The sequence below is a fragment of the Hyperolius riggenbachi genome, chromosome 12 (genome assembly GCF_040937935.1).
Source record: "Hyperolius riggenbachi isolate aHypRig1 chromosome 12, aHypRig1.pri, whole genome shotgun sequence".
Classification (NCBI taxonomy): Eukaryota; Metazoa; Chordata; class Amphibia; order Anura; family Hyperoliidae; genus Hyperolius; species Hyperolius riggenbachi.
The window spans coordinates 229,294,676-229,366,764 of NC_090657.1; the positions used below are offsets into that span (position 1 = coordinate 229,294,676).

General features: G+C 46.3%; 1 protein-coding gene across 1 annotated transcript; it reads left to right on the forward strand.

Annotated features, from left to right (window-relative positions):
• The first annotated feature begins 23,256 nt into the window (after positions 1–23,256).
• LOC137541506 (uncharacterized) lies at positions 23,257–25,995 on the forward strand. The gene is made up of 2 exons (XM_068262840.1): positions 23,257–23,505; positions 25,121–25,995. Exons 1-2 carry the CDS (start codon positions 23,268–23,270, stop codon positions 25,930–25,932), a joined length of 1,050 nt encoding a protein of 349 aa, XP_068118941.1. The 5' UTR covers positions 23,257–23,267; the 3' UTR covers positions 25,933–25,995.
• Positions 25,996–72,089: the final 46,094 nt, after the last annotated feature.

Consider the following 72,089-nt stretch of genomic DNA (forward strand, 5'->3'; position numbering starts at 1 on the left):
AGCCTGTGGCACTGCTCAGGTGTTATGGAGGCCCAGGATGCTTCGATAGCGGTCTTAAGCTCATCCAGAGTGTTTGGTCTTGCGTCTCTCAACTTTCTCTTCACAATATGCCACAAAAGCTTTATAGAGATGAAGATTTCATTTTTCAGCATGACCTGGCACCTGCTCACAGTGCAAAAACCACTAGTAACTGGTTTACTGACCATGGTATTACTGTGCTCAATTGGCCTGCCAACTCTCCTGACCTGAACCCCATAGAGAATCTGTGGGATATTGTGAAGAGAAAGTTGAGAGACGCAAGACCCAACACTCTGGATGAGCTTAAGGCCACTATCGAAGCATCCTGGGCCTCCATACCACCTGAGCAGTGCCACAGGCTGATTGCCTCCATGCCACGCCGCATTGAAGCAGTCATTTCTGCAAAAGGATTCCCGACCAAGTATTGAGTGCATAACTGAACATAATTATTTGAAGGTTGACTTTTTTGTTTTAAAAACACTTTTCTTTTATTGGTCGGATGAATGAAATATGCTAATTTTTTGAGATAGGAATTTGGGTTTTCATGAGCTGTATGCCAAAATCATCAATATTAAAACAATAAAAGGCTTGAACTACTTCAGTTGTGTGTATTTGAATCTAAAATATATGAAAGTCTAATGTTTATCAGTACATTACAGAAAATAATAAACTTTATCACAATATGCTAATTTTTTTAGAAGGAACTGTGTATATATATATATATATATATATATATATATATATATATATATATATATATATATATATATCCTACTAATATAATAAATGGGAAAGTTCGGATGTTTGGATGTTTGGATGATTGTTACTCGATCACGCAAAAATGGCTGAACGGATTTGAATGAAATTTGGCACACACATAGTACATTACTGTAACGAGCCAGCAGCCAGAACAGATTTTCTGATTATTGGTGATCTGCAGTATCACCAATAATACATATGTTATGCCTGATTATGCGGTGATCTGCAGAATCACCAATAATACAAGTATAGCAAGACACACAGGATACAAAGATGTAAGACAGTGTTTGGTGCAACAGTAATTTAGATGGAGATACCCACTGTCCAGAGGAGCTGGTGAAGGGGGTATCTCTAAACAACACAGTAATCAGTATTCCAGCAAGCTGGAGACTCAGAGGAGTAATGATAGGTTCACCCGAGGAGCGGGTGATGCACAGCAAGACAATGTAGCGAGATCACTCGAGGAGCGAGTGATTCAGACTGTACTGCAACAGGTGATCCCCTGAGAGGCAGGAGACGCAGACAGCATATAATGACAGCTAGTCACCTGAGGAGCAGGTGATTAAGACTGTACTGCAGCTATCAACCTGAGGAGCAGGTGATTCAGACTATACTGCAGCTATCAACCTGAGGAGCAGGTGATTCAGACTATACTGCAGCTATCAACCTGAGAAGCAGGTGATTACTAAACTGAGAACCCCTCACCAGGACTAGTGTTGGGCGAACAGTGTTCGCCACTGTTCGGGTTCTGCAGAACATCACCCTGTTCGGGTGATGTTCGAGTTCGGCCGAACACCTGACGGTGCTCGGCCAAACCGTTCGGCCATATGGCCGAACTAAGAGCGCATGGCCGAACGTTCCCCGAACGTTCGGCTAGCGCTGTGATTGGCCGAACGGGTCACGTGGTTCGGACCCGAACGCGCTCTGATTGGCCGAACGGTCACGTGGTTCGGGTAAATAAATACCCGAACCACGTCATATCTCCGCCATTTGTCTGTGGGTTTAGCTTTGGGTAGGCAGGCAGGGTAGTTCGCGCTCCAGCCACGCTAGCCAGGGTCCCCCCTGTCATTGTGTCACTGCTGGGAACAGTAGTACACCGCTTGCTCAGCCACACTATATAGCATTCTGTTTACTGCCACTCTGTGTACCTCGCTCAGCCACACTATATAGCATTCTGTTTACTGCCACTCTGTGTCTGCTGGGAATAGTAGTACACCGCTTGCTCAGCCACACTATATAGCATTCTGTTTACTGCCACTCTGTGTACCTCGCTCAGCCACACTATATAGCATTCTGTTTACTGCCACTCTGTGTCTGCTGGGAATAGTGGTACACCGCTCGCTCAGCCACACTATATAGCATTCTGTTCACTGTTCTGTGTCTGCTTGGAATAGTGGTACACCGCTCGCTCAGCCACACTATATAGCATTCTGTTTACTGTTCTGTGTCTGCTGGGAATAGTGGTACACCGCTCGCTCAGCCACACTATATAGCATTCTGTTTACTGTTCTGTGTCTGCTGGGAATAGTGGTACACCGCTCGCTCAGCCACACTATATAGCATTCTGTGCACTGTTCTGTGTCTGCTGGGAATAGTGGTACACCGCTCGCTCAGCCACACTATATAGCATTCTGTTCACTGTTCTGTGTCTGCTGGGAATAGTGGTACACCGCTCGCTCAGCCACACTATATAGCATTCTGTTTACTGTTCTGTGTCTGCTGGGAATAGTGGTACACCGCTCGCTCATCCACACTATATAGCATTCTGTTCACTGTTCTGTGTCTGCTGGGAATAGTGGTACACCGCCCGCTCAGCCACACTATATAGCATTCTGTTCACTGTTCTGTGTCTGCTGGGAATAGTGGTACACCGCTCGCTCAGCCACACTATATAGCATTCTGTTCACTGTTCTGTGTCTGCTGGGAACAGTAGTACACCGCTCGCTCAGCCAGAGTATATAGCATTGTGTTTACTGCCACTCTGTGTACACCGCTCAGCCAGACTATATACCATTGTTTACTGACACTCTGTGTACACCGCTCAGCCAGACTATATACCATTGTTTACTGACACTCTGTGTACACCGCTCAGCCAGACTATATACCATTGTTTACTGCCACTCTGATTCTGCTGGGAACAGTAGTACACCGCTCGCTCAGCCAGACTATATAGCATTGTGTTTACTGCCACTCTGTGTACACCGCTCAGCCAGACTATATACCATTGTTTACTGACACTCTGTGTACACCGCTCAGCCAGACTATATACCATTGTTTACTGAAACTCTGTGTACACCGCTCAGCCAGACTATATACCATTGTTTACTGCCACTCTGATTCTGCTGGGAACAGTAGTACACCGCTCGCTCAGCCAGACTATATACCATTGTTTACTGACACTATATAGCAGACTATATAGCATTGTGTGTACACCGCTCAGCCAGACTATATACCATTGTTTACTGACACTCTGTGTACACCGCTCAGCCAGACTATATACCATTGTTTACTGCCACTCTGATTCTGCTGGGAACAGTAGTACACCGCTCGCTCAGCCAGACTATATACCATTGTTTACTGACACTCTGTGTACACCGCTCAGCCAGACTATATACCATTGTTTACTGCCACTCTGATTCTGCTGGGAACAGTAGTACACCGCTCGCTCAGCCAGACTATATACCATTGTTTACTGACACTATATAGCAGACTATATAGCATTGTGTGTACACCGCTCAGCCAGACTATATACCATTGTTTACTGACACTCTGTGTACACCGCTCAGCCAGACTATATACCATTGTTTACTGCCACTCTGATTCTGCTGGGAACAGTAGTACACCGCTCGCTCAGCCAGACTATATACCATTGTTTACTGACACTCTGTGTACACCGCTCAGCCAGACTATATACCATTGTTTACTGCCACTCTGATTCTGCTGGGAACAGTAGTACACCGCTCGCTCAGCCAGACTATATAGCATTGTGTTTACTGCCACTCTGTGTACACCGCTCAGCCACACTATATAGCATTGCGTACTCTGCCAGTCAGTGTGTATATTGCTGGGATCAGTAATACTCCACTCACCGTCAACCACTATATGAGCTCAACATGAGTTCCCCAGAGACCTCCGCTGTGAGCAGCACTCCCAACAACAGCAACAGCCAACGCCCCACGCAAGCTATAACATCCACCCCAGCAGCCAGTGGTCAGCAGCAGCCCTCCCCGGAGGAGAACGTTGTGTCCATCAGTCCGTCGCCAGAGCGATTAATGAGGGCTGCCATTGAGGAGATGATGGGGCCTGATGTGGAGGAGGAGGTCTGGCTCAGGCCAGCATCCCAAGTTAATGTTGAGGACGATGAGGGGTCTGTGTCTGGGGATGTTGGGGTGGCAGAGGTGGTGGGTGGGTCAGACTCAGGAGAAGAGTTGTATGATGAGGATGATGATCGGGACCATCTGTATGTGCCTCAGAGTCCGACCCCGGAAAACATGTTGTATCGTGTGTTTAGGTACTAAAATCTGCGTTCCCTCCCAGTAGTGTTGGGCGAACAGTGTTTGCCACTGTTCGGGTTCTGCAGAACATCACCCTGTTCGGGGTGACTATATAGCAGACTATATAGCATTGTGTTTAATGCCACTCTGTGTACACGGCTCAGCCACACTATATAGCATTGTGTTTACTTCCACTCTGTGTCTGCTGGGAACAGTAGTACACCGCTCACCCGCCACTGTATAGCATTGTGCTCTGTGTCACTGCTGACAATAGTGGTACACCGCTCACCCACCACTGTATAGCATTTCTGTACTGCCACTGTACTGCTGCCAGTCAGCGTGTACTTTAAGGATAAGTGAAATGAGGAAGAAATCCGTTGAAAGAGGGAGGGGCAAGGGAAGAGGTGTTTCCCCTGACGGTTCACGTACAGGCCACAGGGGAGCACCCAAGAAAACCCACTCAATACTGCCCATGTTGTCCAGGACAACAACCCTCACAGATCCAAAAGAACAGGACCAGATAATTACTTGGATGACCTCTCAAGCGTCCAGCAGTGGGTTAAGCAGCACCAGCACATCACGCACGAGGTCCGAGTCCTCAGCCAGTTAAAGTCTGGGCTTTCTTTGAAGACTGCACTGAGGATGTTACCATGGCGATTTGCAAGGTGTGCAAGACCCGCCTGAGCAGGGGGAAAAGTATTAACAACCTCTCCACCACCAGCATGAGCCGCCACATTCTATCCAAACATCCCACTCTGTGGGCAAACGCGGCAGGACAGGGTACCACCAGCAACACTGCCTCCCTTGGGTTCACCAGACTCACCACCAGACCCGCCTCAGCAGCAGCAGTAGCCCAGCCATTGCGTGGTTCACAACATTCACAAACATCAGACGATGCTGACACTGTCACTTTCCGGACTAGTGCTCTTGAGGTCTCCCAGTGTTCATCAAACACAACAACCAACAGCCCTTCGGTGTGCAGCGCTACGGTTGAGTTGTCTGTCTCTGAGATGTTTGAGCACAAGAGGAAATTGCCAGCAAATGACCCCCGGGCCGTGGCAGTAACAGCCAGCCAGCATAGCCAAGCTTCTGGCCTGCGAAATGCTGCCATATCGAGTGGTGGAGACAAACAGCTTCAAGGGCATGATGTCAGTGGCCATCCCACGTTACGTTGTTCCCAGCCGCTACCACTTTGCGCGCTCTGCAGTGCCTGAGTTGCATGAGCACGTGGTCAGCTAAATAACCCGAAGCTTGAAGAATGCCGTTGCCTGCAAGGTTCACCTCACCACTGACACCTGGACGAGTTCGTTCGGCCAGGGTCGATACATCTCCCTTACCGCGCACTGGGTGAACCTTGTGGAGCCTGGCAGCGATTCCTCACCTGCTACGGCGCGGGTGTTGCCCACGCCGCAAACAGCTGGATAACAACAGCAGCACCTACCTCTCTGACTCCTTCTCCTCCAACGCATCTCAAAGCTGTACCTCATCCGGAAATGCTAACCCAGCACCAGCAGCAGTAGGATCGTGGAAGCAGTGCAGCACAGCTGTTGGCATGCGTCAGCAAGCGTTGCTGAAGCTGATCTGCCTTGGGGATAAGCAGCACACAGGGGAGGAAATTTGGAGGGGAATAAAGGAACAGACGGATTTGTGGCTGGCACCGCTGGACCTGAAACCGGGCATGAAGCTAGACACCTGGCACGAACTGGCAATGTACGCAATAGAGGTGCTGGCTTGCCCGGCAGCCAGCGTTATGTCGGAACGCTGTTTCAGTGCTGCCGGAGGCATCATCACAGATCGGCGTATCCGCCTCTCCACAGAAAATGCAGACCGTCTGACTCAAATTAAAATGAATCAATCCTGGATTGGAAACGACTACGCAACACTCCTGGACCCCAACCAAGTAACCTGACCGATGAACATCTGGGATGGTTTAGCGTTTCCGGTCCCTGTTTATTGAACCTCTCATCTGTATTACATTTATGACTGCATGGCGGCAAAAAGCATTGCTGCTATATCCGCACGCTTTTTGTCCTCATGCAAGGCCTGGGTTGTTGTGTCTCACAAAGCGTGGCCTTCTCCTCCTGCGCCTCCTCCTGTTCCATCACGTGTGCTGCTGCTGCTGCTGCTGCTGCTGGGTTACCGTTGCCGGTCCCTGTTTATGGAACCTCTTATCTTTATTACATTTATGACTACATGGCGGTACAAAGCATGCTATCCGCACGCTTTTTGTCCTCATGCAAGGCCTGGGTTGTTGTGTCTCACAAAGCGTGGCCTTCTCCTCCTGCGCCTCCTCCTGTTCCATCACGTGTGCTGCTGCTGCTGCTGCTGCTGCTGGGTTACCGTTGCCGCGTGGTCCCTGTTTATTGAACCTCTTATCTTTATTACATTTATGACTACATGGCGGTACAAAGCATGCTATCCGCACGCTTTTTGTCCTCATGCAAGGCCTGGGTTGTTGTGTCTCACAAAGCGTGGCCTTCTCCTCCTGCGCCTCCTCCTGTTCCATCACGTGTGCTGCTGCTGCTGCTGCTGCTGCTGGGTTACCGTTGCCGCGTGGTCCCTGTTTATTGAACCTCTTATCTTTATTACATTTATGACTACATGGCGGTACAAAGCATGCTATCCGCACGCTTTTTGTCCTCATGCAAGGCCTGGGTTGTTGTGTCTCACAAAGCGTGGCCTTCTCCTCCTGCGCCTCCTCCTGTTCCATCACGTGTGCTGCTGCTGCTGCTGCTGCTGCTGGGTTACCGTTGCCGCGTGGTCCCTGTTTATTGAACCTCTTATCTTTATTACATTTATGACTACATGGCGGTACAAAGCATGCTATCCGCACGCTTTTTGTCCTCATGCAAGGCCTGGGTTGTTGTGTCTCACAAAGCGTGGCCTTCTCCTCCTGCGCCTCCTCCTGTTCCATCACGTGTGCTGCTGCTGGGTTAGCGTTGCCGCGTGGTCCCTGTTTATTGAACCACTTATCTTTATTACATTTATGACTGCATGGTGGTACAAAGCATGCTATCCGCACGCTTCTTGTCCTCATGCAAGGCCTGGGTTGTTGTGTCTCAAAGCGTGGCCTTCTCCTCCTGCGCCACCCTCCTCCTGTTCCATCACGTGTGCTGCTGCTGGGTTAGCATTACCGGTCCCTTTTCCTGGAACCTCTTATATGTATTACATTTATGACTGCATGCCGACAAAAAGCATGTTACCTGTGCAAAGAAAACAGACATTTCCCGCATTTAAAAGACAGTTTTCCCTTTGAAACTTTAAAATCGATTTTCTCAAAAACTATAAGCTCTTTTTGCTAAAAATTTTTTTCCTCTTGTACCCACTCCCAAGGTGCACATACCCTGTAAATTTGGGGTATGTAGCATGTAAGGAGGCTTTACAAACCACAAAAGTTCGGGTCCCCATTGACTTCCATTATGTTCGGAGTTCGGGTCGAACACCCGAACATCGCGGCCATGTTCGGCCTGTTCGGCCCGAACCCGAACATCTAGATGTTCGCCCAACACTAACCAGGACTAGCTCCCTGGTGAGGGCAGAAGAGTCAGACAAGCAGGTTTGGCAACACACGGACAGATACGGTACAAAGGCGGAAGACAGAATCAAAGTGAGGGATAGCCAAGTCGGCAACTGGATCAGATAGGCAAAGGCACAGAATCTCAAGACAGAAGATTAGTCAAGGCTAGCAGAGGGTCATAACAAATAATACAATTCAATTAGTACTTTATGTTATCAACAGAATCTGTCTAAGTGTGGATCCCCAGCTCCTGCTGGTTCTAGGCACACTTTCGGATCTGACTATGGGTCTGAGTGCTAACACGTAGCATATGCAACAGCAGACGAGGAACAACTGACAGGCCTGTTCTATATATACTGGGAGCGCTCCTAAGCACCGCCACAGTCACTCAGCCAATCAGGATCAGTGCTGAAGTCAGCTGACCGGCTGATCAGCTGACTCCCCTTCTGTTTGCATAAAGATCCTGTCTGTGCGCGCGCGCGTAGACCTCAGTCTATGTGCGACTGAAGGAGCAGGCAAAGTTCCACCATGCGACCAGGGATGGTCATAGTCAGCCAACTTTGCTACGCTGGAACTACGCTTCGCCAAACTATGGCTTTGAAATCAAATAATCGCTTCGTATGCATTTCGTAGACTACGCGTTAAAATACGCAATTACACGTAGTGCAAAATACAATCGTACGCGGAAAAATAGACGCGAATAACGCATTCGTAGTTTACTTCGCAATACACTTGTGAACTACACATAGGGGGCGTAAACTACGCGTAACGGTACTTCGCTACGTGTAAAATTGTAAGCGTAGTTTTGAAACTTCGCCTACGAACTACGATGCGTAGATGCGAACTACGATGCGTAAATTCGCACTAGCGTAGTTTCTGCTCATCCCTGCATGCGACCATGCGGCGAAAGCCGCTGGCTGAGTCGCGGAGACAGCCGCCATGCCACTCGGCGCTGCAACGGCTTCCTCCTTATTCCCCACAATCCCAGGGATATTTCCATCATGTATCCGCGCGGCGGAAACTGCCGGGTGAGACGCGGAGATAGCCGCCATGCCACTCTCTGATGCGGCAGCATCTCCGCAATCCCTTACAATTACCTGGAATAAAGTATGGGATACTTTTTATTCCCATAACCAAAAAGGGGGCGGAGACAAATACAAATTTCACTGGAAAATGTAAACTGCAGCTATTCTTACACTGTTAATGGTAGGGTTCTCAAACTTTGCACAGTTGGTCGCTGGGTGACTGGGATTAATATTCAGAAAGGTGGGTGGGGCCTATACAAGCCAATCAAAATTAACCTATTGATTTTCAAGGGGAATATTTACATTGCTGCCATTCTTGCACTGTTAATGGCACAAGCCTCAAACCTAGTATAGTTGATCATTGGGTGACTAGGGTTCAATTTCAGAAAGGGGGTGGAGCCACAAACAGCCAATTAGATTTGTTTCATTTCAATGCAAATTATTGATGCCAAAGGGCTTGATTCACAAAGCGGTGCTAACCTACTTAGCACGTCTAAAGTCTTTAGACGTGCTAACCAGGGTGCTAAGTAGGTTAGCACTAGATTTCTCAATGGATTAACCTACTTAGCACCCTGGTTAGCACGTCTAAAGACTTTAGACATGCTAAGTAGGTTAGCACCGCTTTGTGAATCAAGCCCAAAGACTGCAAAGCTCACAAACTTGGTCATTGAGTAATTGATTAATTGTGTGTTAGGGTTATGAAAAGTGGGCGCAGCCACCAGCACCTGCAAAATACATAATCAGGAAATGCCAGGTCATCAGTAGGCGGAGACAAATACAAATTTAATTGCGCAAATGTAAACTGCAGCCCTTCTTACACTGTTGGTAGGGTTCTCAAACTTTGCACAGTTGGTCACTGGGTGACTGGGATTAATATTCAGAAAAGTGGGTGGAGCCTATAAAAGCCAATCAAAATCCACCTATTGATTTTTAAGGGGAATATTTAATGGAAACAGTAAATTCGGGCGCCTGAGGCTAGTGGACAAATCGGGCGCCGCCATTCACTCCTATAATAAATATCGTTTAATGGGTGCCCGATAGGAAAAAAGGGCGCCGGTGAAAAATAACGTTTTAAAAGCGGCGCCCGGAGACTTAATGTTTTATTACTGATTCTCATGATTACACATTATTTAATGATTTATACATTTTTAAATATTATTTTTAAACGAAAAACAGTACAATATTTTTTTTCAAACATTATTTTTAAACGAAAAACAGTATATTTTTTTTTTTTTTTACATTATTTTTAAACGAAAAAAACAACAGGGGGGTCTTAGGTTTAGGCACCAACAGGGGGGTCTTAGGTTTAGGCACCAACAGGGGGGGTCTTAGGTTTAGGCACCAACAGGGGGTCTTAGGTTTAGGCACCAAAAGGGGGGTCTTAGGTTTAGGCACCAACAGGGGGGTCTTAGGTTTAGGCACCAACAGGGGGGTCTTAGGTTTAGGCACCAACAGGGGGGTCTTAGGTTTAGGCACCAACAGGGGGGTCTTAGGTTTAGGCACCAACAGGGGGGTCTTAGGTTTAGGCACCAACAGGGGGGTCTTAGGTTTAGGCACCAACAGGGGGGTCTTAGGTTTAGGCACCAACAGGGGGGTCTTAGGTTTAGGCACTAACAGAGGGGTCTAGGGGTTAGGGGTAGGTACAGGGAGGGTTACTTAGGCACCAACAGGGGGGGGTCTTAGGTTTAGGCATCAACAGGGGGGTCTAGGGGTTAGGGGTAGGTACAGGGAGGGTTACTTAGTATTTTTTTTTTTTTAACGTTATTATACGTTTCAGTATTTAAACGAAAGATTAACGTTTTTACAATTGCCGATTTAATGCACATTATTTAATGATTTATAACTTTAAAAAACATTAATTTTAAACGAAATACAGTACAATACATTTTTAAACGTTATCCATGCTTATCGTTAAAAACCCGGCGCCCTTTTTTCCCAGCGCCCCTTTTTAACGTACGCATATTTAATTGCTGCCATTCTTGCACTGTTATTTCCTTGCAAATTATTGATGCCAAAGACCGCAAAGCTCACATACTTGGTCATTAAGTAATTGTGTGTTAGGGTTAGGAAAAGTGGGCAGAGCCAACACTAGCCAAATACATACCCGGGCGACGCCGGGCATCCAGCTAGTGAATATATATATATATATATATATATATATATATATATATATATATATATATATAACATTTCCTGCACTTCTTGTAGTGCTGCTGCAGGAGGATGAGGGTTGTGTTGTGGCTGGTTGCTATGGTAACACAGGTGACCAGAAAACACAAGAGGGTGTGGCCCATTATGACATCACAGCAGCAGCTCCATATAAGGGCAGCACAGCCCAGCAGACTGGCAGTCTTGTGTTGGCGTGAGCAGCGTGAGCAGCTAACGTTGAGCAGGATATCTTTGTTTTGTCCTCGTGTGACAAAATGCTTTGTGGATTGTTCCTTGTTGTGGGACTTCTAGTCCTTCTTCAGCCCTCTTCAGGTAAGGCGGTTTATGAACATATGGCGGATGGCGAGGGCGGAGTTTAGTGGACATTTCCCAGGGTTAGTAGCAGGGGAGGGAGAGCGGTAGATATGAAAAAAGGATGCCTGGAAATTTTGGCACCCAGAAATCGCCAATAGCAGAATATAATATAGTTGCCCTAGTATAGGTAGCTAGTATAGCTGCCCCAGTATAGTTGCCCCAGTATTGGTAGCTAGAAAAGTTGCCCCAGTATAGGTAGCTAGTATAGTTGCCCCAGTGTAGGTAGCTAGTATAGTTGCCCCAGTATTGGTAGCTAGTATAGTTGCCCCAGTATTGGTAGCTAGTATAGTTGCCCCAGTATAGGTAGCTAGTATAGTTGCCCCAGTATAGGTAGCTAGTATAGTTGCCCCAGTGTAGGTAGCTAGTATAGTTGCCCCAGTATTGGTAGCTAGTATAGTTGCCCAAGTATAGGTAGCTAGTATAGTTGCCCCAGTATAGGTAGCTAGTATAGTTGCCCCAGTATTGGTAGCTAGTATAGTTGCCCAAGTATAGGTAGCTAGTATAGTTGCCCCAGTATAGGTAGCTAGTATAGTTGCCCCAGTATTGGTAGCTAGTATAGTTGCACAAGTATAGGTAGCTAGTATAGTTGCCCCAGTATAGGTAGCTAGTATAGCTGCCCCAGTATAGGTAGTATAGTTGCCTCAGTATAGGTAGCTAGTATAGTTGCCCCAGTATAGATAGTATAGTTGCCTCAGTATAGGTAGCTAGTATAGTTGCCCTCAGTATAGGTAGCTAGTATAGTTGCCCCAGTATAGGTAGCTAGTATAGCTGCCCCAGTATAGGTAGTATAGTTGCCCCAGTATAAGTAGCTAGTGTAGTTGCACCCAGTATAGGTAGCTAGTATAGTTGCACCCAGTATAGGTAGCTAGTATAGTTGCCCCAGTATAGGCAGCTAGTATTATTGCCCCAGTGTAGGTAGCTAGTATAGTTGCCCCAGTATTGGTAGGCAGCTAGTATTATTTGCCCCAGTGTAGGTAGCTAGTATAGTTGCCCCCAGTATAGCTAGTATAGTTGCCCCAATATACAGTAGGTAGTTGGTATAGGTAGCTAGCATAGTTGCCCCTTATATAGATTAGCCAGGTAGGTGCTGCTGTGATGTCATAATGGGCCACACCCTCTTGTGTTTCATGGTCACCTGTGTTACCATAGCAACCAGCCACAATACAACCCTCACCCTCCTGCAGCAGCACTACATCTTATTAATTGTTATCAGCGATGTACAAAGTTTCAGTTTCCAGCTCATGTGGAAAATTTCATATATATATATATATATATATATATATATATATATATATATATATATATATATATATATATGTATGTGTGTGTATATATATATATATATATATATATATGTGTATATATATATATATATATATATATATATATATATATACTTCTTGTAGTGCTGCTGCAGGAGGATGAGGGTTGTGTTGTGGCTGGTTGCTATGGTAACACAGGTGACCAGGAAACACAAGAGGGTGTGGCCCATTATGACATCACAGCCGCAGCTCCATATAAGGGCAGCACAGCCCAGCAGACTGGCAGTCTTGTGTTGGCGTGAGCAGCGTGAGCAGCTAACGTTGAGCAGGATATCTTTGTTTTGTCCTCGTGTGACAAAATGCTTTGTGGATTGTTCCATGTTGTGGGACTTCTAGTCCTTCTTCAGCCCTCTTCAGGTAAGGTGGTTTATGAACATATGGCGGATGGCGAGGGCGGAGTTTAGTGGACATTTCCCAGGGTTAGTAGCAGGGGAGGGAGAGCGGTGGTTATGAAAAAAGGACGCCTGGAAATTTTGGCACCCAGAAATTGCCAATAGCAGAATATCTGTAAATGTACCTTTCTTCTACTCTTGCAGTGCTAATAATGATAGGAAGTATTGGTAATACATACTGATATTTTACTAAAGCCCCCAGTATAGGAATTATAGTTGCCTCAGTATAGTCATTATAGTTGCCTCACTATAGGTAGCTATTATAGTTGCCCCAGAATAGGTAGTATAGTAGCCCCAGTATAGGTAGCTAGTATACTTGCCGCAGTATAGGTAGCTAGTATACTTGCCCCAGTATAGGGAGTATAGTTACCCCAGTATAGGTAGCTAGTATACTTGCCCCAGTATAGGTAGCATATTTGCCCCAGTATAAGTAGCTAGTATAGTTGCCCCAGTATAGGTAGTATAGTTGCCCCAGTATAGGTAGCTAGTATACTTGCCCCAGTATAGGTAGCATATTTGCCCCAGTATAGGTAGCTAGTATAGTTGCCCCAGTATAGTTAGTATAGTTGCCCCAGTATTGGTAGCTAGTATAATTGCCCCAGTATAGGTAGCTAGTATAGTTGCCCCAGTATAGGTAGTATAGTTGCCCCAGTATAGGTAGCTAGTATAGTTGCCCCCAGTATAGGTGGCTAGTATAGCTGCCCCAGTATAGGTAGCATAGTTGCCCCAGTATAGGTAGCTAGTGTAGTTGCACCCAGTATAGGTAGCTAGTATAGTTGCCCCAGTATAGGTAGCTAGTATAGTTGCCCCCAGTATAGGTAGCTAGTATAGCTGCCCCAGTATAGGTAGTATAGTTGCCTCAGTATAGGTAGTATAGTTGCCCCAGTATAGGTAGCTAGTATAGTTGCACCCAGTATAGGTAGCTAGTATAGTTGCCCCAGTATAGGTAGCTAGTATAGTTGCCCCAGTATAGGCAGCTAGTATTATTGCCCCAGTGTAGGTAGCTAGTATAGTTGCCCCAGTATTGGTAGGCAGATTGTATTATTTGCCCCAGTGTAGGTAGCTAGTATAGTTGCCCCCAGTATAGCTAGTATAGTTGCCCCAATATACAGTAGGTAGTTGGTATAGGTAGCTAGCATAGTTGTCCCTTATATAGATTAGCCAGGTAGGTGCTGCTGTGATGTCATAATGGGCCACACCCTCTTGTGTTTCCTGGTCACCTGTGTTACCATAGCAACCAGCCACAACACAACCCTCATCCTCCTGCAGCAGCACTACATCTTATTAATTGTTATCAGCGATGTACAAAGTTTCATTTTCCAGCTCATGTGAAAAAAAAAATGATTATATATCCTACTAATATAATAAATGGGAAAGTTCGGATGTTTGGATGTTTGGATGTTTGTTACTCGATCACGCAAAAACGGCTGAACGGATTTAAATGAAATTTGGCACACACATAGTACATTAGCTGGAATAAAGTATAGGATACTTTTTATTCCCATAACCAAAAAGAGACAAATACAAATTTCACTGGAAAATGTAAACTGCAGCCATTCTTACACTGTTACACTGGAGGTGTGTTTAGCTTCTAAGGGTAGAATGGTTAATTTGCATATATTCAGCAGTGATGCTCTGGGAGACATCTCAAGCTCACTCCAACCTGAATTATCGCAAATTATTTCTGTTTTAGGAAAGCAAACTTTTGTTTTTCTTAACATCTTAGTAAGGGGGCTTTTAGGACCATTGTAGTCCCGTACACACTCCAATGAGTTCTGGGTCACCATGAGCTTGCTGGTTGGTCTGTACTCTGTACCTCTCGGTGTTACAAGCCCTACTGCATAGAGCCAAATTAATCCATGCCATGCTCTGATGAGGATCAAACAATCCAAAACAGTCTGTATGTTTGTTGGATTATTATGACTGTACAAATTATCAAGCTGACACATCATTGCATTCCAGCAGTTCTGGAGGTGTGTTTAGCTTCTAAGGGTAACAATGGTTAATTTGCAAATATTCAGTAGTGATTAGAGATGTGGCGAACGGTTCCCGAACCGTTCGCCGGCGAACATCTCTAAATTCATGGGCCTCTTACTACTTCCGGGTCGCAATGACCCGGAGTAGTACGCCTGCGCTGCCCGGCGGAGCGCGTCCTAGATCGCGCTCCCGTTGCCGGGCACTCTCTGCGCATGAGCGTGACGTCATGAGTGACGTCACGCTCATGCGCAGAGAGCGCCCGGCAACAGGAGCGCGATCTAGGACGCGCTCCGCCGGGCAGCGCAGGCGTACTACTCCGGGTCATTGCGACCCGGAAGTAGTAAGAGGCCCAGAGAGGTTCGCCAGGCGAACTGTTCGGCCCAACTCTAGTAGTGATGCACTGGGAGACATCTCAAGGTCACTCCAACCTAAATTATTGCAAATGTTACACTGTTAATGGTAGGGTTCTCAAACTTTGCACAGTTGGTCGTTGGGTGACTAGGATTATTATTCAGAAAAGTGGTTGGAGCCTATAAAAGCCAATCAAAATTCACCTATTGATTTTCAAGGGGAATATTTACATTTCTGCCATTCTTGCACTGTTAATGGCACACGCCTCAAACCTGGTATAGTTGATCATTGGGTGACTGGGGTTCAATTTCAGAAAGGGGGTGGAGCCACAAATAGCCAATCAGATTTGTTTCATTCCAATGCAAATTATTGTTGCCAAACACCGCAAAGCTCACACACTTGGTAATTGAGTAATTGATTAATTGTGTGTTAGGGTTAGTAAAGTGGGCACAGCCAACACCAGCCAAATACATAAGCGGGCAACGCAGGGTCATAAGTGGGCGGAGACAAATACAAATTTTACTGGGAAAATGTAAACAGCAGCCATTCTTACACTGTTAATGGTAGGTTTCTCAAACTTTGCACAGTTGGTTACTGGGTGACTGGGGTTAACATTCAGAAAAGTGGGTGGAGCCTACAAAAAACAATCAAAAATTACCTATTATTTTTCAGGGGAATATTTCATTGCTGCCATTCTTGCACTGTTAATGGCACAAGCCTCAAAACTGGTACAGTTGATGATTGCGTGACTGGGGTTTAAATTTATATAAGGGGGTGGAACCCCACCCCCAAACAGCCAATCTGATTTGTTTCATTTTAATGCAAGTTATTGATGCTAAAGACCGCAAAGCTCACAAACTTGGTCATTGAGTAATTGAGTAATTGTGTGTTAGGGTTAGAAAAAGTGAGTGCAGCCAACACCAGCCAAATAAATTCCCGGGCAATGCTGGGTCATCAGTAGGCGGAGACAAATACAAATTTGACTGAGAAAATGTAAACTGCAGCAATTCTTACACTATTAATGGCAGGGTTCTCAAACTTTGCACAGTTGGTCACTGAGTGACTGAGATTAATATTCAGAAAAGTGGGTGGATCCTACAAAAGCCAATCAAAATCCACCTATTAATCTTTAAGGGGAATATTTAATTGATGCCATTCTTGCACTGTTCATCACCTGTACCTGGTACAGTTGGCCATTGGGTGATTGGGGTTCAAATTCAGAAAAGGGGTGGAGCCACAGCCAATCAGATTTATTTTATTTCAATGCAAATTATTGATGCCAAAGACAGCAAAGCTCACACACTTGGTCATTAAGTAATTTTGTGTTAGGGTTAGAAAAAGTGGGCGGAGCCAGCACCGGCCAAATACATACCTGGACAATGCCGAGTCTTCAGTGGGCGGAGACAAACACAAATTTCACTGGTAAAATGTAAACTGCAGCCATTCTTACACTATTAATTGTAGGGTTCTAAAACTTTGCACAGTTGGTCACTGGGTGACTGGGATTAATATTCAGAAAAGTGGGTGGAGCCTACAAAAACCAATCACAATTCACCTATTGATTTTCAAGGCAAATATTTAATTGCTGCCATTTTTGCACTGTTAATGGCACAAGCCTGAAACCTGGTACAGTTGATCATTGGGTGACTGGGGTTAAATATTTAGAAAAGGGGTGGGGCCACAAACAGTGAATCATATGTGTTTCATTTCAATGACAAATATTCATGCTAAAGACCACAAATCTCACAAACTTGGTCATTGACTATTGACAATTGTTTTTTAGGGTTAGAAAAAGTGGCTACAGCCAACAGCAGCCAAATACATACCCGGGAAACATTAGGACATCAGTGGGTGGAGAAAAATACTAATTTAACTGCCAGAATGTAAACTGCAACCATTCTTACACTGTTAATGGTAGGGTTCTCAAACTTTGCACAGTTGGTCGCTGGGTGACTGGGATTGATATTCAGAAAGGTGGGTGGAGTCTATAAAATCCAATCAAAATTAACCTATTGATTTTCAAGGGGAATATTTACATTGCTGCCATTCTTGCACTGTTAATGGCACAAGCCTCAAACCTAGTACAGTTGATCATTGGGTGACTAGGGTTCAATTTCAGAAAGGGGGTGGAGCCACAAACAGCCAATTAGATTTGTTTCATTTCAATGCAAATTATTGATGCCAAAGACTGCAATGCTCACAAACTTGGTCATTGAGTAATTGATTAATTGTGTGTTAGGGTTAGGAAAAGTGGGCACAGCCTGCACCTGCAAAATACATAATCAGGAAATGCCGGGTCATCAGTAGGCAGAGACAAATGCAAATTTCACTGAGAAAATGTAAACTGCAGCAATTCTTACACTTTTAATGGTAGGGTTCTCAAACTTTGCACAATTGGTCACTGGGTGACTGGGATTAATATTCAGAGAAGTGGGTGGAGCCTACAAAAGCCAATCAATATTCACCTATTGATTTTCAAGGGGAATATGTAATTGCTACCATTCTTGCACTGTTAATGGCACAAGCCTTAAACCTGGTACAGTTGGTCATTGGGTGACTGGGGTTCAAATTCAGACAAAGAGGTGGAGCCACAAACAGCCAATCAGATTTGTTTAATCTGAATGCTAATTATTGATGCCAAAGACCGCAAAGCTCACAAACTTGGTTATTGAGTAATTGTGTGTTAGGGTTAGAAGTAATAGGAGGAGCCAACACCAGCCAAATACATACCAGAAACAATGTTAGGAAATAAGTGGGTGGAGAAAAATACAAATTTCATTGCGCAAATGTAAACTGCAACCATTCTTACACTGTTAATGGCAGGGTTCTCAAACTTTGCACAGTTGGTCACTGGGTGACTGGGATTAATATTCAGAAAAGTGGGTGGAGCCTATAAAAGCCAATCAAAATCCACCTATTGATTTTTAAGGGGAATATTTAATTGCTGCCATTTTTGCACTGTTAATCACCTGTACCTGGTACAGTTGGCCATTGGGTGATTGGGGTTCAAATTCAGAAAAGGGGTGGAGCCACATCCAATCAGATTAATTTTATTTCCATGCAAATTATTGATGCCAAAGACCGCAAAGCTCACATACTTGGTCATTAAGTAATATATATATATATATATATGTACATACATACATTTCCTGCACTTCTTGTAGTGCTGCTGCAGGAGGATGAGGGTTGTGTTGTGGCTGGTTGCTATGGTAACACAGGTGACCAGTAAACACAAGAGGGTGTGGCCCATTATGACATCATAGCAGCAGCTGCATATAAGGGCAGCACAGCCCAGCAGACTGGCAGTCTTGTGTTGGCGTGAGCAGCGTGAGCAGCTAACGTTGAGCAGGATATCTTTGTTTTGTCCTCGTGTGACAAAATGCTTTGTAGATTGTTCCATGTTGTGGGACTTCTAGTCCTTCTTCAGCCCTCTTCAGGTAAGGCGGTTTATGAACATATGGCGGATGGCGAGGGCGGAGTTTAGTGGACATTTCCCAGGGTTAGTAGCAGGGGAGGAAGGGAAGTATATATGAAAAAAGGACGCCTGGAAATCACCAATAGTAGATTATCAGTAAATTTACTGATTTTCTACTCTTGCAGTGCTAATAGTGACAGTAAAATGTTAGTAATACATACTGATATTTTATGAAAGCTAAACCAAATCCTACTCTCACTCTGAACCCTCCCTTCACTGGTACCTAACCTGAAGACCTGAGCCCACTAACGCAGTTGTGCTCAGTAGTATCCGCTTCTGTCCACTTTTCAGCATCTGTAACATTGATGTGTTGCTGAAAAGCGGACACAACTGCGCACAACTGCGTTAGTGGGATCAGGCCATAACCACTCCCCCGGATGCCTAACCTTAACCACTCTCCACCCATGCCTAGCCTTAAACACCCCCCATCCATGCCTAACCTTAAACACCCCCCACCCATGCCTTACCTTAACCACTCTCCACCAAAGCCTAAACACCCCCCACCCATGCATAACCTTAACCACCCCCCACCCATGCCTAAACACCCCTTACCCCTGTCTAACCTTAAACACCCCCACCCATGCCTAATCTTAACCACCACCCATGCGTAACCTTAACCACTCTCCACCCATGCCTAATCTTAACCACCCCCACCCATGCCTAACCTTAACCACTCTCCACCCATGCCTAATCTTATCCACCCCCCACCCATGTCTAACCTTAACCACTCTCCACCCATGCCTAATCTTAACCACCCCCCACCCATGTCTAACCTTAACCCCCCACCCATGCATAACCTTAACCACTCTCCACCCATGCCTAATCTTAAACACCACCACCCATGCCTAACCTTAACCACTCTCCACCCATGCCTAACCTTAACCACTATCCACCCATGACTAATCTTAACCACCCCCACCCATGCTTAACCTTAACCACTCTCCACCTATGCCTAAACACCCCCCACCCATGCCTAACCTTAACCACTCTCCACCCATGCCTAATCTTAAACACCACCACCCATGCCTAACCTTAACCACCCCCCACCCATGCCTAACCTTAACCACTCTCCACCCATGCCTAATCTTAAACACCACCACCCATGCCTAACCTTAACCACTCTCCACCCATGCCTAACCTTAACCACTCTCCACCCATGCCTAAACATGCTCTAACCTTAACTAAGCTTCTCTCCACAGCTAACCTTAAGCTTCCCATTAACATGTAGCCTTTACCACCCCCCCCCCACTCCAAATCTTAACCACCCCCTTATCATCAACCCATTGAAGGGGTTCTGCTGGTAAGGGGGGGGGGGGGGTTACAGCGGTGACATCCTGCCAACACTGGTAGCCTCTACCACTTCCACCCATGCCTAAATTGAACCACTTCCACCCACAGCTACATTGACCACCAACCCCACATCTAACCTCAACCGAGCCCCCAGACGGCTGACCTTAACCTTCCCATGCAAATCTAGTCTTAACCATCAACCCCCACATGCCTAACCTTAACCACATCACTAAACATAATCCTGCTAATGTACGGGCACCCATCACCAGCAATGTGGGGAAACTTGAGCATCTGTTATTTGTAGCCATATTTTGCTTTGCAGACGGCCCGATGCCTGTTATTTAGCGGACGTTTGCATTTCCCTACATTGCTGGTATTTCAATGGGCTCCTACGGCAGTGCCCACATTTCTGCTGATTAGCGGGCGGCCATGTTTTCTGTTTCCTGAGGGGAGGGTGGGACTTTCTACTAGTAATGACAGTTTATTGTGTATTAGTCTTCTAGAATGATTTCCTACAAGCATTCCACTGACCATTGTCTCTTTCCTTCCTACAGGTGTGGATGTCACCTCCATTAGTTTGGTCCCTGAGGAGATGGCTGTGAGCGCGGGGTCACGCCTTGTGATCCCATGTCGCTTTAACACCAGACCGAACAAGAATAACGTGGAGATGGAGTGGGGGATGGTGCCCGACAATGGGGGAGAGTACAGAGCTCTTCTTAACCTTAATGACGGCGCAGTGATCCATCGTGACCCGCGTACCGCGGTCATCAGACGCCTGGTGAGATCCGGGAGCTGCTCCCTGACAGTCAGTCCCATCACGACTGAGGACAGCGGCTTCTATGAGATCAACCTCCGCGTCGATGGTCACGTTTATGAACCCGCTCCGATCGTACACGTCAGCGTCTCTGAGACTTCAGGTAAGCGATATACAGCATGAAATGCTGACACTGCAGCACTGTTTATCATGATGGGGGAGAGAAAGCTGGGGATAATGTGGGGGAGTAGTGCAAAGCAACCAGCCACAATATTTGTGTGAAAAATAAGGGTAACTTCTGATTGGTTGTTCCTTTTTTGTTTGTTTGCTTTTTACGCCCAACAATGAGTCTTCTAGTACATTGTATTTACATGTTGTATGTGGAGGTGGAGCTGCAACCCTACATCTTCCATAGGAGGACCTTCCACCTCTACTTTATTGCCCAGCATTCTCCTCTCCCAGTGCAGTGAGGCCCCTTTCACACTGAATAGAATTCGCCTCAGTCCTGCGGGATTGGGACTTCACATTGGTTGCACATCTAATGCCTTGTTCTCTGCAACATGCTATATCTATCATATTCTTACACTCTTAATGGCAGAGGCCTCAAACTTGGTACAGTCGGTCAGTGGGTGACTGGGATTCACATTCTGAAAAGGGGGTGGAGCCACAAACAGCCAATCAGATTTGTTTCATTTCAGTGGGAACATTTAAATTGTTGATGCCAAGGACCACAAAGCTCATAAACTTGGTTATACAGTGACTGTGTGTCAAGGTTTGAAAAAGAGGGCAGAGCCAACAACTACATTTTTTACATGGGAAAATGTATACTGCAGCCATTCTTACACTGTTAATGGCAGGGTTCTCAAACTTTGCACAGTTGGTTACTGGGTGACTGGGATTAATATTCAGAAAAGTGGGTGGAGCTTAAAAAAAGACAATCAAAATTCATCTGTTGATTTTCAAGGGGAATATTAATATTGCTGCCATTCTTCCACTGTTAATGGCAAAAGCCTCAAACCTGGTACAGTTGGTCATTGGCTCACTGGGGTTCAAATTCAGAAAAGGGGGCAGAGACACAAACAGCCAATCAGATTTGTTTCATCTCACTGGGAAAATACACATTTTTGATGCCAAGGACCCATAAGCTGACAAACTTGGTCACTGAGTTTCCAGGTTACAAAAAGTGGGTGGATCCAAAAACAAATTTCACTGGGAAAATATAAACTACAGCCATTCCTACACTGTCAGGGTTCTCAAACTTTGCCCAAGTGGTCATTGGGTGACTGAGATTAATATTCAGGGAAGTGGGTGGAGCCTTTACTAGACAATCAAAATTCACCTGTTGATTTTCAAGGAGAATATTTAAATTGCTGCAATTTTTACACTGTTATTAGCAGATGCCTCAAACCTTTTACAGTTGGTCATTGGGTGACTGAGGTTCAAATACTGGAGAGGGGAGGAGCCACAAACGGCCAATCAGATTTGTTTCATTTCTATGGGAATATACAATTTATTGATGCCAAAGACCCCAACGTTCCAAAACTTGGACATTGAGTGTTTGTGTGTTAGGGTTAGAAAAAGTTGGCATAGCCAACAGCAGCCAAATACATACCCGGGCAATGTCGGGTCATCAGATAGTGTATATATATATATATATAAAATCGGACGTGTGTGTGCCTCGACCGGTTTCAATGAAACTTGGTATACAGATCCCTTGTTACTTGGGATGATATGAACCACTTCCACCCATAGCTACATTGACCACCAACCCCACAACTAAACTCAACCGAGCCCCCCCCCCCCCCCCCACACACACACACACACACAGCTGACCTTAACCTTTGCATCCAAATCTAGTCTAAACCAACAACTCCCACATGCCTAAGCTTAAGCCCCTCCCAGGTAAAAATAATCCTGCTAATTTACATGCACCACCGCAGGCGCCCATCACCGGCAATGTAGGGAAACGTGAGCATCTGTTATTTGTAGCCATATTTTGCTTTGCAGACGGCCCGTTGCCTGTTATTTAGCAGGCGTCTGCATTTCCCCACATTACTGGTAGTTCAATGGGCTCCTACAGCAGTGCCCACATTTCTGCTGATTAGCGGGCGGCCATGTTTCCTGTTTCCTGAGGGGAGGGTGGGAGGGACTTTCTACTAGTAATGACAGTTTATTGTGTATTAGTCTTCTAGAATGATTTCCTACAAGCATTCCACTGACCATTGTCTCTCTTTCCTTCCTACAGGTGTGGATGTCACCTCCATTAGTTTGGTCCCTGAGGAGATGGCTGTGAGCGCGGGGTCGCGCCTTGTGATCCCATGTCGCTTTCCTGTTAGACCGAACCAAAATAATGTGGAGATGGAGTGGGGGATGGTGCCTGAGAATGGGGGAGAGTACAGGGCTCTCCTTAACCTGAATGACGGCGCAGTGACCCATCATGACCCGCGTACCGCGGTGATGAGACGCCTGGTGAGATCCGGGAGCTGCTCCTTGGCAGTCAGTCCCATCACGACTGAGGACAGCGGCTTCTACAAGATCCACCTCCGCGTCGATGGTCACAATTATGAACCCGCTCCATCCGTATATGTCCGGGTCTCTGAGACTACAGGTAAGAGATATACAGCATGAAATGCTGACACTGCAGCACTGTTTATCATGATGGGGGAGAGAAAGCTGGGGATAATGTGGGGGAGTAGTGCAGAGCAACCAATCACAATATTTGTGTCAAAAATAAGGGTAACGTCTGATTGGTTGTTGATTTTTGGTTTGTTTGTTTTTACGCTCAACAATGAGTCTTATAGTACATTGTATTTACATGTTGTATGTGGAGGTGGAGCTGGGTTGAGGGATGTCAAGCTGCTTATGTCCACTTTCCCATAATCCTCTGCAACCCTACATCTTCCACAGGTAGCCCTTCCACCTCTACTTTACTGCCCAGCTTTCTCTGTCTGCTTTGTGTGTAACACTAACTCCTCTCCCAGTGCAGTGAGGCCCCTTTCACACTGAATAGAATTCGCCTCTGTCCTGCGGGATTGAGACTTCACATTGGTCGGTTGCACATCTAATGCCTTGTTCTCTGCAACATGCTATATCTATCTTTCTTCTGTATATTTGTGTGTGTGTGCGTGTGTGTGTGTGCATGTGTGTTTGCGTATGTGTGTGTGTGTGTGTGTGTGCGCGTATGTGTGCATGTGTGTGTGCGTATGTGTGTGTGTGTGTGTGTGTGTGTGTACGTGAGTGTGCGTGTGTACGTGTGTGTGTGTACGTGTGTGTGCGTGTGCGTGTGTGTGTGCGTGTGTGCGTGCATTCATGTGTGTGTGTGTGTGTGTGTGTGTACGTGTGTGTGTACAGTGTGTGTGTGTACGTGTGCGTGGGTGTGTGCGTGTGTGTGCGTGCATGCATGTGCAAGTGTGTGTGTGTGCGTGCATGCATGTGCGTGTGTGGGTGTGCGTGCATGCATGTGCGTGTGTGTGTGTGCGTGTGTGTGCATGTGCGTATGTGCGTCATTGAGTGACTGTGTGTCAAGGTTAAAAAAAAAGTGGGCGGAGCTAGTTGTTTATATATTTTCAGGGTGTAAGGATTCAGAAAAATTATAGCTCACTAAATGAAAAAAAATAGTTTTGGAGACACAATAATAGCTGCTAACATTGACTGAAAAGAAAAGTTGCTGATAAAATATGATTTTCTAACTTTGTTTTCCTGGAACTGGTATCATAACTCCTGTTTTTAAATTGTTTATTGCTGTCGTTGTTTCCATGGATTTTCTGCATCACCCACAACATGAAATGCAGATAAAAAAAGGCAGCTCTCTTAGCAGTGTGAAGAACCTCTGGGTGGCCTATACTCCTGCCTGAGCTCTTGTCATAGAGATCCAATCACTTCCTGGGATGCCACAGGTGACAGGAAGTGAGGGATATCTCCAGGGATGACACAGACAGCAATAAACAGCGTCACAGAGGTTCTAACTCTCCCCTATACTCTATAAAACTTAGAAAAAAAATCTATCTTTAGCTGCACTTCAAGTAAGCCAGGCAGAGGGCGCTGTAGGGAGATAGAGACATACGCTCTGCATTCAGGGGGCAGCTTCAGTGCTTTGTGTGCTGGGTTTGTGGTGTCCATAATGACCAATTTTCTATACAATGGAACGCTCTTAGAACTTGGTATTTATTCTGTTTTAGCGTTACACTGATCTAACCACACATATGTTGTTTTTTGTCTTGCAGAGGCCTCCCCTGTAACAGCTGGACCTGAAGAAGTAAAACAGAAAAGAAAATTGAGCAAGGTGACTACACCAGGTAGCAGGGCAACAACGCCAGTGAAAAGGAAGTCAACAATAGAAAACTTCCTCCAGGAGCTCTTCAAACTGCCTACTGATAAATGGAGGGCGGCACAGAAGATCTACCGGATCACGGCATTTTTCCTTTCACTCGTGTTACTGATAATTAACATAGGAGTGGGAATCTACCTATACAAAACTGCAAAGTACTACAAAAAGGATAACTTTGTGTTACTAGAGGAAGGACTTTCGAGAAAAAGCTCCTCTACATCATCATCAGAGGGTGACATCAGCCCTCTGCCACCTGCCTTTCCGGAGTATACTGCCAACAGGCACTCTCCTGTACCAAGAGCCACCCCAAAACCTGCAACTGCCAGCGTGATCCCCAAACAAAGTGACACGACTGTGCCATCAGGTGGCTCATCAGCTTCTTCATCAGAAGCATCAGATGACACTGCGACATCTACACCCAGTGTCACCTCTGCCACTAGTGTGCTATCAGTGAGCAGAGAAGAAGACCACCTGGCAAGCACCACATCTATGCCATCAGAAGGTCCAGCAGCTCCTCCGGCAGCCGTCACGCCTGTAAGGGTCCCTACAGGGTGCTCTGCAGCCATCATACCTGCAGGGCTGTCCGGCAGGAGCTATCCCGTCGTCGTCTTCTTGCATAAGCTGCCATGCAGGGAGGGACGACGCGACAGGTGTACATGTACACCAATCCAGGTGGTCTACCCTGCTACCAGCTCTTCACCGTCCTAGAGACTGACTAGAGACTATCACTAAAGCTCCGGGTGCTACAAAGGCAGAATAAACAATAAAAAAAACTAAAAATGTGCAAATGTCTCTTCCACTTTTTATCATATAGAGTAGGAGTAAGGTGTAATTAGATCTTGTGAAGCATCTATCATTTTCTAAAAGCGTAAATACAAGCGTTCTCCATACAGGAAAAGAAGGGGGAGATCCTCGGATGGTTTTATCACATCGGTGCCCCTGCTGAAGCCCCCCCCCCCCCTCCTTCCTAGGTTATTTCCGGCAATAGTGAGGAGACTCTGTCCAGCAGGTAGTGTTGCACGGTCTACCCCCGATCACAAATTTGAGTAAATCCGGCCACGGCAGTATCGAAATCCGGATACAACGTGATCGTGATCCGGATTTGAAACGGTATTCTGAATTCGATTTAGCCGTGATTGCCTGTAGAATCTGTGATCACGGCCGTGATCATGGATTTGACTTTAACGTTAATAGCAACGCCCCCGTACATGCTACAATCACCGAAATTGCATGGATTGTAAAGGTGAGAAGTGGCTACAATGTAAAAAAAAACAAAAATCAAAAAGAACTTTTAATTTTTGAGATAATCAATTTTTAAGTTTCAAATGAAACAAGTATTCGTGATTAAAACCTGCCAAAACCCGCCGACTTTAAAAGCAAAGCCTCCTTACATGCGAGAAACACCAAATTTGCCAGATATGTTAAGTAGGAGAGTGGGGACAAGGGTAACATTTTTTTTTCAAAAAGACCTTATAGTTTTTGAGAAAATTGATTTTAAAGTTTCAAAGGAAGTTTCATAGGATTTCATAGTAAACATTTAAATGCGGTAAACCCATTAACTGTCATTTACTGCATTTAAATGTAGCGAGCTTTTACAGACTCAGAATACATGGGAAGAGACACATCAAGACTATCACAGTTCTGCACTAATGGTATCGCCAACATCAATGTTTCGGTTCACGAACGCAAACCTTCTGCAAACGTTTGCGAACAGGCGAACCGTGATAAGTTTCTTAAAATGTTCTAACACCTGGACAGTGGCGTGCCAGAGGGGGTTCCATGGCAAAAGTTACATCAAAAATTAGTTTATGCAAAGTCGTGTTTTAATCTCTAAAGGGCAGAAATCACATGACACTGCTACATTTGTGGGATAAAGTGCTAAAGAGTAGGCCTGGTTCACACTGACAGACAAAAGGCAGCAGAGGCCAGAACGTTGTTGGTATGGCATATACATTACATACAAAAATGGAAGTTTTTGTTTTTTTTTAAATGTTTGTTGCAGCCGCTGTAGCAGAGGCCAGAAGGATGTTGTCACGGTATATACATTACATACACAATTTTGGTATTTTTGAAGAAAAAAAAAACAACCAAAAAAAACGGTTGATGCAGCCGCTGTAGCAGAGGCCAGAACAATGTTGTTATGGCCTATACACTACATACAAAATGTATTTATTTGTTTGTTTGTTGCAGCTGCTGTCGCAGAGGCCAGAATGATGTTGTCATGGTATATACATTACATACAAAAATTCAGTGTTTTAAAAAGAAAATGTTTGTTGCAGCCGCTGTAGCAGAGACCAGAACAATTATGTCATGGCATATACATTACATACAAAGTCGAGGGGCACTTAGGCTTTCCACACCTCCCATGGCCACGGGTTTTCTTTCCCTGGAGTGACAAAATGGCTAGAAACGTCCCTGCATGGCATCTCAGCGCCACTCAGTGAATGACAACTCTCCCTGCACCGGCTAAATTCAGGGGTGGGGTTAAATACTATTCCCCCTCCGAATTGTAGCAACTCAGAGGGAGATGTAATTCAGGGTACGGCAGCCGCCAGAGAGGCGCGCAGCATAGCATTGCTGCTATGACGGCGCCCAGCTTTGGCGCGCGGTGCTCAACGCCACAATAACCTGATTTGGAAAATGTGGGTTAAATGTGAACAGACAGAGACTGTTTGCCAGGAACTGCTCACCTGGTGAACTGTTCTGCAATCCCTAAAAATAACTTCAAACCTCATTATCCACCTCTAGTTCCCATCTGTGCCGGTGATCTCTGATGTGCTGGGATCATCAGTGCACTACACAACATCTGGATGGATATTGAAGAACAACACAATGAAACTTGCATATTTGTTCTAGTTCAGTAATGCACCCGCAATCAGGGGCATAACTAGAAATCACTGGACCCCACTGCAAAACTTTGGATGGGGGCCCCTTTGCCCTCCCCCCCCCCCCACCCCACCCCCCCCTCCCCTTGCTTTGGAAGGAGACACCTCATTCTCTTGTTCCTACCACTGGCCAGTATACCCACGCTATTTTAATTTGGGATACCCATAATTTTGGGCCCGTATGTGGGTACTCTTTTTATGTTTTTTATGATTTTATGGTTCATTTATCCTTAAAGTGTAATTGTCGGGCATAAAATCAAAAATCAATTCTTTATTTTTATCTGGTAAACAAGTAATAAGGATGCTAATCAGGCAATCCAAAAGTTAAAATCTCTATTACTTTTCTTGTTTATAAATGATCATTCCCCAGTTTACCTGACTCTTTATTTGGTACGTTGCCGCACAAAGGAAGTTGCAGGGCATGCTGGGTTGTCTCTTTTTTGCTCCTTTCTTTCCCCTCAGACTTAACTAACGTACAGAAGCAAAAAAGGACAACCCAGCATGCCCTGCAACTTCCTTTTTGTGTACCAAATTCTGTGTGTACCATATAAGAGTCAGGTAAACTGGGGAATGATCATCTATCAACAAGAAAAGTAATAGAGATTTTAACTTTGGGATTGCCTGGTTAGCATCCTTATTACTTGTTTACCAGATAAAAATAAAGAATTAATTTTTGATTTTATGCCTGACAGTTACACTTTAATAAAGCTGTTTACACTTAGTACTGCTGTTTTCTATCATTTCATGATACTGTATATCACCGATTTTACACTGATGCTGTCTGGAAGACGACTTTTCGCAGTTAAACATTGGAACAGTTGATCTTTTGGTGCAAATTGGGTATAAAATATGTCAATCAGCTTTATTCTGACGGCTCTTTTAAGGATTTTAATACCTTAAAACAGGAATATAATCTTCCGAAACGCACTCTTTTTAGATACGTTCAACTTCGCCATGCTATACAAGTACAACTAGGTCTGCTTGATATAGTATTAGCCCCTATGCCCCTGGAGACATCACTGTTACAAAAAGATTCTGCAAAACTAATCTCCAAATACTATAATTTTATTATGATACATCGACAAAATAATAATACATGTCGTTATAAAGAAAAATGGAATAGTGAGGATAATTCCATCTCTGATTCAGAGTGGTCAGAGTTCCACAATACTTACCATAAAACGGTGATAGCTTCACGAGACAGAGTAGTACAAATTAAATGGCGGCATCATGCATACTTAGCACCTTCCCGTCTGGCAAAAATGGGGAAAAACTATACAAACCAATGTTTTAAATGCAAAGCACTGAATGCTAATTTCCTACATTGCGTATGGTACTGTCCACAAATACAAAAATATTGGAAATCAGTGGTACATTTTCTCTCCTTCACACTTGAACTCCCTGTTGTACTGTCATTCCAGTCCTGTATGCTTGGGATCTTGGCTGATATGGCATCTGGATCACATAAAAAGACACTAATCCGTATAGTTCTCTTCTCTGCAAGGAAAGCTCTTACTAAAAAATGGAAACTCTCTGCTTCGCCTACAATCGCAGAATGGATAGATATGGTTAATAAAAATCTCCCCTTATATAAATTAACTTACCAGACCAGGTCACGATTCAATAAATTGAATAAAGTCTGGAGTTCTTGGGTTGAGGCCTCGGACACTATTATTCCACATTTGAATATTACAGTAATGGTACAAGATCTCCACTTATAAAGTAATGTTTAGAATTGATATATATGTTAAATAATGCTGTGTCATAATGTACTAATAATCAGAAGTGCTCTGTACTATTTGATATACTAGCTCATTGTATGTTTTGCCTCTACTTGTTACATGGGATATACTTGTAAAGGCAGCCACACACTGGTCGATTGCCACCAGATCGACCAGCAGATAGATCTGTGATCGAATGTGATCAAAGAGGGATCTATTAGCTGCCTACACTGCAAACAGATTTTGAATCGATTTCACTTTGTCCCCCAGTCTCCGCTGTCTCTTCTCCGCTCTGGGCTCCAGCTTCACTTTACTTCCTGTCGGGTAAGTTTAAACAGTAGAGGGCGCTCTACTGTTTAAACTTCCCAGACAGGAAGTAAGTGAAACCAGCCGGAGCCCTGCGCGGAGATGGGACCGCGGGGACAGCGGGGACATGCACCGGCGGAACAGGTAATGTATTGTCGCTAGTGTTGGTCGTCGGACATTCGAACGCCGCTATCGACACACTCCCGACCCACCGGCAATCGAGTAGAATTTTCCGTGTGGACAGATTGACGGGATCGATCAATTTCAGACAGAAATCGGTCGATCGGTCAGCTTTTGCGCATCGATTTCACAGCAGATTTGATCACAGTGATCGAATCTGCTGTGTATTGGCGGGAACTCGAGTAAGTGTATGGGCACCTTAAGATGTATCAGCACTTGAAAGGATGAAGGACAATATTGTTTTGTGTTAATTTTGTTTTTATTTGTTGAAAAATTCAATAAAAATTTATAAAAAAAAAAAAAGATTGGAACAGTTCTGTGACCACTGGGAGCCTCTTGCTATGTATACGAGTACGTTAAAAAAGGGCGCCGGGAAAAAAGGGCGCAGGGTTTTAAAAGATAATCATGAATAACGTTTAAAAAAAAATTGTGTTATATTTCGTTTAAAAATAATGTTTTATAAAGTTATAAATCATTAAATAATGTGTATAAAATCGGCAATTTTAAAAACGTTAATCTTCCCTGTTTAAAAATTGAAATTTATAATAACGTTTTATAAAACATTAATAAGAATTTTACTAAAGCTATACCTAACCCTACTCTCACACAGAACCCTCCCTGTACCTATCCCTAACCCCTAGACCCCCCTGGTGGTGCCTAAACCTAAGACCCCCCTGTTGGTGCCTAAACCTAAGACCCCCCTGTTGGTGCCTAACCCTAAGACCCCCCTGGTGGTGCCTAACCCTAAGACCCCCCTGTTGGTGCCTAAACCTAAGACCCCCCTCTTGGTGCCTAAACCTAAGACCCCCCTGTTGGTGCCTAACCCTAAGACCCCCCTGGTGGTGCCTAAACCTAAGACCCCCCTGTTGGTGCCTAAACCTAAGACCCCCCTGTTGGTGCCTAAACCTAAGACCCCCCTGTTGGTGCCTAAACCTAAGACCCCCCTGGTGGTTCCTAAATCTAAGACCCCCCTGTGATAAGCATTAGTAACGTTTTAAAAAAATATGGTGCGGTTTTTCGTTTAAAAATGTGAAAAAGAAAAAAAATGTAAGTACGGTTTTTCGTTTAAAAGTAATGTTTTAAAAAAATATTGTACTGTTTTTCGTTTAAAAATAATGTTTAAAAAATTATAAATCATTAAATAATGTGTAATCATGAGAAACAGTTATAAAACATTAAAAGTCTCCGGGCGCCGCTTTTAAAACGTTATTTTTCTCCGGCACCCTTTTTTCCTGTTGGGCGCCGATTAAACGATATTTATTATGGGAGTGAATGGCGGCGCCCTTTTTGTCCACCTGCCTCATGCGCCCAAATTTCCTGCTTCCATGTATACAACCATATATGAAACTACACAAAAAAGAGCAACCTAGATCCGAAGATCTACTGTAATGTATGAAAAACGTCAGGCCTAATTGGCTGGACACAAAAACTCACCAATCACAAGAAAAGAAGACAATCTGGGTCAAAGTTGTATGTAAATAAATGATACACTATTCACACAATATGATGTAAAAATATCTAAATCAATTTAATTAAAGCGGACCCAAACCAAACAAACCAAGCATTTAAGTGCATGCTTTCCTTCCTGGGTCGACAAAGCTTGACAAAGAAAAGAAGATTAGATATATTACAGAGACAGTGCAACTAGGAAAGGCTGCAGTAATCAAGACCACACTAGAACAGGTATAGGAACTTATAGGATAGAAGAAATAAGGCAAAAAAATTGTTAAAGAGAAAAGAGTCTGGAAAGAGTGGAAAACGTGAAAATGAATTTGCATGCGGATGCAAATTTTACCGTGAACTTGCGTACGTTTTCGCATTTTTTTTAAGTATGCAAATGTAACCATGTCAGTGCCTGTGTGCTTTTACATTGATTTTAGGCAAAACGTACGCAAATTTGCGGTAACATTTGCGGTAAAATTTGCATTCCGAAACCACATGCGAATTTCCTATTAATTACATTGTATGCGAATTCTGATGGCTCTGCTGTGCAGATTTTTCCTGCACAGAAAAACGCTCTGTTTTCCTGACAAGTGTAAACAAGCTAATTAAGTTATATTGGTTGTGCGAATCTGCGTGCAGAAAACGCATGCAGATTCACGATAGTGGAAACGGGCCCTAAGGGCCCTTTTCCACCAGCGCGTTTGCGCTGGCTGAATCGCAAAACCGCAAACCGCTAGCGATTTTACAATCGCTACGGTTTGCTTTTTAACATAGGAATCGCGGTAGGTCATTTCCACTACCGCGATTCGCTTTTGTCGGGAACGCGAACGCGCGGCGGAGCGATAATTGCCGCGATTTTGCTATGCAGTGCATAGCATAGCAAAATCGCGGCCGCAAACGTCGGGGGAATCGCCGGTTTTGCGATTCAGCAATCGCTAGCGTTCAGCGTGAACGCTAGCGATTGCAGGTGGAAAAGGGCCCTTTGCAATACCAGCAGTGGAAGCAGTAGATTTGGGCGCATGAGACAAGTGGACAAAAAGGGCGCCCCATTCACTTCCATTATAAATATCGTTTAATGGGCGCTGAACGGGGAAAATAAGGCGCCGGAGATTTTTAAGGATTTATAACGGCGCCCGGAGATTTTTAAGGATTTATAACTATGTTTGTGATGATTTAAGTTTACAAAATGAGCCCGTGACGAATAACGTTTATGAAGATAATAAATCACTATTTCTAAAACATTTGTAACACATTATTATCCACCCAAAAAAATAATTTCCATTTTTTTTCTTTACATTTTTTATTTATTAATGTCTGTAAAACATTATTATCCATAGGGGGGTTTTAGGTTTTAGGTTTAGGCACCAACAGGGGGGTCTTAGGTTTAGGCACCAACTGGGGGGTCTTAGGTTTAGGCACCAACTGGGGGGTCTTAGGTTTAGGCACCACCAGGGGGGTCTTAGGTTTAGGCACCACCAGGGGGGTCTTAGGTTTAGGCACCAACAGGGGGGTCTTAGGTTTAGGCACCAACAGGGGGGTCTTAGGTTTAGGCACCAACAGGGGGGTCTTAGGTTTAGGCACCAACAGGGGGGTCTTAGGTTTAGGCACCAACAGGGGGGTCTTAGGTTTAGGCACCAACAGGGGGGTCTTAGGTTTAGGCACCAACAGGGGGTCTAGGGGTTAGGGATAGGTACAGGGAGGGTTTTTAATAAACGAAAATATAAGTTTCACTTTACAAACAGGGAAGATTAACGTTTTAAGAATTGCCGATCTCATACACATTATTTAATGATTTATAAATTCATAAAACACTATTTATAAACGAAATTCTACACAATAATTTCTATAAACGATATTTCCATTTATCGTTTATACCACGCGCCCTTTTTTCCCGACGCCCTTTTCGTACGTACGCACCAGCAGTGGTGTGGCAATACGGGAATGCAGAGGTTGTGACCACCTGGGGACCCTGGAATAGAGAGGCCCACTAGCCTCTCCTTCATCCATAGTATTAGCTTTTCATTGGTGCTATGCTGATAATGAACACCTCTATATGTGCATTACATACGGTAGTGGTAATTCATAACAAGCTATTTCCTTACTCTGAATACACCTCTCTGACACTGCTGCTGTCATTGCTAGGTTTTGGGACTCCATATAGAGTGCTTAGGGCCCCATATAAAACTCACACTGGGGCACCAAGCTCCTTAGTTACGTGCACAGGTAGCTACAGGATCGGGGGCCCTTGAGCCTGAGGAGCCCAGAAGGGCCCTCCCTCAACTGCAGTAAAAGCTCTCTATTGGTCCTGTGCTCATAATAATCACTTCTATAGATACTTTGATTAGTGGTAATCATTAACAAGCTGCTCCCCATCCCCTTCTTGTACCTCTGACACTGTAGTTGCCATTGGCAGGGATTGTTATGTATAGAGTGCTTGGGGGTAATCAGTAACAAGCTGTTCCCCATCCCCTTCTTGCTCCTCTGACACTGTAGTTGCCATTGGCAGGGATTGTTATGTATAGAGTGCTTGGGGGTAATCAGTAACAAGCTGTTCCCCATCCCCTTCTTGCACCTCTGACACTGTAGTTACCATTGGCAGGGATTGCTATGTATAGAGTGCTTGGGGGTAATCAGTAACAAGCTGCTCTCCATCCCCTTCTTGCTCCTCTGACACTGTAGTTGCCATTGGCAGGGATTGTTATGTATAGAGTGCTTGGGGGTAATCAGTAACAAGCTGTTCCCCATCCCCTTCTTGTACCTCTGACACTGTAGTTGCCATTGGCAGGGATTGCTATGTATAGAGTGCTTGGGGGTAATCAGTAACAAGCTGCTCCCCATCCCCTTCTTGCTCCTCTGACACTGTAGTTACCATTGGCAGGGATTGCTATGTATAGAGTGCTTGGGGGTAATCAGTAACAAGCTGCTCTCCATCCCCTTCTTGCTCCTCTGACACTGTAGTTGCCATTGGCAGGGATTGCTATGTATAGAGTGCTTGGGGGTAATCAGTAACAAGCTGCTCCCCATCCCCTTCTTGCTCCTCTGACACTAGTTGCCATTGGCAGGGATTGCTATGTATAGAGTGCTTGGGGGTAATCAGTAACAAGCTGCTCTCCATCCCCTTCTTGCTCCTCTGACACTGTAGTTGCCATTGGCAGGGATTGCTATGTATAGAGTGCTTGGGGGGTAATCAGTAACAAGCTGTTCCCCATTCCCTTCTTGCCCATCTGACACTGTAGTTGCCATTGGCAGGCAGTGGTGCTCACCGCCAGGTCGTGATCACGCTTACGCGTGGATTCACGACCATTTTGACGCATTCCGCCTCGGACACGCTAAGCTGTGAATAGATTTTCAACCACGAAAATCTGCTTCGGCTACGCGTGAATGCGGACAGAAATCCGCATTCACGCTCGTGAAACCCGGCGCTGAAGTCGTGGTTTGCGGAAATGCGTCAAACTATGCGGAAGTGACACATTGCAGGCCAATCAGAGTGCCCCAGCCAGGCCCTAGCACCCAATCACAGGAGGGGAGCTATGCCCTCCCCTCCTGAATATAAAGCGGCGGCCATGATGGAAAAGCTCTGTCCTTGCTAGACTGTGGTGCTGAGAGGATTATCTCCAGGCCATTGTTGTTTGAGCAAGTGCATTTATTGTGTTAAAAACAAAGCGTTTTTTTTGCTAACACTGCTCTTATACTGTACACAGTTAGCTAGTCAGTGAGTGATTGCTGTAGTTAGTTGTAGTCAGTGTAGTGTAGTGGGAGTGTGGGAGTCTAGTGATTATTTAACTGTGTGTAGTGCAGGCAGGTTCAGTGCTGCAGTGTAGTCAGTGTAGTGGGAGTGGGGATTATCTGTGTGTAGTGCAGGCAGGCAGGTTAGTGCAACTGCAGTGTTCACTTGTATATTCCAGTGACAGTTATACACTTGTACTATTTGCAGGCAGCCAGTCACACCACCGGCGCCGCCACTCTCTGCCAGCGCTGTTCATTCATTCTGTCAGTGACCTTGTGCCGTGCCCAGTGCCCACTGCTCGCTCGCTGGCATATGAGCATCTCATTACACAGTGTGACATCCTTGTGTGCCCACTGCATCCTTCAGTGACCTAGTTGTATATCCAGTGCCCACTGCTGTGCCCACTGCATCCTTCAGTGACCTTGTACTGTGCCCACTGCATCCTTCGGTGACCTAGTTGTATATCCAGTGCCCACTGCTGTGCCCACTGCATCCTTCAGTGACCTTGTACTGTGCCCACTGCATCCTTCAGTGACCTTGTACTGTGCCCACTGCATCCTTCAGTGACCTAGTTGTATATCCAGTGCCCACTGCTGTGCCCACTGCATCCTTCAGTGACCTTGTACTGTGCCCACTGCATCCTTCAGTGACCTAGGTGTATATCCAGTGCCCACTGCTGTGCCCACTGCATCCTTCAGTGACCTTGTACTGTGCCCACTGCATCCTTCAGTGACCTTGTACTGTGCCCACTGCATCCTTCAGTGACCTAGTTGTATATCCAGTGCCCACTGCTGTGCCCACTGCATCCTTCAGTGACCTTGTGCTGTGCCCACTGCATCCTTCAGTGACCTTGTACTGTGCCCACTGCATCCTTCAGTGACCTAGTTGTATATCCAGTGCCCACTGCTGTGCCCACTGCATCCTTCAGTGACCTTGTACTGTGCCCACTGCATCCTTCGGTGACCTATTTGTATATCCAGTGCCCACTGCTGTGCCCACTGCATCCTTCAGTGACCTTGTACTGTGCCCACTGCATCCTTCAGTGCCGTTGTACTGTGCCTGGTGCATCCTTCAGTGACCTTGTACTGTGCCCACTGCATCCAGTGATTCATTACTAGCAACATGTCTGGCAGGGTTTCGCGGGGTGAGAGGAAAGGGAGTTCAATTGCCTCAGCCACTTCTGGGACTTCTCCACGTCCAGGGAGAGGACGCCCAGCTGTACGTGGTCGTGATGCAGTAGAAAGGGGGGCAGCAAAGCCTGGGCCGAGTCAGCGGACGCCATTGTCCAAATATTTTAAAGTTTCTGGTCCCCGTGTGGTGGTTGAGCAAATGGAACCTGACGTACTCATGGACATAATGACTTCCTCCCAGACCTCTACTGTGAGCACCACTCCAAGCAGCAGCAGCAGCCAACGTCCCACGCTTGTTGTGACATCCACCCCAGCACCCACTGGTCAGCAGCCCTCCCAGGATGACAGCGTTTTGTCCCTCAGTCCGGCTTCTGGGAACCTGCTGATGCAAGAAGCTCAGGACTTACTGGGGACTGATGTGGCAGAGATTGAGATCGGGCCACAATCACAAGCGTTGTTGAGTTCTGGTGATGAAGAAGAGGGGTCTGTGTCTGGGGATGTAGGGACAGAAGAGGAGGCGGTGGAGTCAGAGGAAGAGCTGGATTATGAAGATGCTGCTGATGATGACGACGTTGTGGACCCTAACTATGTGCAGCCTGCTGAGTCCGTGGAAGAATGGTCAGAGGCAGAGCAGGATGACGAGTCACCTCGGCCTAGGCAAGGATATCGCCATATGTCAGGCAGGGGCAGGGGCATCGGCAGCAGTGGGCGTGGAGGAAGTAGACAGGACACTGCTTCAGCCGGCACCACCACCATGCAACCCCCGGCAACTACTACCACACATTGTTCCGCTGCACCCTCTGCTAGTGGGGGCTGCAGTAAATTAAAGTCACCAGTGTGGGATTGCTTTGACGAATGTACTGATGACAAAAGGTATGCGGTGTGCAGGTTATGCAGCAAAAGATTGAGCCGTGGGAAAAGTCTGAGCAAGATGGGTACCTCATCCCTCCAGGGCCACCTGAGAAGCCGCCACTGCCGTGAGTATGCGGAGTTTAAGAGGAAGCAGGCACTGCTGGCAGGGGTTCCTGAGAGCAGAAGGCCCACCAGCGCAGCAGCATCATCCCTCCCTCAGGGTCGTGAATCCCCCACAGCAGCAGCAGTAGTAGCACGCAAGCGCTCTTCCACCTCGGCTACTCAGGACACAGACATTGAGGCTGGCAGCCAGTGTTCGTCTCTCTCCTCTGTCTCCCCTGCATCCCAGCGTCGTCAGACCCTGCTGAGCGACACCTTTCAGGGTCTGACCAAGCCTCTGCCTCCAAGCCACAGGCGGATCCGCAAACTAAATGGCTTGCTGGCCCGGGCCATGGCATCACAGCTGCTTCCCTATTCCCTGGTGCAGGAGGGGAGCGCCATGCGGACGCTGCTCCAATTTGGCATCCCCGAGTGGCAAGTCTCCAGTCGCCACTATTTCAGCAGGAGCGCGATCCCAGCACTCCACAAGTTTGCGGTGGAAAACGTGGCCCGTTCCCTGGACTACTCTGTGGGCAAGCGGGTCCACGTGACCATGGACTCGTGGAGTAGCAGATTTGGGACAGGTCGCTACCTGTCCTTTACGGCCCACTGGGTGACACTGATAGAAGGGAGGGAGGACAAGAGCGCATCAGCCCAGCTAGTGGTGCCACCACGCGGGATCAGGGGGGATGCAGAAGGGTCCTGTCACGACACTCCCTCTGCACCCGGAAAGCAAGCCCGCCTCGGCAGCAGCAGCGCCAAGCCTCGGCACTGCCAAGCCCTTTTAAAATTGGTGGCCCTGGGGAAGGAGAGGCTTACGGCCACCAACGTCCTGGCCGCCCTCAGGAAGCAGGAGCGGAGGTGGCTGACCCCCAGAGGCCTGGAAGTGGGGTATGTGGCAGCCGATAACGGGGCAAACCTGGTGGCAGCAGTGCAGCAGGGAAACCTCCCCTGCTTGGCCCACGTGCTCAATCTTGTGGTGCAGCGCTTCTTGCGCGCCTACCAGGGGATGAGCGAGCTGCTGCAGGATGCCCGGGCGGTGGTACGCTTTTTCCGCCTGTCAGCCACTGCCTCTGCACTCTTGTCCACCTTACAGCAGCAGTATGGAAGGCCACAACACCGGATGATCATCGACATGCCAGTTCGCTGGAATTCGACTCTGGCCATGTTGGAGCGGCTGTGTCAGCACAGGCTGGCTCTTAGGGCCTACATGCTAGACCCAAGTGTCCCCAGCAACCAGCAAGTCCCCATGATTACTGCCACTCAGTGGACACTGATGCAGCAAGTATGCCTGGTGCTGAGTCCCTTCCTGGAGGCAACCAAGATGGTCAGTAAGGATCGGGCCTCTGTGTGCCAGTGGGTGCCCTTGGTTTGTCTACTGGAGCAGGCAATGGACAATTTAATTGAGCGTGGGGATGAAGCCCTGAGGCAGTTGGAAGAACAGGAGCAGATGGCAGCACAGTCAAGCTCAGAGGAGGGCTCACAGCAGGTAGTGGAAGAGTTGGAGGTCCCTAACCTGAATGAGGAGGAGGAGGAGGAGCAGAGTGCAGCAGGCATTGTACGTGGATGGCGGTTTGAGGAGGACAACGACATGGCACAGGAAGAGGACAGGCATGCGTTATGGGACAATGGCGAGGACGAGGAAGATCTTGCTGGCAGGGCCTACTTGTTTCCCATGGCTGTGCAATGTTGCGCTGCCTTCGAAGGGACCCCCGGGTGATCCAGATGCGTTCAAGGGAGGACATCTGGATTACCTTGATGCTTGATCCCCATCTGAAAGGGAAGCTGGGAGACTTAATGACGCCATCCACCACCGAGCAACGCACAAGGGAGTTGAAGGAGGCCCTTGTGCGCAGACTACTGGAAGCATTCCCCCAGCCTTCCACCCCCACTGTAACTGCTCTCCCAAGCCAGCAAGAGGTGCCTGCCATTGCCACTAGCAGCACAACAACAACCACCAGCAGCAGCAGCAGCAACTGGCGCCCCGGAGACCTGAAGAGCCTAAGCAAGAGCCTGTATGCAGTGCAGCAGCCCAGAACAGAGGTGCCCGCCACAGCATCCACCACCAACCAGCACAAGCAACGACTGACCACCATGGTGACTGACTATATGGGGTCATCCAGCGGGCTCAATGACACCGACAGCCCCGTGGACCCCTTGGAGTACTGGGTCAAGAGACTGGACTTTTGGAGCGAGCTTTCCCAGTACGCCCTGGAACTCCTATCCTGCCCTCCTTCCAGTGTCCTCTCAGAGAGATGCTTTAGTGCGGCCGGTGGCGTGGTCACAGAGAAGCGCTCTCGGCTCTCCCACGCCTCTGTGGACAAACTCACCTTCCTGAAAATCAACCAGGCTTGGGTGGAAGGTGAGTTCCTGGTCCCTATTGTCGGACACAGGGGGACATGAAGTGGCTGCTGCATGTGCTGTTGTTAACTATGCCTGCCTTTATAAAGACAGTTACTACCTGCCTAGTGCCTACCTTGGTTAATTTTTTGGTGTTATGGTACTACTACCAGTAAGTTGCCATGGTCCTCCTTCTGAGCTGCTGAACTGACCGCCCACTTTGTCCTCCTGACTCAGTCGCTACTACACTCTGCGTTCACACTGCCCGGGTCACTGGGTGCATTTATTTTTTTGGCCAGCACTATGACGCTGTGCTGCTACTACTAGCACCAGTATGTTGCCATGGTCCTCCTGTGCTGCTGCTGCTGAACTGAACGCCCGCTTTGTCCTCCTCCTCCTCCTGACTCAGTCGCTACCACGGTACCACCAATGCACTCTGTCTGCGTTATCACTGCCTGGGTCACTGGGTGCATTTAATTTTTTGGCCAGCACTATGACACTGTGCTGCTGCTACTAGCACCAGTATGTTGCCATGGTCCTTCTGTGCTGCTGCTGCTGCTGCTGAACTGAACGCCCGCTTTGTCCTCCTCCTCCTCCTGACTCAGTCGCTACCACGGTACCACCAATGTACTCTGTCTGCGTTATCACGGCCCGGGTCACCCGGGTCCATTTAATTTTTTGGCCAGCACTATGACGCTGTGCTGCTACTACTAGCACCAGTATGTTGCCATGGTCCTTCTGTGCTGCTGCTGCTGCTGCTGCTGCTGCTGAACTGAACGCCCGCTTTGTCCTCCTCCTCCTCCTGACTCAGTCGCTACCACGGTACCACCAATGTACTCTGTCTGCGTTATCACTGCCTGGGTCACCGGGTGCATTTAATTTTTTGGCCAGCACTATGACACTGTGCTGCTACTACTAGCACCAGTATGTTGCCATGGTCCTTCTGTGCTGCTGCTGCTGCTGCTGAACTGAACGCCCGCTTTGTCCTCCTCCTCCTCCTGACTCAGTCGCTACCACGGTACCACCAATGCACTCTGTCTGCGTTATCACGGCCCGGGTCACCCGGGTGCATTTAATTTTTTGGCCAGCACTATGACACTGTGCTACTACTACTACTAGCACCAGTATGTTGCCATGGTCCTTCTGTGCTGCTGCTGCTGATCTGACCGCCCGCATTGTCCTCCTCCTCCTGACTCAGTCGCTTCCACCAATGTACTCTGTCTGCGTTCACACTGCCCGGGTCACCGGGTGCATTTAATTTTTTGGCCAGCACTATGACGCTGTGCTGCTACTACTAGCACCAGTATGTTGCCATGGTCCTTCTGTGCTGCTGAATTGACCGCCGGCATTGTCCTCCTCCTCCTGACTCAGTCGCTTCCACCAATGTACTCTGTCTGCGTTCACACTGCCCGGGTCACCGGGTGCATTTAATTTTTTGGCCAGCACTATGACGCTGTGCTGCTACTACTACTACCAGTATGTTGCCGTGGTCCTTCTGTGCTGCTGAACTGACCGCCCGCATAGTCCTTCTCCTGACTCAGTCGCTACCACCACTGCACTCTGCGTTCACACTGCCCGTGTCCACTGACAACTCTGCTGCGATGTCATTGCTAATTGCTGCAAAAAAACAAAAAAAAATTACAAAAACCTCTCTGGGGCCTTTTTGGCGTCAGCCACTCATCCTCCTCCAGCGGTACCTTCGCCGCCAAGTGCCATTGGAACTCGCCTTCACCTCTTTGACTGCTTAACGCGTATATCCCTTTTTAAAACCACTTATTACCAATTAATAGCCCCATATAAAGTGTTGATTTCACTTTAAAATCCATTTTCTCTAGAAAAAAAAATTTTTGGGAAATTTTTTATGTTGAAGTTATGTTGCCCCTTATCACCTCGATAATCCATGCAATTTGGGGGATTGTAGCATGTATGGGGGCTTTGTTATTAACGTTAAAAGAAAATCCGCCTCCGGGCGGGAATCCACGCGTGATTACGCCATTCACGGCAGAAAATCCGCGTGGACGCGAACGAAAATCCGCATGCGGCGGGGCCGAATGCGGATTTTTTTTTGCAACCACGCGGATTGCCGAATTCGTGGATGAGGCACATCCGAGCATCCCTGTTGGCAGGGATTTCTATGTATAGAGTGCTTGGGGGTAATCAGTAACAAGCTGTTCCCCGCCCCCTTCTTGCTCCTCTGACACTGTAGTTGCCATTGGCAGGGATTGCTGTGTATAGAGTTCTTGGGGGTAATCAGTAACAAGCTGCTCCCCATCCCCTTCTTGCACCTCTGACACTGTAGTTGCCATTGGCAGGGATTGCTATGTATAGAGTGCTTGGGGGTAATCAGTAACAAGCTGTTCCCCATCCCCTTCTTGCACCTCTGACACTGTAGTTGCCATTGGCAGGGATTGCTATGTATAGAGTGCTTGGGGGTAATCAGTAACAAGCTGTTCCCCATCCCCTTCTTGCACCTCTGACACTGTGGTTGCCATTGGCAGGGATTGCTATGTATAGAGTGCTTGGGGGTAATCAGTAACAAGCTGTTCCCCATCCCCTTCTTGCACCTCTGACACTGTAGTTGCCATTGGCAGGGATTGCTATGTATAGAGTGCTTGGGGGTAATCAGTAACAAGCTCCTCCCCCTCCCCTTCTTGCACCTCTGACACTGTAGTTGCCATTGGCAGGGATTGCTATGTATAGAGTGCTTGGGGGTAATCAGTAACAAGCTGCTCCCCATCCCCTTCTTGCACCTCTGACACTGTAGTTGCCATTGGCAGGGATTGCTATGTATAGAGTGCTTGGGGGTAATCAGTAACAAGCTGTTCCCCATCCCCTTCTTGCACCTCTGACACTGTAGTTGCCATTGGCAGGGATTGCTATGTATAGAGTGCTTGGGGGTAATCAGTAACAAGCTGTTCCCCATCCCCTTCTTGCACCTCTGACACTGTGGTTGCCATTGGCAGGGATTGCTATGTATAGAGTGCTTGGGGGTAATCAGTAACAAGCTGTTCCCCATCCCCTTCTTGCACCTCTGACACTGTAGTTGCCATTGGCAGGGATTGCTATGTATAGAGTGCTTGGGGGTAATCAGTAACAAGCTCCTCCCCCTCCCCTTCTTGCACCTCTGACACTGTAGTTGCCATTGGCAGGGATTGCTATGTATAGAGTGCTTGGGGGTAATCAGTAACAAGCTGCTCCCCATCCCCTTCTTGCACCTCTGACACTGTAGTTGCCATTGGCAGGGATTGCTATGTATAGAGTGCTTGGGGGTAATCAGTAACAAGCTGTTCCACATCCCCTTCTTGCACCTCTGACACTGTAGTTGCCATTGGCAGGGATTGCTATGTATAGAGTGCTTGGGGGTAATCAGTAACAAGCTGTTCCCCATCCCCTTCTTGCACCTCTGACACTGTGGTTGCCATTGGCAGGGATTGCTATGTATAGAGTGCTTGGGGGTAATCAGTAACAAGCTGTTCCCCATCCCCTTCTTGCACCTCTGACACTGTAGTTGCCATTGGCAGGGATTGCTATGTATAGAGTGCTTGGGGGTAATCAGTAACAAGCTGTTCCCCATCCCCTTCTTGCACCTCTGACACTGTAGTTGCCATTGGCAGGTTTTGGTGCGCCATAGCAATTATTTTGTATAGAGTGCTTGGGGGGGCCCATTGTAAAACTTGCATCGGGGCCCACAGCTCCTTAGCTACGCCGCTGGTTGCCTGGCTGTCCTGCTGATTATACTTTTAGCCATAGACCCTGAACAAGCATGCAGCAGATCAGATGTTCCTGCCATAAAGGTGGCCATACACTGGTCGATTTGCCATCAGATTCGACCAACAGATAGATCCCTCTCTGATCGAATCTGATCAGAGAGGGATCGTATGGCTACCTTTACAGCAAACAGATTGTGAACCGATTTCAGCCTGAAACCGTTCACAATCTGTTGTGGTGGTACTGCTGCTGCTGCCCCCGCCCGCCCGCATACATTACCTGCTCCGCCGGCGCGACTCCAGTCCCCAGGTCACCGCTGCTCTGTCTGCGCTCTGGTCTCCAGGTCCGGCATGCCTCACTTCTTCTAGCCCGGCAGGAAGTTTAAACAGTAGAGGGCGCTCTACTGTCTAAACTTCCTGCCGGGCTAGAAGAAGCGAGGCATGCCGGACCTGGAGACCAGAGCGCAGACAGAGCAGCGGTGACCGGGAGACTGCAGTCGCGCCGGCGGAGCAGGTAATGTATGCGGGCTCTATTGCGTCGGTCGTCGGGCACTCGAACGCCGCTAGCGATGCGCTCTTTACCCGCGGGCGATCGATGGTTATTTTCCGCACGGCACGATCGACGGGATCGGACGAAATGGATCGAAATTCGGCGTGTAGCGTGAACGATTGGCAGCAGATTCGATCCCAGTGATCGAATCTGCTGTCGAAACGGGCGCAAATCGGGCCAGTGTATGGCCTGCTTTATTGTCAAATCGGACAAGATTAAGCTGCATGCTTGTTTCTGGTGTGATTCAGACACTACTGCAGCGAAATAGATTAGCAGGGCTGCCAGGTAACTGGTATTGTTTAAAAGGAAACAAATATGGCAGCCTCCATAGTCTTCTCACTTAAATTGTCCTTTAATACTGGGAAAACACCATGAGATTTTTTGGCAGATACTGATGCTTCGATAGATAATTTCCGACAGGTCTGATCTGATTTTTGATTGTTTTTCTGATTGATTTCTCATAGAAGTCAATGGAAATCGATCCGAAAAATGATCGGAAAATCGACCAGAAAATTGATGGTAAATCGGCCGAAAAATCTCATCATGTATTCCCAGCATTAAGGTGCGTGACTGTAGTCGTTTGAAACGATCGTTCCCTGATCATTTTAAACGACGATTGTTTAAAAAAAACAGCCAACTATCATTAAGTCAAACGATGGACGAGCTAGATCGTTAAAAATGAAGGATCCGTCCTGGTGGATTTTTTTAAACGAGGATCGATAGAAAAAGTAGTACATCGTTAAGAAACGGTTAAGAAAATTTTCCCCTTGCAATGGGCTCTATGATTGTGCCCAGTGACGTGTTGCATACTACATGATTATATCATAATTTTTATTTTAACAGGACAAAGTGTATTTTTGTATGTTTTGTCAACACTATATTATCTAGATCAGGGGTCTCAAACTCGCGGCCCGCGGGCCATTTGCGGCCCTCGATACAATATTTTGTGGCCCTCGCCGGCAAAAGCTTCCTTATAGTTTGCTTCAGTGCTCCCAAGTTTCCGCTGCATCCTCGCCGCTATAAGAGGGCTGCAGAGCCCCCAAATCGCCCGGGGGGCAATCCGCCGACATTTCCTGGAAAGGGCAGAGCTTTCAGCTTCAGCTCTGCCCCTCCTGACGTCAATCGCCGCACAGATCGCCGCCTCTCCCCGCCCCTCTCTGTGAAGGAAGAGTGAGAGGGGCGGGCAGAGGCGGCGATGCGCCCCGATTGTGAAATTCCTTATGCGGCCCAGCCTCATCCTGACTTTGCCTCCTGAGGCCCCCCAGGTAAATGGAGTTTGAGACCCCTGATCTAGATGCTCTACTCTACGACATACCGACAGTATGAAATAGGAATGTAGTTATGTCATATGCGTTATGTTAGTTTTACAGTGTAGCGTACATTTTGAACCGTTCGTTACGTGCGGCCGGTACTTGCTATGATCTAACTTCCAGGAACAGTATGTGACGTTGTTCCGAATCATTCGTTAACAAACGATCAGATCGTTACACACCTTTAAAAGCTATGTTGTTCTTTCGTCAATTAAAAGATCGTTCGTCGTTCACAACGAACGATCGTTGTCGTATGTGTGTATGTAGCTTTAGTCTCTAGAAGGAGGGTTTTTAGCCTTAGGGCTAGCCATCAGTAAAAAAGTGTTTCGTTGCTAACTTGCCAAGAGAGGTTGTGGTTGGGTGAACAAAGGTACCAAAACCTGAAACACAAGCTACCAGTCCAAGATCCACACGTGCGCCTGTAATACTGTCATATAAGACAGTTATGGCAGGGGTTTTTTATTTTTTAATCTCTAGAAACGACAGGTCCCCTTTATTATAGAAAAAGACCTTTTTTTCAAGCATGTGTTAAATTAACAAAATAAATCTCTCTCTATGTTTAAAAAAAAAAAAAGGAAAAAAAAAAGTTAACTTGTGTTTTTTCGAGTTCTATTTATTTTTGTTTTTAATTGAGCAAAATGGTTGCCAGCTGCTCCCAGGTATCATTATGTTCATTATTTTTAATTCACCTTAAAATGAGATGATTAATTCCTTGGAAAGCTTTCTGATTAGGCTGCTTAATCTGGAAGAGTTTGTTTTCACTGCAACCGGACAATGGGCTGCACAATTTTATGTGGATCGCAGATTATAATTGGGCGCCGTAAAAATGTAGGCAGCTCGCTTGAAGAAGCACGGGGAGCGTAATTGGAAAAACGCACGGAGGCAGCGCAGGGCGGAGAGAGAGCAGGCACTGGCAGGAACACTTCCACGGGAACCTCTGCTACCAATAGCCAATCTGTCTAATCCAATCGGGGGCAAACATTTTAATAGTATGAACTATTATATTTAAAGGGCTTGTATGTATATTAAAAATATATATATATTTATAAGCTCGAGAAGATACTGTGACACCATATAGACATCCCACCTCCCAATATAACGTTGGGCCTTTATATACCCACTTATCTAAACCAACCGCATCTTTCAAAAAAATTAGTTAAACTCTATCACACTACATATCGTAGAAGTTAAGAATTCTTAGAAGTTAAAGGGATACTGTAGGGAGTCGGGGGAAAATGAGTTGAACTTACCCGGGGCTTCTAATGGTCCCCCGCAGACATCCTGTGTTGGCGCAGCCACTCCCCAATGTTCCGGCCCCGCCTTCGGTTCACTTCTGGAATTTCTGACGTTAAAGTCAGAAAACCACTGCGCCTGCGTTGCCGTGTCCTCGCTCCCACTGATGTCACCAGGAGTGTGCTGCGCAGACCAAAGACCATACTGGGCTTGTGCAATACACTCCTGGTGACATCAGCAGGAGTGAGGACACAGCAACGCAGGCGCAGTGGTTTTCTGACTTTAAAGTCTGAAATTCCAGAAGTGACCCAGAGGCGGGGCCGGAGCATTGGGGAGTGGCTACGCGGGCACAGGATGTCTGCGGGGGACCATTAGAAGCCCCGGGTAAGTTCAGCTCATTTTCCCCCGACCCCCCTACAGTATCCCTTTAACAATACTGCTTTTCTTTACTATACTTCTATATTCTTCTCTCGACTACTTTTTCCTTCTTTCTCTCTCAATCTAACCTCACCTTATTTATCTTCATATTGATGTTTATTCAAATATAGTTCGCCACTTCTATTGGCTTAGGTTCATATTGATTAAGCAAATTAGTCATTTCACACTATTAAATATCTTAACTCAACCTTTATAACAAGTACGATGGGTTAGATTGCTAGGTTTTGTTGATAGTTAATATGATTCAGGTTAAAAGAAATCCTAATCACCTGTTATCCTAAATTTGAGCATTACCAAACTGGACTCTATTAGATCTAATATGTCTTGTCTGCTCAAAGAATATGTCACATCAAATATTTGAGATTATATGTTAAGATCTCTGTCTTATATGTATCTGCTCAATATCATAGAATTTGCACCCAATACTTGTATTTTAAATGCTGTAAACTGAAACTTTTTTGAAATTCGTTGAAAATTCTGTTGTTAAAAATCAATAAAAACAGTATATCAAGAAAAAAAAAAAAAAATATATATATATATATATATATATTTATATATATATTTATATAAATAAAATATATATATATATATATATATATACATATATATATACATATATATATATATATATATATATATATATATATATATATATATAAATATATATATATATATATATATATATATATATATATATATATATATATATATATATATATATTAGCTGTAGGCCCGGTGTTGCCTGGGTATGTATTTGGCTGGTGTTGGCTGTGCCCACTTTTTCTATTTTTCTAACACTAACACCAAATTGCTCAATTACCAAATTTGTGAGCTATGCTGTCTTTGGCATCAATAATTTGCATTGAAATGCAACAAATCTGATTGGCTGTTTGTGGCTCCACCCCTTTTCTGAATTTGAACCCCAGTCACCCAATGACCAACTGTACCAGGTTTGAGGCTTGTGCCATTAACAGTGCAAGAATGGCAGCAATTAAATATTTCCGTTGAAAATCCATAGATTAATTTTGATTGGCTTTTATAGGCTCCACCCACTTTTCTGAATATTACCCAGTGACCAATTGTGCAAAGTTTGAGAACCCTACCATTAACAGTGTAAGAATGGCTGCAGTTTACATCTTCCCAGTGAAAATTGTATTTCGCCCAATTTTTGGTTATGGGGATAAAAAGTATCCTATACTTTATTCCAGGTAATGTACTATGTGTGTGCCAAATTTCATTCAAATCCGTTCAGCCATTGCTGGGTGATCGAGTAACAAACATACAAACATCCAAATATCTAAACACCCAAGCATCCAAGCATTCAAACTTTCACATTATTATTATTGATTTATAAAGCGCCAACATATTCCGTGGCGCTGTACAAAGTAAGAAACAAACACGGGGTACATAATAATATAGACAATGGTGTACACCAATATACAAGATACATAATTAGTGACAAAATACAAAGAATGATACAAAAACAAATTATAGAATTGGTAATGACAGTGATAAAATTAACATGATGAATAAAATGTATAATGGTTACCAAGACACAAAAGGGGGAGAGAGCCCTGCCCTTGCCAGCTTACAATCTAAAGGGAATGGGGGGGGGGGGGACAAGAGGAGGGGTAGTATGCAGCAAATATATAGAGGCTGTGTGTTCACATTTCTAATATTAGTAAAATAAGATATACATATATATATATATATATATATTACGGCCAGAACCCGAAGTGTGGCCACTTCGCGTTCTGGCCGGCCAATGTGCGAAGTGGCCGCAGCGCAGCGGCCAATGTTAGAAATGGAATGATTACACTAAGCTACAACGTATTTTACGGCCGTCTCGCTGCGGCCAAATGTATTACAAGTTGGTTAATTTAATGAAATATAGCCGGCGGCAATGTAATAGATGAAGCCGCCGGCTTTCGCACTGCCTCTCTCTCCTCCCCCCGCCTCTCTCCTCTCACTGCCTCCTATACAATATACGGAGCAGTCGGGGACATGCTTGTCCCTGAGAGTCGTTCGTCGCAGCAGGGGAAGCAGAGCGGAGGGGCTGCAGACATTGCTTCTGCCAGCACCCGCTCTGCAGGAACGGCAGGATTCCCCTGCCGCGACGAACGACTCTCTGTCCCTGGCTGCTCCGCAAACCTTTGCGGAAGTTCGATTTGCCCCCATAGTGCACCATTAGGGTCAACTTTGACCCTCTACATCACAGTCAGCAGGCACATTGTAGCCAATCAGGCTACACTCCCTCCTGGAGCCACCCCCCCCCCCCTTATAAAAGGCAGGCAGCGTCAGGCTTTTCACTCACTTGTGTGCCTGCAGTAATTAGAGAAGGGAGAGCTGCTGCAGACTCTCATAGGGAAAGCTTAGTTAGGCTCTTGTAGGCTTGTTAGCCTGCTCCTTTTTTTGTGTGGCCCACTTGCCTTATATACAGCCCTGTCAGTCAGTCGCAGCTGGCCTTTGGCACCTTAATTCCTACTGTGCCACTGCCAGGCCCAGCACTTTCAGTGACTACCTGTGTGTGTGACAGGCAGCAGCACATTTGTAATCCCAATCACTGCACCTGTTCACTGTTCAGTGCACCTACCTACCTACCTATGTGGGCGCACACATTGTTAATACCACCAGTCATTGCACCTGTTCAGTGTGTGTGTGTGTGTGTGTGTGTGTGTGTGCGTGCGTGCGGGTGTGTGTGTGTGTGTGACAGGCAGCTGCACATCTGTAATACCAGCCACTGCAACCTGTTCACTGCACCTGTGTAACCTTACATTATATTATTCAAGTCAGTGCATGCCTTTCACTTCATCCCCCCAAAATTGACAAAACAAAAGGCAGAGCCCTTTGAGAGCTAATCTTGTTCTTGTGATCTATTTTTTTTTGTGTGTGTGTCCCACTGACACTTGTGTTGCATAGACAGCCTTGGTAATTCCTACTGTGTGTGTGCCACTGCCAGGCCCAGCACATTCACTGACTACCTGTGTGTGTGACAGGTGCACATTGTAATACCCATCACTGCATATACCTACCTACCTGTTGTTCACTTCAGTGCACCCACCTACCTACATGAGCGCACGCAGTGTCACTGTGTCTGTCCGGTACCTGTCTGTGTGTGACAGGTGCACATTGTAATACCCATTACTGCATATACCTACCTGTTGTTCACAGTGCACCCACCTACCTACGTGAGCGCATGCAGAGTCACTGTGTCTGTCCGGTACCTGTCTGTGTGCGACTGGTGCACATTGTAATACCCATCACTGCATATACCTACCACCTGTTGTTCACTTCAGTGCACCCACCTACCCACGTGAGCGCCCGCAGTGTCACTGTGCCTGTCCGGTACCTGTCTGTGTGTGACAGGTGCACATTATAATACCCATCACTGCATACACCTACTACCTGTTGTCCACTTCAGTGCACCCACCTACCTACGTGAGCGCATGCAGTGTCACTGTGCCTGTCCAGCACCTGTCTGTGTGTGACAGGTGCACATTGTAATACCCATCACTGCATATACCTACCTGTTGTGTTCAGTGCACCTACCTACGTGAGTGCACGCAGTGTCATATATCGCTCCATGCATACCTGTTAACTGCACCTGTGTGACTGAACATTGTATTAGTCAAGTCAGTGTATACCTTTCACTTCATCCCCCGCAATATGGACAAAACAAAAGGCAGAGGCAGGCCACCTGACATGTGCTGTCATGATTTCGTGCGGCCCTCGACCAAAGTACAGTGTTCAGAAGAAGGCACGTGCCATCAACCCCCAATATCGTCAGGACGTAGTTGACTATTGAACACCTCATCTTTCTCAGCTTCCGCACGGAAGCGTGACATATCTTCCTCCTCCTGCTCTGATTCTGGCACCCCACTTAACACTCAGTCGGCCGCCACCACCAAAGTGCCATCACCCCAGGGCTCAGCGGTGTGGACATTTTGTTTGTGTGTCTGCCTCAGATGAGAGCAATGCCATCTGTACTCTTTGCCACCGAAAATTGAGCCGTGGAAAGACCAAGATCCACGTAGGGACAACTACCTTACGAAGGCACATGATTACAAAGCACAAACTGCAATGGGATGACCACCTGAGGAAAAGCAGCACACAAGCATCACACAAAAGCAAAGCCACACACCGCACACCGCAGTGAAAGATACCAGGTCGCAATTTGTTCTCAAAAAAGGCGATACCTAAACTGTACCGTGATGCTGAAAGGCAAGTGGTGACATCTCTGGCTCACAGCGTTGGGTCAAGGGTCCATCTGACCATGGATGCCTGGTCTGCAAAGCACGCTCAGGCCTGCCCGAAGACTAACTCAGTCGACACACACAGCATCTCTGCCTGCACGCCGTGTGACTGCCTGCCCCAAGACTAAGTCAGTCCCCACACAGCATCTCTGCCTGCAGGCCGATTGACTGCCTTCTCCGCCACCACCAACAAGGTCCACCAGGACTCTGCTAGCAGTGGACGCTATAATAATTTTTTTGGGTGTGTGTACATGCCTGCCTAATTTTTCTGGCTGCACTGCGGCTGCAACAACAAAACAAAAGGCATTTCAGCAAGGCTTGGTGTACAGAGGCGCCAGAGTAGAATAAAAACGTTTAAAAACCGTCTAAAAGAGGGGAATGTTCAGGTGGACTTACCTCCCTCAAAAATATATAAAACTCAATTGAGTCACAATATATCAATACAAAAATATTTTATTGAACTCCACTTAGTGCAACGCGTTTCGCAGGTGTGGTCCTGCTTCATCAGGCAAACAGGAGTATAACTCAATGGGTCTAGATGCAGAAGTGAGCTCTGGACAGAGGCGCTCACTTCTGCATCTAGACCCATTGAGTTATACTCCTGTTTGCCTGATGAAGCAGGACCACACCTGCGAAATGCGTTGCACTAAGTGGAGTTCAATAAAATATTTTTGTACTGATATATTGTGACTCAATTGAGTTTTATATATTTTTGAGGGAGGTAAGTCCACCTGAACATCCCCCTCTTTTAGACGGTTTTTAAATGTTTTTATTCTACTCTGGCGCCTCTGTACACCAAGCCTTGCTGAAATCTTGAGTCCACCCTCGGTGGAGGGGTGCTACCCCATTTCCTATCTACTGAGAGCAACATCTTAAAAACCTGAGTGGGGTCAGGTTCTAATACTCCCCACCTGCACTTGAAGTGGTTGCCTATGGGTAACCCATGTTTGTGAGTATATCTAAATATTTTGCTTTTAACCATAACTAACTTAACAATACTACACCATATTGGGCTCTCGATTTCTCTTTGTTCTTCCAAGCAAAACAAAAGGCATGTACATGTGTCAATTCCCCTTCGTGATTGCTACCTTGCCGCGGTGAAGGGGCTTGCCTATCACAATGAAGCAATAATTGACGGCTAAATGAGTGTCTCGGGGGGTTGCACACAGGGCCGGGCCGAGGCATAGGCTGGAGAGGCTCCAGCCTCAGGGCGCAGTGTAGGAGGGGGCGCACAATTCATTCAGCTGTCATTCCTAATTGTGTTTGAAGCAGAAAGAAATAAGAAAAGGGGATACATAGCAGTGACTGCAAGCCAGATAACTAGTTATTAAGGTGTTGGAGAGGTTGTGGGCCCTGTGGCACCTCTTAGTCTAATAGCAATCAGTGGGCTCGATTCACAAAGCGGTGCTAACCCAGTTAGCACGCCTAAAAGACTTTAGGCATGATAACCATTGCACCATGCTGGTGAAAAGCCAGTTCAGGCGTGATAAGTTTAGGCATGATAAGTTTAGGTGTGATAAGTTTAGGCATGCTAAGTTTAGATAAGTTTAGATCGCTTGCAAAGTCCCGCACGCAAAGCAGCGCCATTAAACTTTATACAAAGTGCATCAGTCTTTGCTAGCGTAAAGCTTTTGATCAGCTGTGCACTGCGGTGCTAACCCAGTTGCCGCTTAAACTTATCATGCCTAAACTTATCACACCTAAACTTATCATGCCTAAACTTATCACACCTAAACTTATCACACCTAAACTTATCATGCCTAAACTGAGTTTAGGCATGATAAAGGGCTTTTCACCAGCGTGCTAACTGTTAGCACCGCTTTGTGAATCAGGCCCAGTGTGTGACGGCTGGGGTGGGAGGGATGGAGGGGCGCACTTTGGTGTCTCAGCCTTGGGTGCTGGAGGACCTTGTCCCGCCTCTGGTTGCACACCAAAGATAATAAGGTCGTTGCTTCATTGTGGTCAGACCAAATTCGATCAGCTGGGCAATCACTGTTGTTCTGTCATTGAGCTACCTCAGCCTGGCGACCATATGGGCTTGAAAACCGCTATCGCCTGCACTCTCGCCATGGTGCGCACCAGTCCAGCACGGCCGTCACTACACAAACAGCTGTTTGCGGTGCGTTACACAGTGAGCTTGGTGTGTCAGTGTGAAGCAGAACTCTAATTACACTCCCTGATTGATGTATACACATGCAAGATGTTTTAAACCACTTTAGGCCTGCAATTTAGCATTCAATGTGATTTCTGCCCAAAAAAACGCTGCTTTGCGTCAAATCCAGATTTTTCTTCGGTACTTTTGGTGTGTATCCCACTCCGTCATGCCCCCCTCCAGGTGTCAGACCCCTTGAAACATTTTTTCCATCACTTTTGTGGCCAGCATAAATGTTTCTAGTTTTCAAAGTTCGCCTCCCCATTAAAGTCTATTGCGGTTCGCAAAAGTTCGCAAATTCACGAACGGTTGCGGAGGTTCGCGAACCTAAAATCGGAGGTTCTGGCCATCTCTACACTTGCACAATTTTATTTTTCTTAGAAACATAGAGGGGTTTTTTTTGTTTTGTTTTTTTAACTCAGCATCCAGGTTTGACGGGTGAATTTTTATGAACAGAATACAGTGTCAATGGAAGGAAGATCCTGGAAAAGAACTGTTGTGACAAGACAAACAAGAGAAAACCCTGAAAGACCTTCTGGACGTTTTGGGGAGAATTCCACCCAATAGACAGCCTAGGCTAAACATCAGTGGAAGGGTGGGGCTACTCACAATATACAGCAATATATTATCAAAGGAAGTGTTTCTGATGTTAAACCAGGATATTCACCGTAAAAGTCGGTGTTCTGAATAATTTACTATATATTACAACATGTCGTTACAGGTCTTTTTAAAAATTGAGCTTTCATATAGGCAACTTGGTAAAGACAGCTGCATGAAAAAGAGTTATTTTTCCCAGCATGCCTCTGGACTCACGCTAAGCCAGCAGGAACACCCACAATCATGGTGCCTACACGTGTCTCTTTGAAGAATGAAGTGAAGGCCTTTATACTGGGCCAGGTAGAAGCAAATAAAACCTGGGAATTGGCTCAGTTTAAATAGAAGGGGTTTGATTTTTGGCTAGCAGGCTGTTTAGTCTTTGGCTCGGGCATAAACTGCGGGTGGGACACGGAACATGTTGACATTTCGAGGCACATCCATTATTCATGGCATTGGGGGGTCAATGTTCCTGGAAAGGTGGGCCATTTACTGTTTAGTCTGTAAAGGTAGAATTCACTTGAATCGGACTTTTTGGTTTTTTACGTCTTCAGCAAATATCTCACTCTGTAAACTTATTCCGCTAACATTTTCAGTAGCTGGCGCTCTGTACACAACCTCCCAACGCTTAATTGGCACAGTCCAAAACCAAGAGGCAGGGCTAATTAAGTAAACATGGAGTGTTTGAAGTTTCAAAGTTTTAACAAGTACCCACCGCTGAGAATTTAGTTAGTTAAAGAGCACATTGGCCTTCTCAAAGTTTCCTCATTATAGCATTTCTAGTTTTACCATTTTCCCCAATAGATGCCTTTTATCCTCTTGTTGAATGGAGCAACCAACCTACCTGTGGCCAATAGAGTTTCAAAGGCACTCCCAATGCAAATGACACCACGTAAAGTACCAACAATCAATAAGGTGAACGTGAGGCGACCCTTGAGTAAAAAAAAACCCCTCAACTACTTATCTAAGAAGAGCCTTTCCCGTGTCCTCCTCGCCGCTGCCGTCAGTCACCAGGACCCTCTGGAAGATCCAGGCAACACTCCTTCATGCATGAGCGCAGCCATGCTGCATCTGAATCAGCAGGGACATGCGGCTGTACTTGCACAGGTGCCCTATAGCTGCGCTCGTGCATGAAGAGGAGCTTGGCCCAGATCTGAAGTCTGACAAGCTCTTGATGGATTTCTTTGGTGGGTCTATGAGCAAGTGGCAATGGAAGACGTTGGCCCCGTATACAGAGCCTGCTGACAGCAGATGTTTTGGGTTACCTCAGCAGCAGCAATTTCCTTTACACACTGCATGGCCTGAGAGACCTTCCTAACTCCTATTCTTAACAGTTTAGAAGGAATGTGCACTATTTAGTGATTTCTTAGGATGTCTGAGACAGTTCTGCATGGATTTCTAAAAACCTACCAATATTTTGTCTCAGACACTCTTGATAAATGTCCCCCTTTATCCCTCTGCACTCAAAACACCCGTTCACGAGTCACGACAAGCTGGAGTAAAAAGGAGTGAAGCAGGTGGTTTCTGCGCCCAGTGCTTGGCGCCTAGTGCTGAAGCCAGGTGCTCCATAGAACCAATATTATGCTGCACAGGGTGTGTAAGAGTAATTTGGAGTTCCAGTGATAGATGGACCCTGAATTACACTTCCTTCCGAGTTGACTCAGAGGGGGAATAGTATTTAACGGTTCACTTCACTGTGCGAAGTAGTGAAAGTGAGCCACGGCGGGGGGGGGGGGGGGGGGGGACAACGGAGGACGCTTAAGGATCGGCGTGGGCACATGTTGTTTGCGAGTGGAGGGGGGGGGGGGGGGGGGCTGGCAGAAGCCCTAGGTAAGTGAAACTTTTTTTTTTTTAGATAGTCTTCAGCTCCACTTTCAGTGAAAACAAAATGTTTAACTAGAGTGGACCTTCAGAGCATACTTATTTCATTTCCCAGTTGTAACGATCGGTGTCAGCACACAGAGAGAATCTGATTATTGGTGATCTGCAGTATCACCAACAATACAGATATACACCCGATTATTGATGATGTGCAGAATCACCAATAATACAAGTATAACTAACCTCTGGACACCTGATAGAGTGTAAGTGTTTTGGTGTAACAGTAGGCTGTCCATCTGTGTGAACTAGAAGGTCCAGCCAAGCCAGATGCGTGTCGCTGCGCGGAAACCGCCGGTCTGAACGCGGAGATAGCCGCCCCGTCACTAGACCGCGCGGCATCTCCGCTGTTCATTACACCAGTAAACTATGAGCTTTTGACCCATCAATTCTTAGCACTAGCCATTATTTTCCTAAAGGAGTATTGACAACTCAAGGACACCAAGAATTCTCAGCAGCCAGAGGCTTAGGAAGCCTTAAATAACAAGCCATTTCCTAGTTTAATTGCGAAAAATTCCATTGTTTACCCCTCTATTTGTTGAACTAAGGAAATTATTTGAAGTTCCATAAGCTGGAAGGGAAATAATGTTGACTTTGAGATTTCCAACCTCGTCACGTCTCTCATTGTGGAATGTTCAGGCAGCATTCCACCCCGATTCGAGAATTCTGACCATCTCATGGTGTGAATGGTGTAACATGTTCTAAAAGGAGTGGGGTGAATAGCTGGTTAGGTGTTTTTGACTGCCATGTTGAATGATTAGTAGGAGCCCCGGAGGATCCAACGATCCCTGGCGTCTAGTTAAAAATGGCGCCAGACATCGTTTTTATAAAAATGGCGCCTCATAGGAAGTCATTGTAGCATGTTTTTTATCGTTTCAGACTGTTAAAAAATGGCGCCGATGTCCTAAACGATATTTTTCGTTTATGTGTGTGTTTTTGTATCTTTCTAAACGATATTTTTCGTTTAATACAATCCATTGCCATTAGAACGTTATGTTACACGTTAATTCTTGTATCTTTCCCTTTCTGTTTCTTCTCTTTTAATTTTCATGAAATTGTTAATTTTCGTTCATTAATTCTTTTAACCTTGTCTGTATATGTGATAAAAAATTTTTTTTTAAATAATTAGATAAATCTAATATAAATATATATATATATATAGATCCATGAAAAAAACGTTTTGTGTAAAATATTATTTAATTTGTTCAAAATAAAAGATATATTTTTCACTACTAATGAGACTCGAACCTGCAAATGTAAAAGTCTTCTAACATAAGCCATTTGACTTACCCACTACTCTACGTCTTTTTTTATTTAAACTTTTCTTTTTCAGTACTTGTCTTCATAGGCATTATCCCAGAAATAGCACCATCTAGTGTTCAAATGAAATAGCGTCCTAAATAGCATTCTATCGTTCCAAATCAATTCAGTATTCCCTAACCTTGTCAAAGAAAATGTCTAATGAAATTTATTTTGTGTATTTTTATTTATAGTATTATCTAATAATATTTATTTATTATTTAATGTGGCCAATACGTGTAAGTAGCATCAGCTTTTAATTAAAAAAATAATAATTAGTAATTGTGTTTCTCAAAGAATTCTATAATAAAATTAATAATAGCAAATGTTGAAACTGCCTATTGTACAATCTGATGTTACACGATTATTAATATAAAAAAAAAACATCTTCTTAAGTAACAAGAGGGATCATTAATCATGTTATCATTTATCATCACTTTTTAAATATGGGTCGTTACTTTTTAAATATGGGTCGTTACGGCACTGAACAGGAAAAAAATAAATTTGAGGTTGTGAAGGTAATGGTTTGGCACGGTGGTCAGCACGTTGGGGGGTGGATATTAGGGCCTGATCTGATGGATATGAGTGCTAGGGTGTGACAGGAGGTGACGAATGGGTGTGTCAGTGGGTGATTAGAGGGGATAATTAATCTAATCAATGCACTAGGAAATTGATTGGAAGGAGGATATCAAGATTTGGAAGAGTTAGCAGTAGTACACACAGGGAAAATTTTGGACTGATTTGATGCTTAAGTGTGCTAGGGGGTGAAAGGAGGTGATTGATGGTTGTGTCAGGGTGTTAAGAAAGGTGTGAATAGATGAAATAAATGCACTGGTAAGATAATCGCGGGCTATGTCAGGGTGTAGGCAGGTGATTGGGTGGCCGCATGGGGCAGATTAGTGTGTAATGTGATGGGTAGTAGTGACGGGTAGTGACAGGGGTGATTGATAGGTGATCAATAGGTGATTAGAAGGGAGATTATGTGCAAGCAGTGGACTGGGCAGTTGATCAGAGGGGGTCTGGGGGTCTATGTGAGGGTGTGGGCTGGTGATTGGGTGGACAAATGGGGCAAATTAGGGTGTAATGTGATGGGTAGTAGTGACGGGTAGGGACAAGGGTGATTGATAGGTGATCAATAGGTGATTAGAAGGCAGAATATGTGCAAGCAGTGGACTGGGGAGTTGATCAGAGCAGGTGTGTGGGGCTATGTGAGGGTGTGGGCTGGTGATTGGGTGGACAAATGGGGCAGATTAGGGTGGAATGTGATGGGTAGTAGTGACGGGTAGGGACAGGGGTGATTGATAGGTGATCAATAGATGATTAGAAGGGAGAATATGTGCAAGCAGTGGACTAGCGAGTTGATCAGAGGGGGTCTGGGGGGCTCTTTGAGGTTGTGGCGGCTGATTGGGTGACTGCAAGGGGAAGATTAGAGTCTGCTCTGATAGGTACCACTTACAAGTGGTAGCAGCAAGAAGTTTTGAATCAGGATGATACCATTTGATTCAAAACTTCTTGCTTTTACTCATGGCTAACACGGTACAACACTCTACTACTTACAAGTGGTGACAGGGGTAGATTGATGGCTGATTGACGGGTGATTGACAGGTGATTATATGGAAGGATAGATGTATACAGTACACAGGGGGGTGGGGCTGTGAAGAATCGGAGGGTGTGGGGGGTGATCAGGAGCCACCAGGGGGCCGTTAAGGGCCTAATGTAAACAATAGCTTTGACAGATATTGACAGGGAGTGAATAATGGGTGATTAGTGTAAGGAAACGCGGAAAGGCCGCCGTCTCTTGAGGTGAGGCGGCTGTTTCCGCGTCCAGCATGGCATCACAACGCGGAAAAAACACCGCATGCCGCATAGGCAGTGCGGCGGAATCCGCATTGGTAACGGCGGAATCCGCATTGGTAACGGCGGAATCCGCATCAGAGGCGGCCCCCGCACTAGATACATTGCATGACAGTACTGGTGTGGCTGGGACTGATAGTCCACCAACAGTGGCGGCTCCAGGAATTTTTTTTAGGGGGTGCTATGCAGGTGCTGGACTAATTTCCGGGGGAGCTGACCACCTGCGGCACACGAAGCGCGCCGCGGCAAAAAATGGTTGTGGCTACAACCAAAATGGGCGTGGTCATGACCGGATGAGAGCGGGGCTAACTGTAATTTAACGTGAACCCAGGGTGAGAGTGATATGGTGGCTGCCATATTTATTTCCTTTTAAACAATTCTAGTTGCCTGGCAGCCCTGCTGATCTATTTGGCTGTAGTAGTGAAATGAATTACACCAGAAACAAGCATGCAGCTAATCTTGTCAGTTCTGACAATATTGTCAGAAACCCCTGACCTGCTGCATGCTTGTTCAGGGTATATGGTAGAAAGAATTAGAGGCAGAGGACCAACACGGCAGCCAGGCAGCTGGTATTACTTAAAAGGAGATAAATATGGCAGCCTCAATATTATTCTCACTTCGGGTTCCCTTTAAAAGTGCAACGCAAAGACAGAGGGCCCAAGTTTTGGTGACCCTTTCCCCAGAAAATTCACATAATTGTGCAGGTTTTCTCAAGAAAATACACGTAATGTGAGCAGGTTTGAACAAAAAACATGTTCAATAACCCCAATATGCACAATCGGTAGCAGATATGGCCCCAATATGCAAAATCGGTAGCAGATATGACCCCAATATGCACAATCGGTAGCAGATATGACCCCAATATGCACAATCGGTAGCAGATATGACCCCAATATGCACAATCGGTAGCAGATATGACCCCAATATGCACAATCGGTAGCAGATATGGCCCCAATATGCACAATCGGTAGCAGATATGGCCCCAATATGCACAATCGGTAGCAGATATGGCCCCAATATGCACAATCGGTAGCAGATATGGCCCCAATATGCACAATCCGTAGCAGATATGGCCCCAATATGCACAATCCGTAGCAGATATGGCCCCAATATGCACAATCGGTAGCAGATATGACCCCAATATGCACAATCGGTAGCAGATATGACCCCAATATGCACAATCGGTAGCAGATATGACCCCAATATGCACAATCGTTAGCAGATATGACCCCAATATGCACAATCCGTAGCAGATATGACCCCAATATGCACAATCGTTAGCAGATATGACCCCAATATGCACAATCCGTAGCAGAAATGACCCCAATATGCACAATCCGTAGCAGATATGACCCCAATATGCACAATCCGTAGCAGAAATGACCCCAATATGCACAATCCGTAGCAGAAATGACCCCAATATGCACAATCCGTAGCAGAAATGACCCCAATATGCACAATCAGCACCACCTGAAAAAGAAAAGAAAAACCCATTTACTCACCTACAGCCAGAAGACCTTCTTTCCCGACCTCCTGTCCCGACCTCCTAGTGGCGCGCAGCGCCCGCGCGCCCACGATCCTCTTCCTTCCCGACGTCACGAGACTTCCTGCCTGCATGCTGAGAGCAGGGCTACGGGAAAATGGCCGCCCGAAGCCATGCACTGCAGACTTTTTGAGTCTGCAGAACAGGGCTTCGGGCGGCCATCTTACCGTAGCCCTGCCTGCTGCTCCGGGCTGCCGCTGTGTGAACTGACTTGGCGTCTTTTAGACGCCTGAAGTCAGTTCACTCCAGGGGGTGCTTGGACAATTCTAGGGGGTGCTCGAGCACCCCCAAGCACCCCCCTGGCGCCGCCCCTGTCCACCAAGATTCAGACTTACACGCGCGCAAGCACAGAGGCAGAGTTTAAATAGCATTTAGAAGGGAGTCGGCTGACCAGCTGGGTCAGCTGACAAATTCCACTGCTCTCATTGGACCAGCAATTAGGGAGGTCCTGGAAAGGTCCTAGAGTATATATACTGCTGGTTGTTCACTTGCTCTTTGTCTGGCGTGCGATCACATATGTGGGAGCACCCAGATCCGTAGTCGGATCCGCAAGTGTGCCGGGACCAGCTGGAGCTGTAATCCTACACTTAGCTAGATTCTGTTGATAGCTAAAGTACTAGTTTGATTGTGATTATCTGTTATGACTTTTGCCTGCCTTGACTATCCTCCTGAACTCTGATCTTGTACCTCGATATTTCTGATACTCTGTTGCCGAACCCCGGCTCGTTCCTTGACTCTGCTTCTGCCTCCTGATTTTGTACCCCGATATATCTGATACCCCGTTGCTGAACCCTACCTGTACTTAGACTCCGCCTTTTGTCTCCTGATCTTGTACTTTATCTGTCCGTGTGTGTACGACCTGGCTTGTCCGACCTCGAGAACCGACCTTACTGTTAGAGGCGGTTCCTCGCTCTGTTAGCGACCCTTCTCCTGAGGGTCACTTCCAGACTTCCTTCCTACTGTCAGTCTGACTCCTCCCGTCTTGGAGAGCTCAGGTCTGCGGAAGGAATCTGTGTAGTACTCCTTGCTGCACTGAGGCCTAGTCCTCAAAGTGATACTGTTACACCAAACACTACACTCTACTCAGGTGAACAGAGGTTAGTTTGTATATCGGATTATCGGTGAGACTGCAGATCACTTATAATCTGGTATATATCTGTATTTCCGGTGATACTGCAGATCACCGGTAATCAGATACTCTCTGCGCCCACCGATCGTTACAATTAGGGAGTGATTGGGTGAAAACAGGGGTCTGAGGAGTGGGCAGGGGTAGGGGGGGGGAGGGGTGCTTTGGGCGATATGAGGGAAGGGGGTAGCAGGATCAGTTTGTTTGGTGCAGACTAGGGTGGCTGCAGCCTGCCCAGGTGGTCCCTCGATCACTGGGACCACTAGGGCAGGAGGCAGGCTGTATGATACACGTATTATACATTACAAGGCGTATTATGCGCATTACATGCGGCGATCAAAGGGTTAACAACCCGCCGGCGCTTCCAAACAGTCAGCGGGTTGACGTCGCAGATGGGTGGAAGCTATTGCCGACGGATGCGCGCGCACGCACAATCAACGGCAAAAACAGTGTCCCAGGAAACAACGCTACTTGGCGTAACGTGGTCCTGAGGCTGAGACTTTTGCGCCGCCAATGTACAGTAGGCGGTAGGCGAGTGGATCAACACATGTGTTTATGACAATAAAATGCACTTTTAATTACAAATACATTATTGGTGACATACACTGTGATAGGGTCATAAATTCATATTGGTAGGCAATTAGCTAGTTAGTGTGGTACTGATTTACCCCAGGTTTCTTTGAGTTTGGAAGAGAAAAATGTATGGTTGGAAATGTAGCTGGACAGTGTGGTGGAGACTTAGTACAGGGGTAAAGCAATGTACTTTGGTGAAAAATATTGAAACAGGTTTAGTTGCCGGTTCGAATCCAGTACAAGCTCTTTTTTTATTAGGAGTAGATATTTATTTATAGATGAGCTGATATGTATACATTAGAAAAAGAGAACTTTAATAAGAAATTTTGTCATGAGGTTTAATTTATTTTTTTTTATCCCAGCTGCATAACGAATATAACAATGTACGTGGAAAAGGAAGTGGGATGACAGAATAAAGATGAGAGACAAGCAATTACTGAATAAAAAAAATGTAGAAAAATAACTGTAGTGATTAGTAAAAAAGAATCAATATATCTATTTTTCAAAAGTATGCAGCCAGAAATTTCTTTTCTCTCATCTTCCTGCGTCCCACTTCCTTTTGAACCTTGTATGCGTTATGCAGCTGTGATATTATGACACAAACATTGTAATTCATGAAGAAATTATTTTCTAAATAATATACACTTGATTAAAAAATCGTTAATTAATGTAAAAATAGAAGCAGTATCTATATTTATTAAGGTAAAGTAAATTAATGACGTTCAGAAGATTCGAACCTGTAAAATTCAGATTAAAGACCAGCACCTTACCAGTGTGCTACAACTGCACTGCTCAAGTTTAAAATACATTATTTAAATATCCTAATGCGTCACAACAGTATGTTACACAGCGCCATCTACTGTTCTAATATTTTAATACAAACCACGCCGCCGAAGGCACTGAGGCATCATGAAGCCGGACAAGCAGGCAGCAAAAGAGACTAGAAGAGAGCTTCACACTACGGTAGATTCAAAACTATCAGTTAAAGCAAGCGACAGTAATTTAATTTGAAAAAGCTATGTAAATGTATAAAGCATAAAACGATAAACAAAAACGCAAAAAAGAAAAATAATTACAAAAACGAAAAATTTTTATAAAACGATATTTTTCGTTTAAAAGAGTTTATCGTTCACTGTCTGGCGCCATTATTTGGCCGGCGCCATTTTTCACGGACCCGGATCCCTGAGGCTCACAAGCAGGGTGGCCTGAGCTGATTAGACAGATTGAGAGCTCTGCTAATCCAGATCTCTGCTGATGAGGTGATCTAACATTAAGGCAAACGTTGGCCATTGGGGAATAACTACAAGGTCAATATTAAATTCCTTTCGGATATAGACTGACAAAGCAAGTAGCAGTGATGGTGCAATCAGTATATTGCCGGGACAGAATCCGGCAGACTGGTGAAGGAGATAAAAAAACAAAACACAGGCTGCTACTGATGATGTCACAGAGGAGGTGATCTCAGCTTGTGTGAGATTTCACATAGATGACGCCCCTGTGAGGGAGGGTAGCTGTTGACAAACACACCCATGATCTAAAACCTCCTACTAAGCTCAGAAGTAATGGCTGCCATCTGTATAACACTAGATATGAAAAGAGAAGGGTGAAAAGCATGCACTGAAATGCTCATAGGCTTGAAGGAGTGTTTAGTTATCTTTGTGTGTGTCAGAGTGATGCAACTAAATATTTTGTATTAAAAAAATGTTTGGTTTGGGTCCCTTTAAAGAGCAAAAGGGTGCCACGCAGCAGTGGTGGGGTCGAGGAGGACATGGGGAGCTTCTGAAGCATCCGGAGGCTTCCCACCACTTAGGTGAGTCACAGACTTGACTTGATAGATGTCTATTCTATTAGCAAAAATCTTTTTTAGCATAACTTCCACAAAATTTTGCGCTGATTTTAGTGGTCAAATTCCCCAGACACTCATTTGTCACAAAAAGTGCTACTATGGGCTTGATTTACTATGCGGTGCTAACCTACTTAGCACGTCTAAAGTCTTTAGACGTGCTAACCAGGGTGCTAAGTAGGTTAGCACCGGTTTTCTCAATCAGATTGTGCGGTAAGTACCGCGCGCAAAGTCTTGCGCGCACAAAGTCCTATGAGCGTGCTAAGTCCCATAGGCTTTAGTGGGCACTTCGCGCGGAGCGCCCTGCGCTCTGTGCAGTGCGCGTGCAACACTTTCCGCGCGGTACTTTGCGCACGATCACTACTTCTCACATTTTTAGACGTGTTTAGACGTGCTAGAGGCCAGTGCTAAAGTTAACACCGTTTTGTAAATCAAGCCCTATGTGTGCTAAGGGGAATAGTGGTAGTAAATTAAAAAAAATCAAACAAAAAGACCTTGCAGTTTTTGAGAAAATCAATTTTAAAACTGAAAAGGAAAAATGTTTTTTTAAACTCAGAAAAATGACAGTTTAAAAACCAGTTTTATTTGTAGTTTTTGAGATAATCGATTTTGAAAATTCTAAACATTTTTTTAAAATGTATCTTTTTTTTAACTTATTTCCGCTATTCCCCATAACATAAGTAGCAATATTGGTAACAATACCATGTAGGGGGGCTTTGCTATCAGTTTTGGCTAGGGATGCTCACCGCATTCCGCGGGATTCCGTTTTCCGCGATTCCGGTCGCAAATTGGCGATTCCGTTCCATTGCATTGGAACGGAATTGCTATAGCGTTCCGACGGAATTCCGGAATTGCTATGCGTAATTCCGTCGGAATGCGGATTTTTTCACGCCAATCCCAAGGAAGACCCTAGAAGAAGCTTACAGTGAAAACAAAAAGATTTCTGCATGAAAATCGGATTTTCAGCACCAATTAGAGGCTTAACAAAAACCAACCAACAGGATTTCTGCATGAAAATCGGAATTATTTCAGCACCAATTGTAATTGTAATGACACGCCGTGGAACCACCTCTAGGTCCCATAGCCTACGTGACAACTCCTGCTGCTCCAAACAAAACTTATAATGACCGCCGTGGAGCCACCTCTAGGTCCCATAGCCTACGCGACAACTCCTGCTGCTCCAAACAAAACTTATAATGACCGCCGTGGAGCCACCTCTAGGTCCCATAGCCTACGTGACAACTCCTGCTGCTCCAAACAAAACTTATAATGACAACCGTGGAACCACCTCTAGGTCCCATGGCTTACGAGACAACTCCTGCTGCTCCAAACCAAAGTTATAATGACCGCCGTGGAACCACCTCTAGGTCCCATGGCTTACGCGACAACTCCTGCTGCTCCAAACCAAACTTATAATGACCGCCGTGGAACCACCTCTAGGTCCCATAGCCTACGTGACAACTCCTGCTGCTCCAAACAAAACTTATAATGACAACCGTGGAACCACCTCTAGGTTCCATGGCTTACGAGACAACTCCTGCTGCTCCAAACCAAAGTTATAATGACCGCCGTGGAACCACCTCTAGGTCCCATGGCTTACGCGACAACTCCTGCTGCTCCAAACCAAACTTATAATGACCGCCGTGGAACCACCTCTAGGTCCCATAGCCTACGCGACAACTCCTGCTGCTCCAAACAAAACTTATAATAACCGCCGTGGAACCACCTCTAGGTCCCATGGCTTACGCGACAACTCCTGCTGCAAAAAAAAAAAAAAAGACCGGTGGAACAGCCACTAGGTCCCATGGCCTACGATTTATCAAAAACGAGGTTTAAATTGAGTTTACTGAAAATTTTTCTGTCGGAACGCGGAATTATGCAAAATTCTGACGGAATGAAATGGTTACAGAATTCAACGTGGACGGAATTCTGCAATTCCGCAGAATTGGAAATTGCACTTTTCGATCATCCCTAATTTTGGCACAAAATTGCATGAAAATTGAGTGAAATTGAAAAATTACAGCTCCTGATTATATTTACATTCAAAATTAACACTTTTCCTTAAATTTCACATTACGATTTCACATCATAACTGGAAATTAGGATGCAAAATTGCATTTTTTGCCGAATTAGTGCTCATCACTAACCAGCAGGCTCTGGCCCCTTAAAGTGAACCTTAAGTCAGAAAAAAAAAGAGTTTTACTCACCTGGGGCCTCTACCAGCCCCCTGCAGCAGTCCTGTGCCCTCGCAGGCAATCACTAATCCTCTAGTCCCCCGCTGCCAGCTAGTTCTGCTTCTACCAGCCCCCTGCAGCAGTCCTGTGCCCTCACAGCCACTCACTAATCCTCTGGTTCCTTCTACCAGCCCCCTGCGAGGGCACAGGACTGCTGCAGGGGGCTGGTAGAAGCCCCAGGTGAGTAAAACTCATTTATTTTGTCTGGCTTAAGTGTCTCTTTAAAGGGACTCCGAGCACCTCTCATGGGCATAAGCCAGACGACTTACAACAAAGTTGTGCTATGACCCCTCTGGAGGAGCCTCTTGCAATGGCCATGCGAGTCACTTCCTCTTCCTGCTTCATTCAGTGATGCACTTCTCTAACAGAGAAGACAGTGGTTACCAGGAAGTTAGAACATAGCCAAGATGGCAGTGATTTTTAAATTGAAATCGACCAAAAACTATTTGGAAAGGCGATTCAGGCATCGAATGAAAGAGGAGAGCACGAGCTACAGAAAGGTATGCATCTTTAAGTATTTTGCAGTACTGGTCGGAGTGTTAAAGGCATGTCCATGTGAAGTGCTCGGAGTCCCTTTAACCTCCTGGGCGATAATCCTGAGCTGAGCTCGGGGTATGTCACGCAGGAGGATTTCTCAGGCCCTGGTGGGCCGATTTGCATAATTTTTTTTGTTACACGCCGCTCGCCGCCGATCCGCCGCTACCCACCGTGCCGCGCAGCCGTCCCCCCCCCCCCCCGACCCCTTGCGCAGCCTGGCCAATCAGTGCCAGGCAGCGCTGAGGGGTGGATCGTGACTCCCTCTGGCGTCACGACGTCCTCTGACGTCACGACATCCATGACGTCGGTGACGTCATCCCGCCCCGTCGCCATGGCGACCGGGGAAGCCCAGCAGGAAATCCCGTTCTGAACGGGATTTCCTGCTTACTCTGATTGCCGAAGGCGATCGGAGTGGGTGGGGGGATGCAGCTGTGCAGCAGCTATCATGTAGCGAGCCCAGGGCTCGCTACATGATTTAAAAAAGTAAAAATAACAAAAAAAAGTGCTGCGCCCCTTCCTGGGCGATGCAATTGTATCGCCCAGAGGGTTAAGGAAGAGAGCTTTTTTGTCATTCTGCTGGTTGTGATCACTGTGATTGGCTCACAGTGATCACCTGGTAAGGAGCCAATGAAACCTGCTCCTTGCACATAAGAGAAAAATCGTCTGTCACATGACAGCGAATTCTGATAAATCCACTAAAGGTAGCCATGCAACAGATGACCTGGCGGGCGCTCGACCATCCGATTTATCTTCTATATATATATAATAGACTAAGTGCCTCAACCTTCAAACAAGAAGAAGAAGTACTTTGCATGAGAAAATGTATGCGTGCTCAAACACCAAGTTTAAGGCCTCTTTTCCACGGACTGTTGAGCTGTGTGCTCAGCAAGCAGTTACCAGGCAGCAGTGAGCAGATACCAGGCAGCAACAAGCAGTTACCAGGCAGCAGCAAGCAGTTACCAGGCAGCAGCAAGCAGTTACCAGGCAGCAGCAAGCAGTTACCAGGCAGCAACAAGCAGTTACCAGGCAGCAACAAGCAGTTACCAGGCAGCAGTGAGCAGATACCAGGCAGCAGCGAGCAGATACCAGGCAGCAGTGAGCAGATACCAGGCAGCAGCGAGCAGTTACCAGGCAGCAGAAAGCAGTTACCAGGCAGCAGCAAGCAGTTACCAGGCAGCAGCAAGCAGTTACCAGGCAGCAGCAAGCAGTTACCAGGCAGCAGCGAGCAGTTACCAGGCAGCAACGAGCAGTTACCAGGCAGCAGCAAGCAGTTACCAGGCAGCAGCAAGCAGTTACCAGGCAGCAGCAAGCAGTTACCATGCAGCAGCGAGCAGTTACCAGGCAGCAGTGAGCAGTTGTGAGAGTTTGAGAGCCATTTCACTGCCTATTCACAGTCCATGGAAAAGAGGCCTTACCCTAGCAAGTCTGACATTGCAAATCTGGCCTAATTGGCTATTCATGAGGCAATGCTCATGCAAATGCATGCACAAACCAATACCACAAAGCAGTCACCCTGCTACATGCTACATTAGCACTATAGTGCACACCAGAGCGGTTCGGCAGCGTTTTGCGATCCACTTGCGGCTGCGGATACGCTTGGGTAATGTATTTCAATGGGCTGGTGCACACCAGAGCGGGAGGCGTTTTGCTGAAACGCATACTCCCGAGGTGAGGCATTTTTTGGATTGCGGAGGCGTTTCTGCCTCCAATGTAAAGTATAGGAAAAACGCAAACCGCTCTGAAAAACGGCAGTTCAGAGCGGTTTTGCAGGCGTTTTTGTTACAGAAGCTGTTCAGTAACAGCTTTACTGTAACGATATATGTAATCTACTACACCAAAAACGCTTTACAAAACCGCAAAATGCTAGGTGAAATGCTACAGAAAAATAAGAAAAAGCGTTTCAAAATCTGCTAGCATTTTGCGGATCTGCTAGCAGTTTTTGGTGTGCTCCAGGCCTCCAGGAGCGCCACGGGGAGGATTCCCAATGCTCCCTTTTTATACAACTGGGGGGACCGCAGGGTCCAAGGCTCTCTCACTGCCTGGAAACCACAGCGGCACCCCGGAGGGGGAGGCTGGGTGGCGTGGACGACCCCCCCCCCCCAAGTGTGGCCAGCGCCGGGGAGAGCCGTCTACACCCACCTCCCAATATTAAAAACAGGCACTTACCTTAACGTCCATTGCGTTCTGCTACATGCGCATTAATTTGGGGGCACCACATGAGAAAGGAGAGAAGCATGGGTCACCCCGAGCTTTAGAGCTCAGGGCTGGCTCACATACAGCACTCTAGAGGGGGGGGGGGGGGGGTGGACAGGCGCACTCACTCCAGGGTTCACACCACCGGAGCAAGCCATCCACCACCTGCCTCCAAAGGATACAAACTGCACAAAATGCTTTCCATGAGAAAATTAATGCGCATGTAGCAGAACCCAATGGACGTTAAGGTAAGTGGCTGTTTTTAATATTAGGAGGTGGGTGCGGACGGCTCTCCCCAGCGCTGGCCACGCTTGGGGGGGGCGGCTGCGCCACCCAGACTCCCACTCCGGGGTGCCGCTGTGGTTCCCAGGCAGCGAGAGAGCACTTTGCAGTATTGGTTTTTTGACCCTGCATAGTTTGGCATGCGAAAGCAAATGCATATTTGCATGAGCATTGCCTCATGAATAGCCAATTAGGCCAGATTTGGAAAGCCAGACTTGCTAGGGTTAAACTTGGTGTTTGAGCACGCAAAATTTTTCTCATGGAAAGCATTTTTTCCAGTTGTATCCTTTGGAGGCAGGTGGTGGATGGCTTGCTCTGGTGGTGTGAGCCCTGGAGTGAGTTGTCTGCGCCTGTCCTCCCCCCACTAAGGAGTGTTGTATGTGAGCCAGCCCTGAGCTCTAAAGCTCGGGGTGACCCATGCTTCACTCCTTTCTCATGTGGTGCCCCCAAGTTAATGTGCATGTTGCAGAACGCAATGGACGTTAAGGGAAGTGCCTGTTTTTAATATTGGGAGGTAGGTGCGGATGGCTCTCCCCGGCACTGACCACACTTGGGGGGGTGCAGCTGCGCCACCCAGCCTCCCCCTCCGGGGTGCCGCTGTGGTTCCCAGGCAGTAAGAGAGCCTGGGACCCCGCAGTCCCCCGGTTGTATGGGGGCATTCGGAATCCTCCCCGTGGCGCTCCTGGATAGTGCTAATGTAGCATGAACTAATACCCGCAGGGCGATCGCTTTGCGGTATTGGTTTTTGGACCCTGCATAGTTTGGCATGCAAAAGCAAATGCATATTTGCATGAGCATTGCCTCATGAATAGCCAATTAGGCCGGATTTGCAAAGCTAGACTTGCTAGGGTTAAACGTGGTGTTTGAGCACACATACATTTTCTCATGGAAAGCCTACTTCTTCTTGCTTCAAGGTTGAGGCACGTACTCTATTAGATAGATAGATGCGGCGTATGCTACAACGCGGGTTGGCTAGTTCATTATAATCTAATGAAAATTGGTGCCACCCGACAATGCAACTAATTTCAGAATGAAATTGGTTGCATATGTCGATTGTGCATGCTGCAAGATGTAGGACCGACTTGCTCGATCAGGTACGCGGTGGTAACAGCTTGCAATTTCAGGATGATCGACGATCTCCCCCAGCACTGTTCCCCTAATTATAAAATCCCCTTGTGGTGCCCGTGCAAGTTATACATTACCTATGCGCGGCTTCCGCTTGTCCTCGCTGGCTCCGGGCACACTCCTTGCTCCATACACGCACGCCCCATATGGTTGCCTAGTAAGGGTACGCGTATTACGTCAGTCGTCCTACACGTGACCTCATTACTAGGCAACCACGTGTCGTTTATGCAGAACTGAGTGTGTCCGGAGCCAGCGGGGGACAAGTGGAGGCCACCCACAGGTAACGTGTAACTTGCACTGGGCACCTATGGGGGACATTTAAGATTAGGGAATAGTGTTGGGGTGGCGAGGTGGTCAGATGCGGTGTCACATGGCCGTTTCTGGATCAATTTCAGCATGAAACTGATTGGGAATCGGCCTGCGGTGTATGGATAGCCGACAGATCTCTCTCTAAACAGATGATGTGTCTCTTGGTTGATCTGCCCATCAATGCTATATGTATGGCTACCTTTAAGAAAGCGAAAAGTGGCAGCGTTGAATCTATACAATAATACAATAAAATAACATTTCTATAGCCCTTTTCTCCCATAGGACTCAAAGCGCTTAGGCTCTCTCAGATTCAGTAATTGGTAGTAGGATGAAGTATTCACACAACAAAAGTTATATTTCTGCAAATGCCAAACTGAACAGGTGGGTTTTCAGTCTGGATTTAAACACGTCCAGGGATGGAGCTGTCCTGATCTGTTGAGGTAAGGAGTTCCAAAACGTGGGGGCAGCATGACAAAAGGCTCTGGGACCAAAAGTTTCCAAGTGGACTCTGGGTATGACTAGATTATTAGAACCTGTGGATCTGAGAATTGCTACGCAGCTGCAACATATCTTTCATGTATCCAGGGCCCAGATTATTCAGGGATTTAAATGTCAGTAGGCCGATCTTGAATAGGACCCTCCATTCTATAGGTAGCCAGTAAAGGGAGTGCAGGACAGGCGTAATGTGGCAGTGACGGGGTTGGTTGGTTAACAGCCTGGCAGCAGTATTCTGTATCAGCTGTAGGCGATACAAGACCTTTTTTGGAATGCCAGTGTAGAGAGCATTACATTAGTCCAGTCGGGATGTGATGAAGGCATGGACTAAGGTTGGCAAATCTTCTGGGGGGATGAGGTGCTTGATTTTTGCAATGTTCTTCAGGTGAAAATAGGATGATTTCACCACAGCAGAGATTTGAGTTCTGAAGTTTAAATCCCCATCAATTAGAACTCCCAGGCTACGCACATGATCAGAGCTGCGTAGATCCGTGCCTCCTATTCCCAGTGGTGAAGACTGTTAAGTTGTTTTGTTGTCATGCGCTGCCCTCTGATCAGAAGGACTTCAGTTTTGTCTGCATTCAGTTTCAGCCAGTTGTCATTCATCCATTGCTGTAGTTCACGTAAGCAGGCGTTTATAGTTAGAGTTGGGTC

Bases quoted from the DNA above. Each gene is read 5' to 3' on its own strand.
- LOC137541506 (XM_068262840.1), top strand. From the start codon at position 23,268: ATGGTGCCTGAGAATGGGGGAGAGTACAGGGCTCTCCTTAACCTGAAT. The intron at 23,506-25,120 runs GTAAGAGATATA...TTTGTCTTGCAG, and splicing joins CCGGGTCTCTGAGACTACAG to AGGCCTCCCCTGTAACAGCT.